This window comes from Cupressus sempervirens, chromosome 10, assembly GCF_028749045.1.
Source record: "Cupressus sempervirens isolate cs-2001-9-10 chromosome 10, ASM2874904v1, whole genome shotgun sequence".
NCBI classification, from domain to species: domain Eukaryota; kingdom Viridiplantae; phylum Streptophyta; class Pinopsida; order Cupressales; family Cupressaceae; genus Cupressus; species Cupressus sempervirens.
The window spans coordinates 796,143,602-796,215,690 of NC_143127.1; the positions used below are offsets into that span (position 1 = coordinate 796,143,602).

Consider the following 72,089-nt stretch of genomic DNA (forward strand, 5'->3'; position numbering starts at 1 on the left):
GACAACCTTGTCATGGCCATAGGGAGCACTTCAGATGTCTTGAAGATCAAAGACGTTGTTGGTTCTCTACTTTCTAAAGATATGAGAAAGAAGGCCACTCTGAATGCCAAAGAGACTTTGAGTGTTCAAGGAAGACCAAAAGAAAGAGGCAAGACCAAAAAGCAACATGGTCATTCTAAGTTCAAGAATAATGGGAGGTCAAAATCTCCTAGTAAGTCTAAGGAAATCTGTTGGAATTGTGGCAAACTTGGACACTTCCCAAAGGACTGCAAAGAGGAGGAGAAGAAAAATAAGAAGAAGCAAGATTTTGATTCTAATTCTGAGAAGGAAGATAGAGATGTATTCATCGCAATATTTCCCACTCATGCATGAGACAATGCATGGCTGATAGACTCAAGTGCATCTTTTCACATGACTCCTAATAGAAATTGGTTTAGTAAGTATGAAAATTTTGATGGTGGTAAGGTGTATTTGGGTGCTAACTTAGTTCTTGTTATTGGTTGTCATGGAAGTATTGATGTGAAATTTTATAATGGTGGAATTAGACAATTTAATGGTGTCTTGTATATCCTAGTACTAGCGAGGAATTTTTTATCTATTAGTAAACTAATAGATGTGGTGTGCATGTACAGCTTCTTGAAGCAGGTGTAAAAATGGTGATAGGTGTTATGATAATAACAAGAGGAAGTAGATTGGGTACATTGTACTAGCTTGATGCATGCATGTTTGAGTACAATAATACTTCTGATAAGACTTTGAAGAGGACTACTTTGTTGGAGAAGGAGATGGTTTCTCTTTCAATAGATGGTCATGGTTTTTGGGTACCCAAGGGTGCTCTATCTATTGAATCAAAGTTACCTATAGAGAAGACTATGTTATGGTAGCAAAGACTTGGCCACATAGGTGAGAAAGTTCTACGAACCTTAAAGAACAAAAACCTTGTCGATGGGTTGAATGAATACAATCTTGATTTTGATTTTTGTGAGCATTGTATCTATGGTAAACAAAACTTCATTTAGTTTTACTCAAGTTCTCATAGTCCTCATGTATTTTGGATTTAATCCATTCAGATGTATTTGGTCCAGTTGATGTTCCTTCTATTGGTAGATCAATTGATTATGTTTCTTTCATTGATGTTGTTAGTAGAAGAACATGGGCTTATTTTCTTAGAAGTAAAGCTACAATTTTTAGTCATTTCAAAGAATTTAAAGCAATGGTTGAGTTGCAAACTAGAAAGATTATAACGTGCTTGAGAACTGATAATGGCGGTGAATATTGCTCCAATGATTTTGACACATTTTGTAAAGATTGTGGCATTAAAATAGATAACACAACTCCATATGTTTCACAACATAATGTAGTTGCAGAAAGAATGAAAGAGACCTTGATGGAGAAGGCTAGGAGTATGCTGATTGGATCTAGACTAGAATAAAAGTTTTTGGCCAAATCTATAGCTACTGCCTGGTACCTGATAAATAGGTCTCCTACATTAGCTCTTGTTGATAAGACATCAATGGAAGTGTGGTTGGGCCACAATCCTTCACTTAGACATCTAAGAGTTTTTTGTTGTGAGGCATATGCTCATGTGCCAGAGGAGAAGCAAACAAAATTAGACAAAAAATATGTCAAATGTATCTTCATCAGATATGGTTATGGTGTGAAAGGATACAAGCTTTGGGATACTATTGCATAGAAGGTATTTTATTCTAGAAGTGTTATTTTTAGAGAAAGTAAACCTTCTTCTATTATAGTGCAGCTAGAATGGATAGAAGAAAAGAAAGACATGATTCAACTTCTTGCTACACCTAATAAAGTTGAATAAGGCCCTTAGAAAGACAAGATGTTGAAGAGAGCTCTACAAGTTTTGAATCATTAGAGGAAGAGGGAGAACCTAATCATGAACCTGAACTAGATCTTGTTCAAAGCTCTAGTAGAGAGAGGAAAGTACCAAAAAGGTATGGATATTCTCCTAATGATTGAAGATGTATATTTTTTTTGAATGCTAATATTGATGAACCAAAATCTGTACAAGAGGCTTTCGGTATGAATGATTCAAAGTCCTAGAAATTTTCCATGGAAGAACAGATGGAAACTCTTAACAAGAATGACACATGGGACTTGTATGATTGCCTAAAGGACAGAAGTCTATTAGTTGTAAATGGGTGTTCAAAATAAAGATGGGTTAAGATGAAAGCATTAAGAAGTATAAAGCACGTTTGGTTGTAAAAGGTTACTCCCAGAATATAGGAATTGATTATGGTGAAAAAATTTCTACTATAGAAAAAATGACATCCATTCAATTTTTACTTTCTATTATAGTAGCTTATGATATAGAAGTTGAGTAGATGGATGTGAAGATAACTTTCCTTCATGGAGATTTGCAGGAAGAAATTTATATGACATAGTTAGAGCACTTTGTGGTGAAAGGTAAAAGTCATTTGGTCTATAAGTTGAAGAAATTATTGTATGGTTTAAAACAAAGTCCTATGATGTGGTACCAAAAGTTTGATACATATGTATTGAGTTTGGGTTTTGTGTGATCAAAATCTGATCACTGTATATACTACAAGTTTGATGGTGATTATTTCCTGGTTATTGCCTTATATGTTGATGACATGTTTTTTATTAGCAAAGGAAAAGGTTTTATTGCAAAATTAAAATCTTAGCTCTTAGCAAAGTTTGAAATGAAAGATCTTGGTACAATGAGGTACATTTTGGGAATGGAGATTATAAGAGATAGAAAAAATAGAAAGCTTTGGCTAGGCCAGAGTAAGTATGTTGGTAATATTCTAAAAAGATTCAATATGCAAGATTCTAGACTATTGAGTTTTCTTGTTACTATGGGAACAAAGCTTTCTAGCTCATAGTGTTCTTCATCCCCATTAAAGATGGAAGAGATGAGTCAAGTATCATATCAGAGTGTAGTTGGAAGTTTGATGTACACTACGGTCTATAGAAGGCCAGACATTGCCTAAGCAATGGGAGTACTTTCCCGTTATATGTCTAATCCAAGAAGAGCACATTGGGATGTAGTAAAAACAGTTTTCAGATACTTGCAGGGTACATCAAAGTACTATATATGTTTTCATGGAACAAGATATGAGAATTCCATAGATATTCAAGGCTATGTGGATTCATACTAGGCTGGCAATGATGATAGAAGAAGATCCACCAGTGCATATGTGTTTACATTATTTGGTGGTGCAATCAATTGGATGAATAAGCGAAAATCTTTGGTCACTTTGTCCACTATAGAGGCAGAGTATATGAAACTACTCATGCCTACAAGGAAGCCATCTAGCTTAAGAAAATATGTTCAAATATAGAGTTCAAACAGGGTGTAGTGACAATTTATAGTGATAGTCAAAATGCAATTTTCCTAGCAAAGAACCCAAAATTCCATGCCAAGACTAAGCACATTGATGTACAATATCATTTTGTGAGAGATATGGCCGAGGATGGCAATGTAAAGATGGAAAAGGTGGAGACTTTGGTGAATGTTGTTGATGCATTAACTAAGCTCGTGAGCACAAAGAAGTTTAGAAGGTGTTTAGACTCTATGGGCCTCTCGGCCCCTAGCAATTAAGTCCATGACACTATGGATCCCTTGACTCTTGCAAGATGTTCGACAAGTAAGAGAATGTTGAGAATTGTGTGTCAACCTTGCAAGCTCTTTTCAGAAAACTCTAGAAAATTTTATGAGTTGGAAAAAAATGTATGAGTTGTTAAAAATGTGTCTAGTCTCTAGAATAATGTAGAAGGGCTATTTTTAGAGTGTAAATAACTCATTATAAGACTTTTATGAGAAGCTAAACTAGAGGAAAAAATTATGGATGAAAATTGTATTCTTGGAGTTACAATTTACAAGTGGGTAACATGTGGCATGGTTGTTTTGCCCATGGTTTTGGCCCATGGTTTTGTAAAACCACAAATGGTTTCCAAGTGATAAATCACTATAAAAGGAGGGCTTGGGGAGGTGTTTTAATCATCGAGTTTAGTTTGCAAGACTAGTGCTAGAAGGAATATCTCTCTAAGTCTAAGCCCAAGTTCGTGTTTTGGTGATGTGTTCCTATAAGAACTTGCATTGCAAGTGTATTTTAATCTTCCAAATTTGAGAATACATTATTCAGATTTGGAGGGTGGGGTTTTTCTCTGTGAAGGGTTTCCCCATAGTAATCATTACATGTTATGTATCTATTGTTATTTTGATTAAGTTATTAAGCATTTCTTGAGATCTCTACAATAGTTAGTTGAATTTTCATAATCGTCCTCTCAAATATTAGTGTAGGAAGTGATTCCATGCACCTTAGCTTCCTTAAATTCCATAGTGATGGGACATTGAAATTGTGGAACATGAAAAAGTGCATTTGGAACATAGATATTGCTTCCTCTTATGTGACTAAATGCACTAGAGTTGCATCCTTGGCATTGAAAGATGGAGATTTTAAGCTCTACAAGAGCCTCGATGACCTCTTAAGACCTTACCAGTCTGTTAAAGGTTGCAATTAGTAACAAGAATTGATGGTTTAAGCTACAAGGGTTCAAGCCCTTGGTTGTAGGGTAGTTAAGTTGTTCTCATAGTGAGTTAGAGCTATTTTCCTTATTGCAATTCACCGTTGGTTTACATGCACCACTCATGCATAGTTTTCATAAGTTCTTTTAAGGATTAATAGTAATTAACTCATACATATTATTGTAATTAGGTGTGTCTCATGACTTTGTTAAAGAATTTCTTAATGCATGAGGAAGTCTAAGAGGAATATAGATTCAATAAATGGAATAATATTGTAATTGTGTTAGATATTTCATAGAAAAATAACACTTCACTTGTTATTTAAACTAGTGTTACAGCAGTGAGCCCTAGCTTCTCCATCATAGGATTCATACTTCATGAGGAGTTTTGAAAGTTATAATAAATATATATATTTCATATGTAATGAAAGGGAAGCTACATAATAGAAAGTAGTAATAACATGCAAGGATGTAATTGATCAATATGGAACATGAATAAAAACAATTGTGTTTGTTTGCAAATTATAAGTGTTTCATTAGTGCTCCATTTTTCCTATTTTTCCTTGGCTTACAGATACTACAATTAGTATCAAAGTAGATGAAGATCATGGACTCCAAGGTATGTTTGTGAGATTACATTGGTTGGAATTTTTGAAGAAGATTAGAGTATGAAAGCAAATTCTACATGTGATGCTTGTCGATTGGTTGAAGGAAAAGAGAAGGCTATACTAAAAGGATTATCTCTATTTTTTATTTGTCAAAGGAATATTAAATATTTATATCAAGTGAAGGAGATCTATTTTGTGAAAAGAGTTTGTTGTCATCGAATCATAGCATAAAGAATTAAGTCTTTCAAAGACAAGAGCGTGGAGCAATGGATAATTAGACTCAACCAACATAGGTAAATTACTTTTGTAAAAGAAATTACTTGTTTCAATGGGTAAGAAACCAAAAAAGCTAAAGAAAGAAAATGAAATTCTTATTTGTGAAAAAAGATACTTTTAATGATAAATTGAGAAAATTAGAAAAGTCTACTTTAGAATTGGAAGAGAATTTGAAAAAGTTGAGAAAATATTTTTATGAGAAAGCTTGGGAAATTAAGAATCTTAGAAAAAAAATGGAGAAATCTAAAAAAATAAAATGAGAAATTTAAAGAAAAATTAATATTGTTTGATGATATCAAGAAGGACATTAAAGACAAGGAAGAAGTCGAGGATTTTTGAAAAGTAAAATGTGATATTGAAATAAAAAACTTTAGTTTGTGATTATGTATGTGGTACAAGTGATCCATGTGGACTGAATATGGATGATGTAAAGAAAGGTTCTCCTATTTAGTCAAGTAAAGGATATTTTATTTATATTCATTTGGATAAGATTCATACAATATATGTTTGAGTCACACATTATACATATTGAATATTACAATAATTTTTAACAACATTTAAAAGATTTGAATTTCCATCAAATTGTAGTCCATTTATAAAAGCCTTTCTCCTAAGCCCTTATATCTAAGTTTGTCTACTATCTTGAGATGCAATTCTGACCTAGAGACTTTTACTGCCCAACCACATCGTGATTAGCTCTTCCAGGGTTCTTCCTGATATGAGAAACTCCCCAATCCTACCTGAGGAACCAAACAACTTGTGATGATTGGATTGGATGGATCTAGTACAACCATTTGACTAATCTACCATACACATATTCTGAAGTAGTACTAGACTTTTATGTAGTAAGAAGTAAAATAAAACAAGGCCATCCATAAAAAACTTATGCATTTATGAATATCTTGATCAAACATTTAACTAGAAAAACCTAACAGATAAAAAAGAAAATGAATACTTGAAACTTTTACATTAAACTACCCTTCTATGTATTACCCACATTTAACAGCCTTCCACTAAAAACAAGAATTCTCAATTACTTTTGAAAGCTCACACATCTATTCATTATTAAAAGTAATCTGGTTTAGGAAGCATAAGAACCATAAACTTAATTTAAGAGAATTGATTTAGTGTTCGCTATGCCATGTTTAGGTGATGTTTAGGTGGTTGCAATTTCCCCACTATTAGGGTTATTTTGGGATAAGTAATACCTACAAAATAATGGTTAAAATCAAAGCAATAAAAAAACTAACTATATTATTCTACCCTCTAATTTAACCCTAATCTTAAGAACGTCTCTAGATCAGGGTTCCTAGCTCATAGCTACCTCATTGTCTTCTTGGGAGTGTAGCCCTTAAGATTCTTCTTGGACGAAACATCCTCTATCTAAGGCCAATCACATATGTATATGTTGACATCATTATAATATTATGGAACATGGAAATTATGTATTGATTCTTGGCCATGGTGGCTAGATAGAGATCTTAACATATCTCATACCCATTTCTTTGAGTCTCATTAATCTCCATGGTGTTGGCCCCATGACGTAACAAAATATTATCCAAAAGTATGATTCATTAATATAAATAAATTCATAAACATACTTTAACAAATATAATCTATAAATCTACCTTTCTTACCTTATTCTATTGAAAAGTCCATGTGGTTTTATCCTTAGTTGGACCTTCAATAAATTATTCCTTCTAGATTATCTCAACTCTATATTTACTTTCTAAAATTTGTCACTTTCTAATTACAAGGAAAGAATGAAATATAATTTTTCATTTCTTCTTTTTCAAGAGTCAGAACCTTCATAATATAAATCCTTTTGAAACTCATAACACTTCAAAGTTATATTCCTTTCAAAAAGTCACAACACTTCGTAAGTAAGATCCTTTGGAAAATTCCCAATATTTTTGAATTGTCACAACTATTCATAATTATGACCCTTTCAAAGCTTCACATCCTTTCAGTATCATTGATACCTTTTAAGAAAGTCACTTCCTTGTTTTCTTCATATTACTTTCCTCTTCCATTTTTCTATTTTGAACTCCTATCTTCCCCTCTTCTTTCTGTCCCATCTCTAAAATAAAATTTCATCCCTTTTATATTTTAATTTTGAGTCGTGTCTATTTCCTAAGCATGTCTTGACTTTTCATTAGATTTAGTTAAAAATATATATTATCTTATGTTATATTATTTTTATACTTACTTTTTTGTGTTTATTATTATTTTTCATTAAATTCTCTTTAAAAAAAGTTAATGTACTTTCTACAATATTGTCTCTTGTATTATTTTATTTCTTTACTTACACATCGAAATTTGATTATCGTTTAATTATTTAAAATATCATACTAAATATTATTTCATTGATAATATAGATTAAATAATAATGATATCCTATTTTTTGATTTTAGTATTGGTTTTAATATAAATTTATCGTCATTATTTATTTAATAACATTATATTATCTAATTGTTATTATTAAAATTTTATCTTAAAATAGAAATATGACAGTGATGACTTGAGGATACTAAAAACCTGAAAGCAAAATGAGTCATGAAGAAATTATATCACAATTAGAATGCAACGAATTTACCAACATTTATCATATGTATCTGATACATAAAACTGAAAGAAAGTTAGCCTATTTTGTATGACTATTTTTGCTAAAATATACATTCTTCCAATGAAATTTAAGGTAACCATAAGGGAACAATTTAAATAGATTGGAGTGTAGTAGTTTAATGAATTATTCATGATAATATGACTATGTCACACTACCATTTATTGATTTCCTTGCAAAAAATAATTGAAGAATGAAAGAACCATATTATCCAAAGAACATGCACAATGTGACATAAGGACTTCACCAAGAAGTTATCCTAGTGTGAGAGCTTCATATTAATGTTTTCTAGTATGTTGGATCTTGGTTAGAAAAGTTATCAAATACAATTTTTTATGGTTTAAACTAAATCCCACATTAATTGCACACAAAGGATGGGGATTGCTTGCCAACTTATTTACCCTTATCTCGATTATTTGGTTGGGAATCTTGATTATCTATTTGGGAAATTATGGCTTTGTTAAAAAATGGTTTAACCACACCTAACATCATGATGTTGGATTTAACAATTTAAAGGTGAATGAAGTGTGTCTTATTGTTTTTGACCAATGAGAGATTATGCAACAGAAGAAACTCTCTATTTGGTTTGACATGGAAGAGTTGATGCATACGCTTTTCTAGAAAGAAAGATGAGGTGAGTAGGAAAATTGATCTATTGGACAATTTTGTAGTACTACATGCAAACATTTGGACATTCTAAACACAATATAGAATAAAGAAAATGATACGTACATTTCCTGTTGAATTCTAGTCTTATGATATAACAATAGAATCAAGCTAGTATGTTACTAATTTTGTTTTAAAATCTATATTTGTTAATTTTGATTAAAAGATTCTACTGAATATTACAATATATACAAATATATATGAACATTACATTATATATAGAAGAGCATATATATAGACATACCTATGTATATATAAAAATATAGAGTGCACTTAATAAATCATTGAATAACATCGATAACAAAATAACAGAATATATGACAATATATAATAATAACAATAACAACAATGGATAATAAACATAAAGTAATAGGTAACTAAACTATGCTATATATATATAACAAGAAGCAGGAAGCAGAAGTTGCAAACCATTCATCCATGCTTCGTCAAGGTTGAAGAGTTCGCTTCCCATTAGCGTAATGTTCTATTTTTGTTCTATATCTTTGTCTAACATCTTGCTCAATTTTGTCTCCTGTTCAGCTCTTACGTGAAGAGTGACGACGGGAATTTGTTCAATTGCCTGTGTTCGTTGTCACGTTTGCAATACTGACATCGGTGAAGACAGTCAATGGCTTAGAGCTGGACTTCTATCAGAATTCATGCCTACAGGCTGAACAAATCGTGAAGGCCACTGTTAACGTCGACTTAGGCAGAATTCATCAGACGTTGTCCCTGCACTTATCCGACTGGCTTTTAGTGACTATTTCGTCGAGGTAAAGTACAATTTTCATACCCATCCAACTAAGCTGCAATTGCATACATTCTTGTAAATTAAGTCCTTCAGGCCCTGTTTGGTAGGAGAAGAGGAATTTGGGTCAAAATCTTATTATTTCATAACTAGGTTTTTGAAAATCTGGTTTTGTATTTTGAGAAGACAGTGGACCATTTGGTTCACACGGAAGATGAATATACAAATCCATATTCTATGTTTGGTTGTCAATTTAGAAATTGGAATTGGAGATGTGATCAAAGTTGTCCATCATCGAGAGAAACCCACAATTGTTGGTCAAAAACTAAGTCACGAGATTCGAGTTCAAGTTTGAGTTCGATTACTATAAAGTTTGAAACTAAGTCACAAGATTCGAGTTCAAGTTTGAGTTCGATTACTATGAAGTTTGACAAGGTTAAAAAGTTCAAAAAATTGACATTTAATTTGTTTTATATAATTTATTATAATATTTTAAAAATATAAGTATATCCAATCAATGACTAAAATAGTTTAACATTAGAACATAGATTTGAAATTTTTATAGAAGAATATCACATTTTAAAAATAAATACAAATAAAACTAATTTTTAATTTTAAAAATATTAAATGAAATGTATTAATAATTAGTTTAACTTAACAAAAATAAATAAATAATAAATAAGGAAAGAAAAACTTGAATTTATTACTTTTAACATTATATAGAAATTAAAATAATAATAAATAAATTATATTTAATATTAAATAGATATTAAATATTAAAAAATACAAATGTCAATCAAACAACACATATAATGAATATAGAAACTCACTCAGCAAAACCACCCCCATCGGCAAAAAATTGCAGACCCCCAAATTTTATTAGAAAAACATTCATAAAACTCAAAACCCAGTTTAAATTTCAAATTCCATCTTTTTGTTGGAAGACGCATCATCCAATTTTGGCCAAAAATTAGAAGACGAAAGTGAAAACCAGATTATAAATTTAAGCAACCAAACGTCCATCTTTTTCTCCAAAATCCGATTTTAGCCGTAATAGCCCAATTTTGGCCCTCATCTTCCAGCAACCAAACGAGGCCTCAATATGGGCCATCGTAAGAAATTAAGTCTAGTATTAACACTTCTATCTTAGAAAGCAAGCATATTAACACTGTTATCTCAAAAATCAAGCATTAGTTGTTGGTGGATATTAATTTTTCGACCAGTCCATCATTTCTCCATTGTCCACAGCACATTTCACCTTTAATAGTAGACAAGAATAGCCACCCAAAGTCATTTGACCTTCAACCTCCAACTGTCATATCTCCCCACATTCAATGCAAAATATTAATTTAATATTATGTGGACAACCAACTCCAGCCATCCAAACATATTACTAGCACTTGCTCCAGAAAGAGGTGCAAGAGGTACGCCAATAGTTTTTTTTAGGAAAGAAAAATTAAAGGGATGTAAATTTAAAGAAGATAAATTATAGTAGGGGTTATTTGGTATTGGGATTGGAGAAGGTTAAATTGTTGATTACACTTAAAGCAACCACAAGAGTAAATGCATAAATATAGGAATCCATGTAAGAATTAAAGTAAATGACAAATGAAGGGCTCATATAAATTCCAAATACTGCCATGAGTGCAACACTATCAAACCATGCCATGACTTTCTTCCATCGATGGAAGGATGATAATTCTCATGACTTTACAAATGGAAAATGAAGTGCATACTTCATAGATCCTAATTTAGAGGTCTTTAATAAAAATATGTAGTCTAGTATTGTGCATTTTCCTGTCTATTTATCCTCTTCTCTTTCTTTTCTCAATTTCTCTGCAATGTTCCCACAACTTCTCATCGCTCTGGTAATAGTTGTTTAATTTAAGAAATAGATCGAAATTTAATTTACAAAAAACAACAATAAGAAAATAAAGACAATCAAAATATAGAAGTGATACAGTCAATTATGTGTTTCACTCTTAAATAATTTATATTACATATATTTAAGTGTTTACCACTAAAGATTACATCCACATAAAAGTAGGGAAATATCTAACATTCAATTATAGGAAACCACACTGTATCAGTAAGTTTCCCTCCATCTCTAAACTTCTTTAAAATTGATTTACCATAATTTCCATTGAGAAATACTCTCTCTCTCGCTCTCTCACTTAGTGTGTGTGTGTGAGAGAGAGATGTTCACTATTTTAGTTCCAATTACTCAAATTACACTGTGCGTTCATTGAGCTGGAAATAATAGTTTTCTTTTCCAATATTATTTTACTATAATGAATGATAGTAAAGCTTTCATGGATTTTGTTTCCAGTTATTGCTCATTATCGATGTACTTCAAGTTTGGGGTTTTAGTTACATTAGTGGCTTGTATCTATTTATTTATAGTGAATTTTCTTTTCTTTTTCTTATGCATTGAGTTTTAAGGAACTATAATTATGATATGTCACCCTTGAAAGGCTCTAATTACAAAGTGATCATGCATTTCATTGCACAAATGTCATTAGCAAAAATTCATTAACAAGTTGGATGCCTTTATTCCTTTAAATGTCACCCCCCACCTCTCACTAAGCACCTTGATTCAACTAGCAACAGTATCTAAGAACCTTGCATAATCTACACAAGGCCTACTAGTAATAGGAGTAGTGCATGTGGAGCCTCAACATGGAAGCCTTTCCCTTCACACTCCTCAACCAATATATGAAGAATTCTAATCTAAGTCAACCTACGTTTTATAAGTCGTTGCCTATTCTCTTTTTGTAAATTGCACTTTAGTTTATACTTTGCGAGTTTTCATATTTGTAGCAAGGTTTCTATGATACTTCAAATAAACCTATATGTATTTGACTTTGTCTATAAACATATTTTCCCAATCCATAATAGAAATCACTTGTAGGGCTTTTCTGAAAAAGCCCCCTCTAACAAAGACATACAAAATATTGTCAAGAAGCTCTTGATTAAAACATAAGGGCTTTACTCTAATATTTGAAACTTTGATGCCATCTCCTTCAAATCCGCCCACAAAATTATTATCTCTTTATACTTGCCTCTTGTAGTATAGTAACCTTGTACAAAAGAAGAAAAAGTTTGTGAATTAGGCTGATAGCCTAGCTTTTTCATTTTCTTTGAAACCTTCTCTACATCATGCATTAGTTGTTTCTTGCAGAATAAGTCTATGATAGAATTCCAATCATGCACATCAATAGCATCTACTTGATCATCTTTTACTTCCTCTAGCAAATAGACCCTCAAATCTCGCTTACTTTGATTTGTAAATTCTACCAAGGGCTAGTAGTTATCTGTTGATGATGCAATCTTAGTGTCTTTCATCTTTGTGAAGAGATCCAGAGCACCACGCAGGTCCCTGTCTTACACATGTAACTCAATTAGATCATCATAGTAGCTGGCATGAAGCTGAAGTCCTACCTTCCTAACTTCCTTGAGAAGTATAGAAACCTCTGTAGGTCGTCATGCTTTGCAGTAAGCTTTTAGGAGTGAAGAATAAACTCCAGCTCCTACTGGAACCTCAACTGTAGTTACTTCATCAAGAATATCATGTGCCTTTTCTATCCAACCCAATACAATACAAGCATCAATCACTTGAGCACTAGGAAAATTTTCTATGGAAATAGAGCCTTCCTCCCAATGTACTTTGATAAGAAAATCAACCAAATGAGAAACATTGTCTACTTCCAAGTGGCCTTTCACAAGTTTTGCATAGGCTTTCTCATTTGGAATAAGTATACAATTTTCTAGGCTAACAAGCTCTCCAAAACAAGCTTCTATTATGGATTGCATAAGCGAATTCTCAGCGCCAACCCTGAACATAAGATCACTTTGTATTTTTCTAGATCCTAAAGATCCTCCTAACTATTTAGGAGCCTTGTCAATCATAATGGAGGCTATTTTTTGTAACTTATCTTGAACCTAAGGTGCATTATTCAGCTCTATACTAAATGTTGAGATAATGGGTGTTGCACACATTGCATAATATTGTTATTTTATTATTTTATTTTTATTATGTAATGTTGTACCTAGATGGACGTGCAACATGTAAAGATTCCCATAGAATATTCTTGATGAGTTGTATTGTAACATTGTAAAAATATTTTATGTAATTATTTAATATTGGGGAAAAGAATTAAATGCCCAATATTAAATGTGGGGTCAGTGGGTTAGGTAGCACATGGTTTTAGCACATGGTTTATGTAATACCACTTGGTAGTTTTGTGGGACTTGCTATTATATAAGCAGCCACAAGGGTAGTTGTTGTAGAGAAAAAAGAGAAAGAGAATGACAAGGAGAAGACAAAAGGCAAGAGTTGAGCGGGACAAGGCTTGACAGGTTAGCCAAGGGAGCATTTGTGAAGGTTGAAAGCATGGCATGGGATGTGTGGATTCATGCTTGTTCACATAGTTTGCTCGGTTGTGGCTATGGCCATGAAGGCTTCCATGGTTGTATGGCAATGGTATTTTTTTGCTGAATAATACATGGTGATGGATGCTTTTGGAGGCTGAGTTTTTCCCTCAATGAGGGTTTCCCAGGGTATATCTTGTGTCACATTTTGTGGGTAAGTTGTCTATTCTCTTGCATGTGGATTCTAATTCTGTGTTTATTTTGGATCTATTATGGGTTATGTGGAAACGGTTATATTCTTTGTTGCCAAGTTTCTTTACAAGTGGTATCAGAGCTATGGTTTTATTATTGTAACCCTAGATTGAATCCATGGGAATGCATGAGAGGATAAAAGAAAAGGGCAAGATATATGAATGATTTATTGCACATCTAAGGGTTTTGGGTTTGCTATTATGATGGGATGTTAAAAGATTTGGGCATGTCAAATTGTTGGACAAAAGAGTTTTTCGGATGTTTTATTTAAATGAGGGTTTTGGGGAGTAGCTTGCAGAAATGACCTCCTAGGTAAAAACAGATCTCACCATTGGATCCGGGTCGACATTTTCATAAATTTTGATATATAATATGCCCTAGTTTGGCCATGTTCAGAGGAAATGAAAGAGTTTTTTGGTTTCAGCCCATGATGGCTGTCAAATTTAATCCCGTCGGAATTTTCGTCACTGAAAAAATTAAAAATGAAAAATCGTACTGAAAATGGTAAAAAGACTGTCTTAGTAAAACGACCATAACTTTCTCTCAGAATATTAGATTTTAGAGTTTTTATAGGCGTTGGGAAGCTAATTCAGAGCACTACAAGATGGTGTAGGTTTGGTTCTATGATTTTAAAATTTTGTCAAGTTTTAAGAGCCCTAAAGTCATATGTTATTTATTTTGAGCACGAATTAGGGCATAACTTGGGCATACGGAGTCAAATTTTGGACTTCAAGTAGTCAACGAAAAGGTCTTGGAGAGCTCTACACATTGGTTTAGATTTGGTGTAGGTTTGGCATGATTTATTTGTTGATATATTGATCTGAACAGTTTATAGATATATTTTGACTATGGTAACATTGTGAGTTTATGACATTGGAGATTTAAGTTTTGATGTCATTGTATACTCAGTTCATATTTCAAATTGGTCTCATGATGATATGGTTATTAGTGTTTGGTTTGGATATGCATGATGACTTGTTGGATCTACAAGTTGTGCAGTGTTGTAAGTGGTCTATACTTACAGGTTGCATTTATGGCTTGGTTATGGGTTGTCTTTGCCCATTGATCTTTCATTATTGATGCATATTCAGATTGGTGGCTTGGTTTTGGGTTGTCTATGCCCTAAGTCACATGATTTTATCTTCATGTAGAAGGGATGAGATGTTGTTACCAGGTACAGTCATGGTGGAGGATTGTGGTTGACTATTTTATGCTGATAGGTTGGACACTTTGAGAGCCAGATGCTTGGTTCATGGATGTGATCATAGTGTCATGGATTTTGGCATGACATGATTGGTTATACAGGTACATCCTTGATGTTCATTAGCTTAAATTTTCTGATTTGGTTATGGTGGTATATCTTCTTGGTTGAGGATCATGGTTATTTGGTTTTCTTTTAAGGAGCTCATGATGTGCTCTTTGAGTTCTTTGATAGTTTGATGCCTTGGTTGATTCTCATGTTTAGAGGATGGTTTTTCATCATGATTTCATGGATAGCTCGGATACACGGTTTAGTGGGAGCTTGTAATAGTGATGGGGTGACAGTGCAGGATTAGTTCCTAGTTTGGTTTATATCTTCTTGGTTTGGAGAGGATGGATTTTATGATGCCATAGGTGACTTGGTACCACAGTTGAGTGGGAGTTGTTGGCATTGATATATTTATTGAGTTTTTGCAGATGTTGGAGGTTTGTCTTAGATCCTGTTGCTGCAAAAGCGTCTTTGACATTTGCATGGTGCACTTGTTATCTTCATGGTGTTTGAAGATGGTTAGATCTTGAGGACTCATGGAGTTCTTGGTTATCTTCATGGTATGTGGAGATGGTTCTTCCTAGTATGTGGAGATGGTTTTCTTCATGGTGTGTGGAGATGGTTGCATCTTGAGGACTCACATGGTTCTTGGCAAAGGTGTGGTTTATGCTTTTATTTGGCATGTTATCCTTGGTATGAGGATGGTTTCATTATTATGTCATGGTATACTCTTGATACGCGTTTAGAGTTGTGACATGTTATGGTGTGTTCATATGGAGCATGTTATCTCTTTGGTTGAGATGGTAAGATCATGTTGTCATGTTTATGTTCCTGAGGCCATGGTTAGAACTTTGACATTGATCTTGGTTTAGTTTCTTGGTATTGAGTACACTGATCATAAGCTGGATACATCATGATATTGCTATGTTGCATTTCGAGTTGGCATGGATTGATTGGTTACAGGTGCTCATGGATACTTAGAGACGGTGGTGACGCTGATTTCTCTTGGATTAGAGAAGTATTTGTTGGGACGGTTGATGATTTTAGCAGGAAGTCCGAGGGGCAATCACCTGATATGGACTTGAGAGGAGATTGTTCTTAGATGAGTCTTGGTTGGAGACTTGGGTATCTTGATGAGAATTCTTATTCCCCACTCTTGGTCTACTCGGCGTTTTGCTACTTGAGAGGTATAGCCCATTTTTTTCTCTCAGTTGCATTATATTTATGCTTGTCTTTCATGGATATGGATCTTGAGCTATGGTACATGAGTTAGTTCTGGAGGGTATATTTGAGATATGGTTTTAGCATTGGTTATCTCCATGTGCATATGTTGTTATGTTGGTTGAGTTTGGGAGATGGTTTTATATTGGGCATTTTCTTTGGATTAGGAATGGTTATTCCTTGGTTTAGGAATGGTTTTATTGAGTTTGATCTTCTTGTGAGAGGCTTACATCCATGATTAGTTATATGGTATGGTTTGGGTGTTGTTGAGGCTTCTTGTTGGGGTTTTATGGAGGAGATCATACTTGAACAATTTACATCTAGAGGTGTGTGTAGAAGGACATGATACAGGTTATGATTTGCATGGTTTCTCTAGTCTTGGTTATCTTCTTGGATGTTCAGTTTTGACTACATTGGATTTGAGATTGGTTGGAGATTGTGATCACTGGTTTGTTCTCATGTATGTCATGTGAGAGATGACATGGTTATTACTTTATCTCTTTCCTCTATTAGTTGTGGAGAATTTGGGAGACTATTGGAGACTTGTTATGAGAGTTGTTCTTGCAGGATATTAGTTTATGTATTGTGGATGTCCTTGATACTACATGGATTCACTTCTTTGAGATGTTTTGAGTGGATTGGTTATAGATTTGTAATTATCTTTTGTAGTGGAAGCTTCTTGGTATATATGTGGCAGGTATTGTTCTTGAGGCTTGTGATTGTAGGTTGTAGATTGGATATGTCAATGATATGAGATTCACTTGTTATACCTTTGAGGTATGGATAGTTGGATGGGTTTGGCACTTTGTTGTGGGTGCTATTTCAGCTATGGATATTTTGACAACTATGGATACATGTGATTACCTTTGGATCAGTTTTTTGTGCTTGGAATTTTAGTTGGTACAGGATTTTATGATCTTCTAATGCGACAAGTTGGGTGGCTTTCTCTTTGGATGGCTTCTATGTATGTCCAGTGGGAGTGGCATAATAGGAGGTGAGATCATTCATGCTTGAGATGTTGGATACTTTGATTTTGTTGTGGGTACCAAGATGGAGCACTTGGTGTATTTTGATCCATGACGGTGGATGTGCTGGGAGGGATTGTTCCCTTGTTCATTTATGTGGCTATGGATTGACCCTATGCAATGTATACAACAAGTGGGAGATTGTTGAGATAATGGGTGTTGCACACATTGCATAATATTGTTATTTTATTATTTTATTTTTATTATGTAATGTTGTACCTAGATGGACATGCAACATGTAAAGATTCCCATGGAATATTTTTGATGAGTTGTATTGTAACATTGTAAAAATATTTTATGTAATTATTTAATATTGGGGAAAAGAATTAAATGCCCAATATTAAATGTGGGGTCAGTGGGTTAGGTAGCATATGGTTTTAGCACATGGTTTATGTAATACCACTTGGTGGTTTTGTGGGACTTGCTATTATATAAGCAGCCACAAGGGTAGTTGTTGTAGAGAAAAAAGAGAGAGAGAATGACAAGGAGAAGACAAAAGGCAAGAGTTGAGCAGAACAAGGCTTGACAGGTTAGCCAAGGGAGCATTTGCGAAGGTTGAAAGCATGGCATGGGATGTGTGGATTCATGCTTGTTCACATAGTTTGCTCGGTTGTGGCTATGGCCATGAAGGCTTTCATGGTTGTATGGCAATGGTATTTTTTTGCTGAATAATACATGGTGATGGATGCTTTTGGAGGCTGGGTTTTTCCCTCAATGAGGGTTTCCCAGGGTATATCTTGTGTCACATTTTGTGGGTATGTTGTCTATTCTCTTGCATGTGGATTTTAATTCTGTGTTTATTTCGGATCTATTATGGGTTATGTGGAAACAGTTATATTCTTTGTTGCCAAGTTTCCTTACACTAAACCTATGTGGATTCATCTGTACACCTAACAATACTGATTTGGTTGTAGCTAGAGAGCTCCGAGCTACCTTTGCATGTTTTAAGATTCCTAGTATAACATCAGAGATAGAATCAAGATCACCAAAGTTAAAGAATTTCAAAAGAAGAGGATAAATGAATATACATCATGTATTTATAGGCTTAATTTAAACAAACAAGGACATTAAATTTGGAGACTTCTAGCTTTCTAAATAATGAAAGGGATAAACAAACAAAGAGACAAAATTGGCAAAACAAAAGGTTAAAAGTAGCAAGCCAGCCTAAATTTCCCAATCCCTTAACAGATAGATGCCTTCGTGCATGGAACCTATGACAATTCAATATGTTCCCATGCCCATTGTGTGAATTAAACTTGAACTCACGTGTTTCAAACACACACAAACACACAATTAAAACAAAACAAACAATAAAATCCCCTTCCATTTCACCATTTTTGCCCCTATCTCAACATTTTACTCATATTTTCACCCAAACCCCCCTGGCCAAAACAAAAAAACAAGAATCTCAAAGCTTCTGTAGAATTGCAAGAGTTTTCATTAATTTTACTTTTACACAGTTTTGTGGTCTCCGACTGCTTAAAGTTATTATACCAGCAAATTCATTAATGGATGCTCAATGGTTTATAATAGATAAAAAAAAGGTGAACTATTTAGGGGGAACTTAGGATATGCCAATTTATTGCAGAGCCATGACATTGGTAGGGGTGGGGATATTTTTGCACTCGCATGATATTTATGTGTGTAAGACAACTCTGTTCTGACAAGCAGTATGATTCATGCTACAACCTTTTGAGCCTCAACTCCCAAACCATGAGTGTGTTTCATAAATAAATAAAATGTGTAAGGTGGAGATTATGATTGATTTGATCAAATCTTTGATGATAAGATTTGACTTATTGATTGTTGCTTTCCGATGCACTCTCTGTGTACCTTTAATCTCTGCTACAACTGTGTATATGGATCTGTACCTGCGAGCTAGAAAGGGATGACAAAGATGAGATTGCTATCACTAAAAGATAATCAATTGAAGGGTTGTTTGGCTGAGTGGATTTGGGAATCAAACGATCTACATGTAGTGGACTTGTCAAACAATTTTTTTTCTGGGCACATTCTGAGTCTTGAAAGCTTTGCAAGCTATACCTGATCCTTCAAAAGTAGGGTGTTAGGACAACATATTATGGGGCAGCTTTGACGCTCTCTCAAGAAATGGCTTCACTAATTCAGACAAAACCAATGTACACTTCATTTTCAAGGGTCACCAGCAAGATTTCCAACGTCTTTACTGAACTAAGGGCTTCATGGACTTATCCAAGGATAGACTTAGTGGTAAAATTTCCACACAATTTGGCTTGCTCAAAGGACTCATAAGTCTAAACGTTTCTTCCAACAAATTGTCTGGCCATATTCCTCTAGATCTAGGGAGTTTGCCAATTTTAGAGTCCCTAGATCTATTGAACAATATGTTGGATGGCACAATTCCCAAAGTGTTGGCCAAGACTAACTCCTTAGCAATCATGAACCTTTCATATAATAGACTCTCTGGATTAATACCAGATGGTAAGGCATTCCTCTCTTTTTTTCATGCTTGCTTGATTATTTTGATATTATTCAATTATTAGAAGAATTGTAAAATTAAAGTACAGATAAATTACTTTATTGATTTAATAGTATGGTTTATCTATGTTTTATTTTTGTCCTCCTAATCTTGAACTTGTAGGAAGAGAAGAAATATTGGAACTAAATCTACAAAAAACCTGTACAACATACATGACACATTGTAAAATATGCCTACCTTACACTAAAATACCCAAATGAAATGGAATATAGCTCAACTTCTAATGGCTACTCTTAGGGTCTGAAGCCTTGTATCAGATTTTTCAAAATGACTAGTTTTATTTTTTGAGATTTCTACATGTAACATGAAAGTTAATTACTCTGTATACATTTTGCTTACTCATTAACATTGATACCAAAAAAAAATATAGGAACAAATCCAAAAACATAAATAGAAATACAAATGTACTTACACAATCTGATGAGTGTTTTGGAGCAGAGAATATGTGTGGTAATCCATAGTGGGATCAAACAAGAGCATGTGTCTCTGTTCTCTGTTTGCAGTGCCATTGACATATACATTAGTTTGCAGAACATATGGCTATCCACTTGTGTTCCCCAAGAACTCAAAATCCAGCTCATCTCTTGTCAAAAATGGTTTTGAAACCATCTGCAGGTCATTTGTAATGCAAGCACCACAGTCTCTCAGCCATTCATAATCATTGACATTACTGACGTACATTAACTATTTGTAAATAAATGTTTGAAGATTTTACAAATACATCAGATTGCTGAGATTTCCAAAGGAATCAATAACATTTCCTTCCAAATTATTATTCGAGAAAGATAAGATTGCAATGCCCTTCACTAGCCCAAGGTCGGGGTAAATGGCCTTCCTCACTTACTGAGAAAAAACCTCGCGTATCATTTGAAATAAGAGCTTTATTGTTAATATTAGTTACGTTGACCAAGGTAACTCTCGGTTTGAAGACATCTGATGCAACATATTTCACCACAGCTTTCAGAAGCCCTTCTTCTTGCTTTCCCATGTATGTGCTGCATCCAGTGCCTTGTTGAAAAGCAACTTTTCTACTTCAGCTTCGTTCTTCACATAAACAGGAAACCTCGCAAAAACTTGAAGCACAAAGGATTGCCTGGGACAACATCTTGGGAACCATCACATAATTCCCTCAACAAAGGCACAATTTCCCTAAAATTAGGATGAATGCGTTGTAACATAAAATTTTTGTAATAGAGTGAAAAAAAAGATGTTCTCATCATCTGCTTTTCTTTAGTGGTGAGGCCCTCTATGACATTTTCCACTCGCACAGCAATTTTGCATAGTTGGAGATTAGAGAGGATCCTCATATTGGCTTCTCTAGTACAAATGAACTTGGCTATTTCCTGCAATGGCGAGGCTTCAACTACTAATAACGATCTTTCTAACATACACTGCTTACATTCACACTTAAACCCCATTACCATACACACCGATTCTCATTTCAACAATGGCACCGAACTAAGAAAGTAGGGGATTTTTATTTCTTTTCCCACTTCAATTTTTCTTGCAGCTATAATGAACATGGCTTCTCGTACAACAATAGGGTTAGCGTTGGGATAACAGGAATGATTAATGAAAGAGGGAAGTACCAACAAATTGTACTGCTCATTTAGTCTTATCAAGTCATTCTTTGATTCAATGGGTTGTTGGAAAATTTAATGCGTTGACGTTTGCCTCTTGAGCCAAATGCTCACCTACCACCTCTGACGCCTAGAACAGATAGAAAACATCAATACGGTAGGTGAGATTTTTGAATTTTGAAATGAGAGGAAAAAACATTTTAGGTTAGAAGATAAAAGGAATGTTTCTACAATCATTTTTATCAAGTGCAGATCAAGCATATCAGAGAGAAGTTGCAGGGCTGATCAGAGAAAGAAGAGGAAGAAAGTTTGTGCCTGTAGTTGCACGTGTCTCCTCTGTTCATTCTATGAGTTTGTTATTATTTGGTTTTGTCCTGTTGAAGTAGTGATTGCTCCAGGAACCATTGTATTCAGCCATTAGAGTTGCAGGTTTAAAAGTTTGTTGAAGTTTGAAGTATTATCAGTTTAGGGTTATTTTAGGGTTTTCTGGTTGAAGCCGAATGCTCCCAGATTTTGTAATAGTTTAGTGAAAGGTTGAATAGAAAGCAAGCAACATACTTAATCTATTGTTCTTCATCTTCTATTCATTGCATTTGACAAGTTTGGTTGAAAGGTTAAAGCTTTGGCTTTCTGGTTTTAATGGTGAAAGCATTCACGTTAAAATATTTCCTAAGTTATATTTCTTAAGTGTGAAACAAAACACTCGGCATCTTCTTTCTCAGTTGGAGCTGAGTTCACTTGGAATCCATTAGTGTCGAGCACTTTTCTTCAAGTGCCAAGCAACCTGCCACTCAGCACCATCAAGTGCCGAGTAAAACTGGCACTCGGCACCTTCATGTGTCAGGCAAAGTTTTTAGGGTTAGGGTTACAGTTTTAAGTTTGATTTTAATTCATATTTCTCACATGGTATCAAAGCTTTGAGGCCCCACATCCAAAGTGAGTTAGGGCATTTGTTTTGTTGAGATATTTGACATGGCAGGAGATGCAAGAAAGATATGGTAGCAGCCACCATCATTTAATGGACAGAATTATGATACATTTGCAAAGAAGATGAAGACCATAATGGTAGCAAATGATTTGTGAGAGTTTGTAGTTAATGGATTCAATAATGTGACTGATCCAACTTAGTATGCTGCTCTCACAAATGCACAAAAGACTCATTTGAAGGAGTCAAGGAGGAAGGATCCTAAGGCATTAAGTCTTGTTGAAGCAGCAATGACAAACACTATATTCCCTAAGATTGCAGTAGCAAATTATGCAAAGGAAGCTTGGAATATCCTTGAGACAAACTTCAAGGGGACTAATAAAGTCTATACTGTAAAGCTACAGAATATAATGAGGGAGTTTGAGAACCTTCAGATGAACGAAAATGAATCAGTTGCAGACTTCAGTTCAAGGACCTCCAATATGATTAACCAGTTGAAGTCAAATGGAGAAGACTATCAAGAGCAGAGAATAGTGGAGAAGATATTGAGGAGTTTACCTCATAAATATGACCATTTGGTCATGACCATGGAAGAGGCAAAAGACCTCACTACTTTGACAATGGATGAGTTGATGTGTTCTCTTCAAACCCATGAGTATAGGATCAATAGATCCACATCTTCTTCTACCCAAGAGAAAGCTTTCAAGGCTCAGTTAAATCCAAGAGGAAGGGGGAGAGGAAGAAATGGCTCAGGTAGAAACTCTAGAGGTAGAGGCCAAGGAAATGGAGGACAAAGAAATGATGCAGCCAAAAACTCAAGAAGAGCAGATGGAGCAAGTAGCTCACAAAATACTTCAAGAGGAGGTAAGAAAAACTACAACTCAAATAGGAGTAATATAGAATGCTACTACTATCATAAATATGGGCATTATGCAAATGAATGCTGGAAGAAGCAGAAAGATCAGTCGGGACAAGCAAATGTGGCTGATGTGAATATGGAAAGTGAAAACACTGCCTTCATCATGTGTAATGTTGGTGAAGAAGGAAGCCCTGAGGTTTGGTACCTCGACAGTGGATGTAGCAACCACATGAGTGGTAATGAAACCTTGTTTTCATTCATTGACAAGAGTTTCAAATCTGAAATTAAAATGGGTAACAATGGAACCCTACCAATTGTGGGCAAAGGATCTATTATTGTCCGCACCAAGAAAGGTGAGAAAAGGGAAATACAAAATGTGTATTTCGCCCCTGGTATGAAGCACAATTTGATGAGCATTGGTCAGCTCATTCAAAATAGATACAAAGTGCTAATGCAGAATGACACATGTGTCATTCATGAAAAGGATGGGAGTAAGAACTTACTTGCAGCAGTTCAAATGACAAACAACAGAATGTTTCCCTTGAGGATTCAGACATGTTTCTCATCTCAAGTTAGTGCTACACCTCCCACACAATCAGCTCTAAGGAGTGTGATTGAAGACCCCTCAAGGCTATGGCACCTCAGGTATGGTCATCTTGGCTATGCTGGTTTAAATTTATTATCAAATAAAAGAATGGTAGAAGGTTTGCCACTAATAGAAAATTCATGTGACAAGTGTGAGGCTTGTATTTTGGGTAAGCAACATAGGCTTCCCTTTAATTCTAGAAATTCTAGGAGGGCTAGGTATCCACTAGAATTAGTGCATACTGACCTAGTCGGCCCTATGCAAGTTACTTCCATTGGGGGGAGTACTTATTTCATGACATTTATTGATGATTTCAGTCGTAGGACATGGGTGTATTTCTTAAAGAACAAATCTGAAGCATTTGATAAATTTGTAGAATTTAAAGCCCAAGCTGAAAGAGAATGTGGACACTATATCAAGGTCCTTAGATCAGATAGAGGAGGGGAGTATACCTCCAATTCTTTTGTAAATTTTTGCAGGAAACATGGCATAAAGAAAGAGCTCACAGCCAGCTATACACCACAGCAGAATGGAGTGGCTGAAAGAAAGAACAGGACCATTGTTGAAGTGGCAAGGAGCATGATAAAAGAGAAAGGTCTCCCAACTGAATTTTGGGGAGAGGCTGTGGCAACATCAGTTTACCTAATTAATAGGTGTCCTACAAAGGCTGTTCATGACAGAATTCCAATGGAAGCATGGTCACGAAGAAGATGGATAGTTGAATACTTAAGGGTGTTTGGATGTGTAGCATATGCACATGTGCCTAAAGAGAAAAGGAAAAAATTTGATGACAAAGGTGTGAAATGCATTTTCACAGGGTACAGCCCAGAATCAAAGGCATACAGATTGTATGACCCATTGAACAACAAGATGATGCTTTTAAGAGATGTGAAATTTCTTGAAAATCAGTCTTGGTATGGTTCAATTGATGAGTCACCGTGCACTTCTAGTAAAGTACCAATTATGAGTGAAGAAGATGTTGATGAACAACAAGAAGAAGGAGCAAATAGAAGAAAAGGCAAGTAGATTCAGCCATTGCCAAGCTCCTCTAGGCATGACCGAGTGTCAGTGTCGAGTACCAGTGAAGACCAAGCTAGTCGACAATGTAGCAGAATTGAAGATTTTAATCCCACACTCTCCTCCCTGTTACCAAGAAAGACCAAGAGTCTTAGGGAGTTATACCAAGATGAAAGGTATGAAGATTATGATGAGAGTGTTAATTTTGCATTATTTTCTCATAGTGATCCAGTATATTTTGAAGAAGTTATCAAGGAGAAGAAATGGTGTAATGCCATGGATGAAAAAATGGATGCGATAGAAAGAAATGAGACATGGGAGCTAACTGAATTGCCTCCAAAGAAACAAGTCATTGGAGTGAAATGGGTCTATAAGAACAAATGCAATGCTAAAGGCAAGATTGATAGGCATAAGGCAAGGCTGGTAGTCAAGGGCTACAAACAGCAATATGGAAGAGATTATGATGAAACCTATGCCCCAGTTGCAAGAATGGAAACCGTGTGTGCTGTCATAGCAATTGCAGCCCAGCACAAGTGGAAGGTATTTCAAATGGATGTGAAGTCCGCCTTCCTTAATGGTGTATTGAAAGAAGAAGTATATGTGGAGCAGCCACCTAGTTATGAAGTTGCAGGTGAAGAGAATAAAGTATATAGATTGAAGAGAGCTCTTTATGGTCTCAAGCAAGCTCCACAGGCATGGTACAGTAGGATTGACTCATATTTGATGAGCAATGGCTTTAGCAAAAGCAATGGTGAGCCTACTCTTTACATCAAGGCAACAGATGGTAATGTATTGATTGTTGTCTTGTATGTAGATGACTTAATTTTTACTGGAAATGATAAAGCTCTAATTGGTGAGTTCAAAAAGGCCATGAAAAGTGAATTTGAAATGACAGACCTAGGTCTCTTGAAATATTTTCTAGGCATAGAAGTAAAACAAATGCATGATGACATTTTCATCTCTCAAGAAAAATATGCAGGGCAGATCTTGGAGAGATTTAAAATGCAAAATAGTAAGGAAGCCCCCACACCAACAGCAATAGGTTTGAAGTTGGGCAAGGAGGACTCTAGCAAGAGAGTGGATCCAACATTATACAAGAGTATGGTTGGAAGTCTAATGTATTTGACTGCAACTCAGCTAGACCTAATGCATGCAGTAAGTTTGATTTCCAAATTTATAGAAACACCAAAGGATTCCCATTGGCAAGAGGGAAAGAGGATCCTAAGGTATGTGAAAGGTACCAAGGGATTTGGTATTTTGTATACTACAAATGATGATTTCAAGTTGGTAGGTTACACTGATAGTGATTGGGTTGGAAGTTTAGATGATAGGAAGAGCACTTTCGGATACATGTTTCATATGGGATCAAGTGCAATTTCATGGGCATCCAAGAAGCAACCTATTGTTGCTCAATCTACAGCAGAGGCTAAATACATAGCAACAAATGTAGCAGCATGTCAAGCAATTTGGCTAAGGGGGATCTTGACAGATTTGAATGACAGGCAAGAGGATGGAACCACAATTTATTGTGACAACATCTCATCAATTGCATTGTCCAAGAATCTAGTCTTCCATGGGAGAAGTAAGCATATAGAGATCAGATATCACTTCATCAGAGAGTTGGTGGAGAATGGAGATATCAAAATGGAATTTTGCAAGTCTGAGCAGCAGCTAGTAGACATCTTTACCAAGCCATTAGGCATTAGAACTTTTGTGCACTTAAGACAGAGTCTTGGTGTAGTTGATTTGGATCAGTTGTGATCTTTGTTTTGTTTGGCTCGGGACAAAGGGGGAGTGTTGGAAAATTTAATGCAGTGTTGACGTTTGCCCCTTGAGCCAAATGCTCACCTACCACCTCTGACACCCAGAACAGATAGAAAACATCAATACAGTAGGTGAGATTTTTGAATTTTGAAATGAGAGGGGAAAACATTTTAGGTCAGAAGACAAAAGGAATGTTTCTACATTCAATTTTATCAAGTGCAGATCAAACAGATCAGAGAGAAGTTGCAGAGCTGAGCAGAGAAAGAAGAGGAAGAAATTTTGTGCCTACAGTTGCACGTGTCTCCTCTATTCATTCTATGAGTTTGTTATTATTTGGTTTTGTCCTGTTGAAGTAGTGATTGCTCCACGCACCATTGTATGCAGCCATTAGAGTTGCAAGTTTAAAAGTTCATTGAAGTTTGAAGTATTATCAGTTTAGGGTTATTTTAGGGTTTTCTGGTTGAAGCCGAATGCTCCCAGATTTTGTAATAGTTTAGTGAAAGGTTGAATAGAAAGCAAGCAGCATACTTAATCTATTGTTCTTCATCTTCTATTCATTGCATTTGAAAAGTTTGGTTGAAAGGTTAAAGCTTTGGCTTTTTGGTTTTAATGGTGAAAGCATTCACGTTGAAATATTTTCTAAGTTATATTTCTTAAGTGTGAAACAGAACACTCGACATCTTCTTTCTTAGTTGGAGCCAAGTTCACTTGGCATCCATTGGTGCCGAGCATTTCTTGTGCAAGTGTCGAGATCCTCTTTGTGTCGAGCTCACTTGACACCTGTTGCCTATCACTCAGCACCTTCAAGTGTCGAGCAAGTGCCAAGTAAATCTGGCACTCGGCACCCTCCTATGTCGAGCAAAGTTTTTAGGGTTAGAGTTGCAATTTTAAGTTTGATTTTAATTCATATTTCTCACATGGGTTGTGTATGACTCACAACATTCAGCATTACCTTTCGAAATTTATCCTCTTCTAGCTCCGGATCCTAGTTACAGTTTAGGTAATTATTCCAGCTACTGTTGTTTATGCAGAACAGATCTATCAGTGGCACCTTCGATTCATCCGACTCAGTGAGGAACTCTAGCTGCTGCCTAATCCTCGGTGATAACGCTGCCGACCATATTACCACGTGCATTTTCTTTCCGACTATCTGAAATCAATTACCAACAATATTTTCCAACGTGAGACAATTCCTGATTGGAAGCAATCTCATAGGAAAAGCCTATCAGCTAATTATATTAATGTTGTAATCTATAAATTGAATCTATTTGTAATAGAATGGTAGTGTCCATTTTAGGTTTCTTAGAACTGTTTTAAGAGTTTCTCCTCTCTAAGAAAGAAACGATCGCAAATGCCAATTCTGTCTAGGGATAACACTTAATCGATGTGATAAAAGAAAAGCTTGAAGCAGCCTGTCCTCAAACTATTTCCTGCGCTGACTTTATTTTGCTGAGAGCGAGAGACGCTATAGCTACAGTTATTCTTCTTCTCTTACAGATCTCAACTCCGTATTTGCACTCTATATATACTTACATTTGGATTTTGTTTTACAGTTGGGAGCGCGGAAGCAGGGCACAGGGACAACACATCTTCTAGGCTACGGCGAAGGTGCTGCTAGCGCATTCCAAGAAAGAGGGTTCACCGAAAAGGATGTGTTGTCGTTGTTGGGTGCCCCCACTATCGAAAAAGCCCCGTGCCACTTTTTTCAGTCGAGACTCACGAACTTTAACGTTAAATTCATTCGATAACAACTATTACAAAAATTTGATGACCGTGAAAGGCCTTCTGTCTATCAACCAGGCGTTAATGGCTTCACCAAGCAGCGACGCACTGGTTGAAGCGTATGCTTACAATCGTACTCTGTTTAACCATGGTTTCTCTCAATCCCTTCTCAAGCTCTTCAACCACAAGGTGCTCACGGGCAACCAGGGCGGACAAGAAAAGACTGTTCAAAACTTGTCATTTGATTATCTAGCTTATATATACCTATATATATAATCGTTTTGAAGGCGCCTATTTTTATTTAATTCTAAGGTTATTTTAATCACAGTTGGAATTTATGAAAATAGGTGCCTTGAGAATGATTACTCTCGACGTAATATATAGGTATATACATTCTCTCGATGTAATATATAGGTATATATAAGCTAGTGGCATTCATTGCACAATAAGAAAAATATTTACTTTTTATTTATATTTTGATAAAGTTATTATAAAATTGTTAATTAATTTTTAATTAGAGTTGTATAAAGTTACTATAAAATTATGCTTCAAAACATTTTTTAATAAATTTAATATATGGTGTTTAATTTAGATAAAAAAATTAATTTTATTTTTGAGATATTGTAATGTAAAATGTTATAGTCAAATATAGATATATGGTGAGGGACAAAGTTACCATTATAGTCAATGTTAACCTTAGGGATACAATTAGGGTTAGGGTTAGCATTAGAGTTAGGGTTGGAATTAGGGTTAGGGTTTGAGTTATGGTTAAGTTTAGGGTTAGAGTTACGGTTATGGTTATTGTTGGAGTAATGGTTAAGTTCATATTAGAGTTATGTTTATGGTTAAGGTTAGGATTAGAGTTATGGTCATGATTTAGGTTAGTGTTAATATTATGGAAGAGCATTGTGTGTGTGTGTGTGTGTGTGTGATATCATGTGGACGATACTAATGTAGAATGATGGGGTAGATATGCATATATCATAATGACAAGCATTGACATTGAATAAGTCATTACAGTTTACAAATGTATTACCTTAATGTATAATTGTATATGTAATTTCAATAAATTTGTTTGCAATTGATTAAAATGTAATTTATCTCTTTTTAGTGTTAATTTTACTACTTAAATAAATTTCTTTGCATTGCACCTCTAATTCCTCTGATGTCTCTTAGTTGATGCTTGTTTCCTTAAATGGGAAATACTAGTTGATTTCAAACTGCTTAGCATAGTCACCTTTCTATGTAGTAAGGCCTCTTCTTAGATACTACTAAAAACTTGCATTTGACCTCATCTATAGAATTGTAATCAATATCTAATAACAACAAAAGTAACACTATATCTAAACTAGTGCTTTCCCCCATATGAGGTGCAATGGTGTAGCCAATAGTGTTGTACTCCTAAATATGTCTATGAATGTGACAAACCAAAACATATTGAAATTAGTGGTCAAGAACATAGTAGTTGTATAAATATCAATATTACAATGATACTAGGATTATAAAAGAGTTCAACAGTTATTCTTAGGAACTAGCTTACAAGTGTGTAACATGCATGTCTAGAAGTGGATGTCGATGCCTCTAGATGTTGGATTTTCTATGGATTTCTTATGGACACACATAGGAAGTGCTTCATGGGCACCCAGATTCTCACGAAAGCTAACAAAGTATTAAAACTAAAGAAGAAATTTTTTGGGATGTGCCAAAACGAAGTTTGCAATAAATTTTTATATAGGAAGCATGAGATTTTTTTCCTACAATAGATTGGTGTTTCTTTATATGGGACCCACTATAGACCTTAACAACCAAACATAGCATCAATATTATTGATAATTGAGATGTAGGTAGAAAGCTAATACTCTAGGAAAAAGAAAGAAGAAAGAAAAGGTTCCCAATATGTATAGGCAAAAATGTTGCTGGTGAGGTGGATGTGATGGATTTCATAAATTTGATGAAAAATGAGTTTTCATGCCTTTCTCCATGTCAATGGTTGATGAGAATCTAAGAGATGGTTAAGAATGTGGATGGGTCTCCTAGCACCTCTATCCATCAAGCAACAACTAACTATTTTGAGATACTAGACACACTCATGGTCTGTACAATGTCATTGACACCATTTAATCCCTCTCCCATGCCTTTTCACAATCACTAGGTCCTTGTTCATATTTACTACATGATTCATCTTATAGAGGTTCATAATGATTTCTTCTTTGAACACTTGTAGCTTTCTACGAAGGATTGGAGAACACATCTTGCATCACACACACACACACACACACACACACACACACACACATAGCATGCATCGTGCATTTGATTCACATATCCATATTTGAATCAACAACATAGGCTAGGACCATGCGATAGTGATATACTAATTTAATCACTCTAATAGTTTTGTTTTTTCCATTGGTCATTTGATAGTAAATATGACTATTGAAGTTGATTAAGGCACATGACAATGAATAGTCTTAAAGTTTGAGATGGTGTGGAAAACCTTAGTCTAGAAGCATAAAGAGATCAAAGTAAACAAGTACAATTTAGTCATTAAGTTTATATACATGTATATAATTCAATGAATATATAAATATAGTTTTAACTCAAAAAGAAAAGGAAAAAGTACATAAGGTTTTCTCACTTTTGACACATTGTCCTTTCATAAAGTGGAAAGGATAATGAGTCTACAAACAAAATTAATCTATATTAGAGGTTGAAATATACCACATAACATTAGGGTCACAATGTTGGGGAAGGTTTGACACTTTGGTCTGTGGAAGATGACAAGAATTGGCTTTTTCAAAATGCGGATTTGAAATTTTTTGCATTTGTTTTAAAATTGACAAAATGGAATTAGAATACCAAACTTCTAATTTTGTCTCAAAACAAGGTTTTCCAACTTCCTACTACCTTGGTTATATTTTTTGAGGAGTGCAAAACCAATAGATTGGACTACTTTTTGGAGCTTGCCTGTAACTCTAAGCTTGTGCAAAAGAATGTGTGTTCACACTCATCTTCCAAGCGAGACAAACAGTTCAGGGAAATTATCAAAAATAGGAATGAAGATTTGCAAATCCTTGATTTGGCTAAATAAAAATTTATATTTCTACAATTCCACAAACCAAACAGACACTAAAAAAGACTAAATATATGCAATATGACCTCAGAATGCTCTTTTATGCACTGCTCCAGCTGAAAGCAATTTGTAGCTGCCACAACCTTTCTGTCCATGCCGACTGCATCAAAATGGGCACTTTGGAACGTGGAATGGATATCCATTGAAGGATAATGGAAGAGATATTTTGGACAGATACTATATTCGAAGCCACCTTGGAGCTACGTATAGGGTATGAAAATTGTTCTACGGAATGCCTCAAATAAATGTAGCAAATGTATCTTTCAAATCTAAATAAAATTACGGTAATTATAAATATAATTTAGCATCTAGATAATTTACTTCAAGGAATTCATTATGTGCATAGGCGTACACTAAATGGCACTTTCCTTAGGTATATAATCAAAGAAATTACGTGCTTCTCCGATTCAGAAATATTTGCAAACATTTCAGTTTAGCTAGCTGCAATAGTAGTATTGCACAATAAAAAATTCTCTTTCATTGCGCTTTGATCGATGCCCATCTCTTCTAATAGAGAGTGCTATATCAGGTCGTGGATTCTATGTGCTTGAAGTTTTCTTAAAACTTTGAAACAACTCAATTTTAAGTATTATATTGAAATCGTTGACATACCACACTAATCTGTCCTATTTTAGAGACCAATAGCCCTGTTCTATTTAGACATTTTGACAAACAGTTCGCATGCCTTGTCTGTTCTTTTACATTTTGCATACATGTATCCAACAACATTTCCAACTACGTACATGCTTTTATGGTAACAGACAATTTTTGCGTGGAGAATATATTCCACAAGTAGAGAGGATGGTCTACATATTGAGCAAAACATAATTGGGCTAGACACTAATACCCGGAGTTTGGATGGTTTATGTTTCCGCCCTGTAGATGTTCTGGACTTTAGCTGCAGCTGCTCTTTCAGCATTTCATGGTTCACATAGAAAAGAAATTAATCAAGAAACTTAATAAATTTTCGATTCATCCTCAATGAATATTTTCGTTGAGCGTTTGATAGTAAAATTGAAGATTGTTGCATATTGTGTTAGTCCCACATTGGTTAGGTATTTGATAACTGAAACTAACTATTTCCTCCATTAAACATTTGACTTGCATGTGCCAGAGGGAGGAATATCTGCAACCTGTTGATCTGCCGCTTTCTAATGGTCAAGAGGACGATTGATATTGTCTCTTGATCAATTCAACCCTAAACCGGTCTCCGTTGTGGAGTTGAATAACAAACCACTTATGGGGTGTTTCTCCATGGTTTCCCTCACGATAAAATGAAACCATGATGCCTAACGACGTCACAGTTTGCACAGACAGTTGGATCTCAGACAAGGGTTCTCAGGGGTTGTTATTGTGTAGTGCGCTACGCATGCGACGATATCCTCGCCCTCGTATTCCTCCCTCTTTTGTTTTGAAAACTCCACAGCCAAGACAGCATTATTATCACATCTCTGTTCGATCGAATTTAAATAGCTTCAATATCTGACTTTTCGCATGAGTTCGTACATTTTATACATACTCATTGTTAACCAATTTGTTTGCTTGGATTCAGAATTCTTTTTTCTTTGTTACTATTTGAGATTTAGGATTTTACGTTCAAACTAATCTTCGCCAATAATTTATGAGCTATTGGACTGCTCCTTCAAGGTTGAAATTTTGTCAAAAATTATTTTATGAAGTACATTAAGAAAATTATAGAGAGCACAGCTCAAATTTATTGTTTAATGATTGATGATCTTTATTTTTTTATTATTTAAAAATATAAGAAATAATATTGAAAATATTTATCAATATAAGAAATTGAAAAATATTGTAACATATATAACCAATGTCTTAGAAATATTTACTTGCTCATTAAATCATATAGTTGATATCTATGTAATTAAATTCTTGTTATTTATACTTGTAAAATAATGTTAACAATAAATAAGCACCATTTTTATCAATATATACTGTTAAAGTATCAGAGTTAAGTCATATTATACTGAATATTGTTCAGGATCAGAATGTAATAATAGACTGAAGATGGTATGAATTCTTTTTTGCACTACAATGTACTGAAAGTTGATATTCGGAATCCTTCTACTGTATAATAACTTGAAGACTTATTGTAATTATGTGTTCACCGTATTTTACAGCAAAGGAGATCGATATCACATATAAATGTGAGGGTGAATTAATGAGGAGTCACGACTGATAGCCGTGACTCATACTTGAGTCTCGTCTATCAGACATGTCTACTATTAACAATAGTAACTAAGCACAAGTCAACAGTCGTTGATTGCATTATTATATACTGACGCCGATAAAGTGAATCCAATTTGTTAGTTAAAATTGATGTGAAGCTCTAATCTTTTATATCGATGTGAGTTAGACATATAATCATAACTTATGTTTTAATTTTATATTTAGAATAACTATATATATATATATATAATTTTATCAAATAATTCATATATAAAATAACATAAGTATAATTATAAGAGTTATGAATAACTCTTCAACTAATCTACACATTAACACTCCCTCTTAGATTAGTAAGGAAAACATGAATAAGAAGTCTTTGATCAGAAGGCTTCTTTTATCTAATGTCAAATATAAAACATTGTAACATGTGAAAGTTTGGCCTATCAGAATATCAATTTCATGATATTCACCAATCTCTCAAAAGAAATGGCCTATCAGAAACATCAACTTAATGATGATCACCAAATGCTCAGTGTGGTAATGGCCTATCAAAATATCAGGGCATGATATACACCAAGTACCGAAAATATATCTATACAAACAATTTATAGATAATCAAATTAATGATATCAACCGCCTAGTTGTTTGATTTACAAGATAATACCCTTACATGAAACACTTTCACAAAAATGAATCATGCTACAAGTTATTGTAAGGACGTCACTTTACAATAACTTCTCCTATACAAGTGATAATCATTTAGAAGTCGTCACTTCTTCATGATGTACATAGGGAACAAGCTCATACATGAATGACATCAAAAGTTCACATGAAGTCTCCATGAATACTATGATGTGATCTTGTCACAACATTCACCATAAACATATCAAAGAATAAGGTTTCTCCCTCTTAGTTTGATATCAAATTTTCTAACCTCTTAGCACAAGGTTCTATCCGATGAAGTATTAAACTTCCTTTGAATTTGTTATCATCCTTCTAACTTCTTGGTAGCAAGTCATGTCATGCTTCCTTAGTTCAATGGGTATCCTGATAACATAAAGCCTTCCAGCCTACATACATGAGACTTTATCCCATGAATCATAGTCCTTTAGCTATTATAGTTTTTGACTAGTGTTGAATTCTATCAACAAGGTCTACTCCTTCTAAACCAATGTCATCAAAAGTTTGATTTAAGCATTTTTATTTTCTGCTCCCTCTCTTTCTCCAAGGTTTCCTCTAATGAACTGTTAGACTCCCTCTCATAATTTCAATCATCAAGGATATTTTCTTCAAGAAAATCACATTACTCAACCTAATCATCAGATGATTCATGAATCCTAAATCATAGCTTCCTTGGAACCACTATCATAAGATTGAGTCTTCACAATATTTGGTAGCATGCCTAATGTACCAATCTTCTTTTCCTGCAAGAACATCCTCAAATACAAAGGAAAAGATCAAGGAAAATAGCTCTTTATAGTAATTATAGAAATACAAAATAAGAGAGAGACTACAAAGAGTAGATACATGCAATACCTAAAGATAATAAATACTTATCTGCAATAATACTATAAGTTGCTTTAATGAAGGTCCATATGCATCAAATTAGGAAATGCCTCCATGTAAGATTTTTTCAAACAATTTGAGTACGTCTTTTCTACTCCCATATAAGGACAGTTCAAATGGGAATAGAACATTGGTTATCATTCCCCCCTTACAATGTTAGATTCCCACTCTTATATTATTGAACATAGAGGTGCACAAACAAACTTGCATATATTTAGACATACAACCTATCTCCTTGTAGCTCAAGCCATATTGGTATGGCTTTCACAATGTATCCCATGCCCATGTGCTTGTTTATCATCATTTCTACAAATAGTTACAATGCTTTGAATTTCTTTCGGTTCTATGAATTCTAAAGCTATGTTGCTTGACTAATGGGGGCTGATGATTTTTGTTCCAAGTCAGTGTGGAGAATTAAAATACCACATAATCTAAAGTCCTTCCAATCAATATAAAGTCCTTGTGGTGTCAAACAATATAACTTGTGCATCATTTGTCTTGATCCAACAATGCTTCCATAAGTTGTGCCAATATAATGTGTGAATAGCTGAAGGATAGACCCAGTACTGATGAAATAGTGTTGCATATAACAACAAAGCCATGCAAGGTAAAATCCTACCAAGTCATCATAATTGGGTGACTGAAATAAAAGACATCGTGGGTATGCAGCCAACAATGAAAGAAATATTTCATAAAAAAAATACTAAACAACACCCTTGAAACATGCACTACATCTACATCTTCAGCAATAGCAACTATGTTGAGAGGTGAGGCACTGCGAGTTTCCAAATCAGCAGTAATGAGTATACAAAGGCAACATACAAAATGAAGGCCCCGAACCATAGAGAAAGTCAGCAAGCAACTTAGTTACTTGATCATTTGAACTAAGATGAGGAGAAGTGATAATTATGGTGAATAGTACAATCGATGATACAAATGCAAATCTCTGACTCTTGCAAGGAAGGTTTGAAAAGAGATAATAATAGTGGGTCAGCATGTAGGGATCATAAAACTCTTTCCCTCTCCGTGGTGGGCCATTTCACAAATGAATAAGTATATGGTCTTCTTTACCATGGTTTACTATTCACTCCTTATAGACTTTATTTGTTGGGTTATATGGTCATGTCAACTTGCTTAGAAATTTCAATCTACTTCCTTCCATGTTGGATGCCAATTTTTTTTTGTTATGTCCATTTCTTTGACTTTTTCAAGGCTCCGCAGGTATGTGATGACATCAATGTATAAATTATGTTTGTCATTTGGTTTGACGTGTTTGTAGATACCTTGAATCAGATGATATTACCGCTTGATGCATCTATATGTCCCTTAGATTTTATTTTAAGCATGCACTCCACCTTGTTTTCATGTCATAGACTATCAGGTCGAGCCAATAACATTAAAATCTCTTGTGATCAATTTTCATTTCTTCATCGTTTATTGTGATTATGTGCCAACATAGAATCTATATAATCCTCTATTATTTGATCTCGCTGAAAATACAAGTTGCTATGTATGATTGCCGCCAAAACTTCGACCATATTGCTTCTCCTTGTGTTTCATTGTTCCCTCTATTCCTATCAAGTTCTAGTGAGTGTTCAATTTTGATGGCCAACATTGGTTTGCAGTGGCAGAGATGATCCTTTCAAAATACATATCTAGAGCAGAAACTTCTACCATGGAACCCACTAAGCTGTCACACACGCCTCTAGAATTGTTCGACAACATCTTCCCTTGGATTCTTGCATAATCATAATTTGTCTATGCTTGCTACTTCACTACTTGCTTTGATCTTGCGAATTCCACTTTTTAGAAACTTCATATTTCCTTTCCTATGCAATTGCTGCTAATAATAGAAGATAAAATTGAAGTCTTCCTTTCTTAGCATTGTACAAATGTAATACAAATTTCCTTATGCATCTAATTTGGAATCACCAATATTTAGTCTGCAATCTTGTCCTTATAATAGTGAGGTCTTTAGGATCCTCCTTTTAAGTAGTAATGCTCTTTTCAAGGGAACCTGGCTCTAATACCATGTTAAAGTATTAGAATTAAGTCTTATATTATACTGAATATTGTTTAGGATCAGAATGTAATAATAGACTGAAGATGGTATGAATTCTTTCCTGCACTACAATGTACTGAAAGTTGATATTCAGAATCCTTCTGCTGTATAATAACTTGAAGACTTATTGTAATTATGTGTTCACCATATTTTACAGTAAAGGAGATCGATATCACATATAAATGCGAGGGTGAATTAATGAGGAGTCATGACTGATAGCCGTGACAAATACTTGAGTCACGTCTATCAGACGTGTCTACTGTTAACAATAGTAACTAAGCAAAAGTCAACCGCCGTTGATTGCATTTTTGTTATTCCACCTCTGGCTTCCTTTTTGGGCGGTTCAATAGGGATGATTAATCCTACTCCATGTTTTATAGGAATAATTAATCTTCCTACTAATTAAACTAGATAGTAAAGCAATCAAACTTCAGATTCATGACAACATTTACTAGCATTAACAACTTTAGTTACAAGCTAAAGATGCACCTGACTGAATTCTCCTTTTCCATTCCATATTCTATCCAATAACTTTATAGTTTTAAATAGAATAGAAACCTAAAATGCTCTTCAATAATGCTACAATTAGAACACATACTAAATAAAATCCACATAATTTTATTAAAATAGTAAAGCATAATTCCTTGAGAGAACAAGAATATCAATTTGCCAAATACAACTTTTACAAAGTATGATTTTATTGAGTTTTTCACTTAATCCTCTCTCCTTACAATATCTTCTTTCAAAGTTTCTAATGCCTTTTATTCCTCTCCCCTTTCACCTCTCTCACCACACAGCAGGGACTAAAGCTCCACAAAGCCCTTGTTTACTTCAAGGAATTCATTATGTGCATAGGCGTACACTAAATGGCAGTTTCCTTTAGGTATATAATCAAAGAAATTACTTGCTTCTCCTATTCAGAAATATTTGCAAACATTTCAGTTTAGCTAGCTGCAATAGTAGTATTGCACAATAAAAACTCCTCTTTCATTGCGCTTTGGTCGATGCCCATCTCTTCTAACAGAGAGTGCTATATCAGGTCGTGGATTCTATGTGCTTGAAGTTTTCTTAAAACTTTGAATCAACTCAATTTTAAGTATTATATTGAAATCGTTGATATACCACACTAATCTGTCCTATTTTAGACACCAATGGCCCTGTTCTATTTAAGACATTTTGACAAACAGTTCGCATACCTTATCTATTCTTTTACATTTTGCATACATGTATCCAACAACATTTCCAACTATGTACATGCTTTTATGGGAACAGACAATTTTTGTGTGGAGAATATATTCCACAAGTAGAGAGGATGATCTACATATCGAGCGAAACATAATTGCGCTAGACACTAATACCCGGAGTTTGGATGGTTTATGTTTCCGCCCTGTAGATGTTCTGGACGTTACCTGCAGCTGCTCTTTCAGCATTTCATGGTTCACATAGAAAAGAAATTAATCATGAAACTTAATAAATTTTCCATTCATCTTAAATGAATATTTTCGTTGAGCGTTTGATGGTAAAATTGAAGATTGTTGCATATTGTGTTAGTCCCACATTGGTTAAGAATTTGATAACTCAAACTAATTATTTACTCCATTAAACTTTTTATTTGCATATGCCAGAGGGAGGAATGTCTGCAAACTGTTGGTCTGCCGCTTTCAAATGGTTAAGAGGACGACTGATATCGTCTCTTGATCAATTCAACCCTAAACCGGTCTCCGTTATGGAGTTGATTAACAAACCACTTATGGGGTGTTTCTCCATGGTTTCCCTCACGATAAAATGAAACCATGATGCCTAAGGATGTCACAGTTTGCACAGACAGTTGGATCTCAGACAAGGGTTTGCAGGGGTTGTTATGGTGTAGTGCGCTACGCATGCAACGATATCCTCGCCCTTGTATTCCCCCCTCTTTTTATTTTGGAAACTCCACAGCGAAGAAAGCATTATTATCACATCTCTATTCGATCGAATTTAAATAGCTTCAATATCTATCTTTTCAAATGAGTTCGTACATTTTATACATACTATTGTTAACCAATTTGTTTGCTTGGATTCAGAATTCTTTTTTCTTTGTTACTATTTGAGATTTAGGATTTTACGTTCAAACTATATCTAATTTAAGAGCTATTTGACTACTCCTTCAAGGTTGAAATTTTGTCAAAAAAATATTTTATGAAGTACATTAAGAAAATTATAGAGAGCACAGCTCAAATAAATTGTTTAATGATTTACGATCTTTATTTTTTATTATTTAAAAATATAGGAAATAAAAGTGAAAATATTTATCAATATAAGAAATTGAAAAATATTGTAGCGTAAAGATATAAGATAATTTATAATTAATGTCTTAGAAATATTTACGTGCTCCTTAAATCATATAGTTGATATCTATGTAATTAAATTCTTTTTATTTATACTTATAAAATAATGTTAACAATAAATAAGCACCGTCTTTATCGATATATACATATAAACAAATTTGTAGGAGGAGTGAATTAAATGTATTCACAAACAACATCACGATGCCTTAGGAACCTAATTTCTAATTAAATAAGAACCTATGATGCACATGTCCATTAATAGATGTAGAAATTGAACAACTAAAGTTGAGTATTCAGTTGCTCTACAAAGTGCTGCAAAGAGTTTTAAATAGAGTCATGGATATGTGGTTAATTATTTCCTCATGAAACCATTATTAACTTAAAAAAGGGATAGTACATACAGACATACTTATCGATATACATCCATTCATTATGTGCGTGGGAACACACATATGTATATAAACACAAGCACCTTATAATAGACTGTGATACAAGAAAACAAAAGGCTCCCAGCCACATGTTAAAGGGACTAAAACATCCAATGTTGGTAATAGAAACCCCAACTCTTAAACATGGAAAGAGACCAAAATAATTTGAAAGCCTCCCCCAACATATGCAAAAGAGGCTAGAAAGAGAACTTCCAGATCCAAAACTATGCACAACGTAATGGCCAAACAATAAAGTAGGTCAAGGTTCTGAATGAATAAGGGTGACCCACATATGCAAGATGATCCTCTAGTACAACTAAAGTCAATGAAAACACCGCATAAGAGTAATGGGACCAACCACCAAACATTGCCCCTCACCACTCTCAACCAGGAGGTATTGACATAATCATAGGGATTGAACTCTATTACTAAAAAAGGCCACATCAATCAGAAGATAGGGGTTGATGAACCCACAAGGAAAAGCCCAAAAAAAGTGGATCTTTCCACCAAAATAAACCGATTGTCAAGGCCCCCCTTGAAGACATCCAAATATGAATCTATGCTACGTCTCAATTGTCATCTAGTCTAGTTACTTGCTTATGTGGTGATCAAGTTGAATTTGATTGGTCAACCTTTCTTTGAACATGGTTTCAAGAAACTTAAGTTGATTATCAACTTATTGCATTGTGAAGCATTAATTAGTGTGATTTATGTGACAAATTGATGCATATATGTTGTTATGGTGATGCCACCTTTTCATTTCATATATGATGCTCCTAAGATGATTTATGATATGATGTTAATGTTTATTTCAATATCTAATTACCTAATTATGATGAATACTAACTCGTTTGTTGTTGTGAGTGTCTGAGTGGATGCAGGAACACCAAGATGAGAGTTTGGTTAAGGTAGGGAAGGTTAGCCTCCTGAAAGAGGATAAATTAGATCATCCAAAGCAACCCACACACACACTTAGTTTAACATGATTTAATTTTATGCGGCATATTATTTTTGTTCAATTTCCCTAATGATAATGTGATAAGATGGAAGCATTTTCTATGTTATAAATGAATTTGGTATATGAAGGATTTGATGATGTTAGGTGTATTGGCTAACATATAATGCTTTTAAATTTTTTTGTTAATGTATAAGTCAATGTAGAAATAAAAAAAATACACTTGTTTTCTTTTAAAGTAACTATTTTCTTTTTCTTTTTCCATGATATTTATCCACCAAAAAAATGCCCCTACCTGATTGATGGATAAGAAGAGAGAATTAAGGACTTTTGGGTTAGTTACACTAGGGAGTGGGGGAAAAAATACACAAAAGACCTGAATCTTGTAAATGGTGGCATCAACAACTAGAGAACGAAGGAGGAGAGGTGGAAGGGGGAAATGGAAAAAGGACTAGAAAACAAATTCTTTCCTTTTTTTTTGAATGAATGGTTGGATTTATTTTGAAATAGGTGTAAGCATGTAATTGGTAGTTTTGTTGTTTGTTCTAGATTATATGTATGGTGTTCAATAATTTGCCTATAATAGCTATCATCAACTTGTTTCCATTCCCTTTCATACATCAATCCGATAACCTTATTTGGGCCCTCTTGTAATTTTTGGAAGGATTATTGGGCAACAAGATACTAAGAGGGGGGTGTGAATTAGAATCTTAAGCTTTAATTTCAAAAACCAAATTATTGAATTCATACCTAGTTCATCTCATATCTTAGATCTAATATTAAAACTCTAATACTAAAATGTAAATGCATACATCAAATTCATGAAATATTCAATACATAACACAAATGATTTGGTTAACCTGGGGTGGGATTGAGACCCATAAATCTTCACTATTGCAACAATAAAGTTAACCTGTTAGGGTTACAACGTTTGATTATAATATATAATCTACCCTATGAGGTGTCTACCTTATTAAAAGCATCAAGTCTATTAAGTCCTATGCTATTAAAGGATTTCACACTTACAATTAAGTAAGGACTCTATTAGGATCACTCAATTAAGAGATTTTCCCTTATCCAAAATTGATTCAGTGCTTGACCCTCTATGTTCTCTACAATTTGACTTTGGATCTAATCGGTAGAATGTCTAATCTGATCTCTCGATTTGATATCTCCTTTAAGTCCTTCACTACTTTGATTCTAGACCTAGCCTTTCTTTCTCTGTTATTTTCTTTTTCACTTGTTAATTTTTTCCCACATGCATATCATTTCTCTCTATTTGCATTCTTCTCTCTCTCTCTCTCTCTCTCTCTCTCTCTCGGTTAGAATCCTCCTTAGATAGATATTCTATGAAAGTTCTAAATCTCAATTGATGGTTTACAATTCATCATTTGAATAGAAACAAAATAAGCTTTCCTTTCTTGACCCTAATTTCCAAAAGGATTGATCCAAATTGATTAAGCACAAGAAAGTGACCAATGTAGAAATGGATCATGTGATGGAAAATAGGGAGAAATGATGTTTTATGATCTTTTTATTATGAGGAACATGTGCTTAAACCCTAAAATAGATAAAAGACATATACTAATGTTGAATCTAGAAAGTGGTATTTTTTTGGTGTCTATGAATAGTTTGGGGGAATTTCGCAACCTAATTTGGATTGAAAATGTCGAGCCATAGAAAATATTTTGTCTTTTTGAAGGGAGGTCAAACTTGACCCTAATAGTGAAGCACAATCTTACCCCGAGGCACAATTGCACCCCAAAAAGTTGGCCTTGACCTACACAACTCTAATGAAATTTCTATTCAAGGATCCCACAAGATTGACAAAAAGGGTATGCAAATATACTCTTCAATTCACTATTCCACACTTGTATCTGCAAGAAAAATGATTTGTTTTTTTGGATGGGGGGTTTTCCTTGGTCAAACCCCATTTTGGAATCAACCTTGAAATATAATTGAAATTGCAATATATGTAAACAAAGTAAATGAAACGATTCACCAAAATTATATTGAAATCCTTGTGGAGGATTCAAATCCTTGAATCCACAAGTATATATGATGCAAATGTATTTTAAAATGTATCTAGGATGTCTCAAATCAATGGCATTAGATCTTCAACACCAATCTTGAATGTATCTCTGCATAGGAAAAGGCATGGATGAAAATGGATTGAGAAATTTTTAACAAGTGGGTTCTATAGAGATTGAATCCTTTAATGGCTAACAATGGATCTACTTGATGAATCTTGAATGTTTGAATGCTTGATACATATAATATCTTCACTGCATAGTAGGTGAATGATAACTTTTCTCATAGATAGTGTATGCGCTCATGAATTGTGAATGTCAAAATGAGGGAATAAGGCTTCCTTATATAGAGATTTAGGGCACTAACTCATAGAGAAGGATGAAATAGGAGCATTAAATCCCATTGAACCTTAATCCCTAGAAGTGGACCTAGAGTAAATTATGTAATTTAAGAGTATACCATTTCAAAACCCAAAACAACTGACCTAGAAGCAGGAAAATAAACTTTCTAAAGCCCAAGATCCCAAAACTTTCAGAAATTAAAAAATGAACCTAGGGTGAGGGACAAGGTTGACCCTGCCCTAGTTTAGGGTTGATTTCATCCTTGACCTAGGTAAGGGTCAAGGTCGACCTTGACCCAGCAAGTCATCCTTCACCTAGAAGTCAAAGTCCTCAGTTTCATAAAGCATGTTGTCAGAAATAGGATGGAAATAGAGAGAGAAGAAGAATAGGGGAAAAACAACCAGATCCATACAAAGACCCATTCAAGGCACTTGACATAACCCTAGACTACTTACTCAAAGGGATAAACACTCTTAACATAGAAGTGCTTCGATTTTAAAACAATACATTTAGCCCCCACTTTAGCAAGAGTGTGGAATCGATGCAAATTCTTAGTAAAGTATATTGTAATGAAAATATAATCTTATTAAAATCAAAGAGACAAAGAGATCCTCAAGCCCCCAGAGACTAAAGTCTTCATCAATTCTAAGATCACAATAAGAGAGACATCTATAAAAATAAAAAGAGAAAAGAAAAAGTGTGATTATGTTGCCTAATGAGAACTTATTTCCCACTGTGAACCACATAAGGAAATTGCACAACTAGAAAGATGAAATTGAACTAGCTAGTGAATGTGGCTACACAATAGTCAACCCATCAAGGATTCACTCTCAAGAATATTCTATTCTATAAGAGTAAAACCAAAAAGAAAAAGAGATTCAATCTTAAGGACACCTTCAACCTTAATAGATCAACAATATATTTGAAACTAGAGGGATCAAGAGATCTTAAATTATAAATCCATTCTTTAAGGATTACTCACTAATCCAAAAAGGGAGAAAAGATATTTTAAAAATATATACATACATGTGTGTGTGTGTGTGTGTGTGTGTGTGTGTGTGTGTGTGTGTGTGTGTGTGTGTGTATTGAAAAGTGTGTGTGTGCAATAAGTGAGCAGAGCATTCACCCCCACATTAAAGTCATTGCTAATTTAGAAGTAATGCCTTTGATAGAAATATAAACAAGTCCATTGATTATGTTTCCACTATGAGATGCCCCCAGACAAAGACAAATCAAGGGAAATAGTACATAAACATACAAAGAACACATAAGGGATCTACCTACTATGGGGTCAGTATGATCATAAGATAATATATATCAGATATTATTACAAATTAATTGACATCATTCCCCAAAGAAAGTAGAACTACAATCACAAAGGAGGAAAGATCACATATGAAATACAAATAAGAATCTTTTTGAACCATGACCTAAAGACCAAGATGAATCATTGCTACCAAGTCATGAATCCAAGAAGATTATACAAGAAAACATGTATGAACAATAACATAGGTACAACATAACATGAAAAAATGTATAGAAGAATAGAGATACATATAGAGGAATATTACAACAGGTTTGATTCTTTTATCACCTAGCACCAACAAAGAAACACAAATCATATAAAAGAGTCTATCAACATTTAGCAAACATATCACAAGAGAAGTACATACAACATAAAATACACAACAAAGGCCACCATGAAGGACTAGCCAACCAAGCATGTTGCCTACTCTCCCCATCTCATTGTATATCATTTAGGGAATGTGGGTAACTCACAAGGTGGACTATATCCAACATAGTAGGAATGATAGCCAGTTCCAAACAAGGATCCTCTTGAGAATCACAATGTCCAATACTAGGTGTAAGTGTCAACTGTGAGGAAAGCAATAAAAATGTCAATAGTTTCATATTCATCATTAACATCATCAACATCATAAAGAGTATCTTCTTCATCTAAATTAATCAAAATAGGATCTAAGATACAAATAGAATCACCAAAATCATCCAGCTTAACATCATTATTAGAAACAACTTCTTCTAACACATAATGCATAGTTGTATCCAAAGAAGGTAAAGCTTTTTGAATAATCAAATTACAAGATTTAGCTTGAGCATGACACTTTTTACGGTGTTCATTAGTAGATTGATTACATTTTTCCTTACTTAAATTTTTTTGAGAACTAGGAGGAACAATTACAGGATCCTTCACAAGTTCTATAGGAGGATTAATAGGATTATCAGTAGATTGATGAGCAACAAGAGGAGCTTTATTAAGAGATGTAGAAGCCATAGATAAAGGAGGTATGGACGGTGTAGGAAAAAGACCATGGTTAAAATCCATATGAGGTAAACTTAACGTGAGAATCTTGCAATGCTTATACACTTGATACAAATAGAAAAGATGATCAAGTTGAAAAGGACATGAATTAGGTAATGAGGGTCAAAAGAAGTAAATGGTAAAAGAATACTTCGGCCTAGAGGTATGATATAAACTATTATTAACTATCTTCACTTCATCATCATTAAAAAGCTTAAGAAATTTATGAATAGGTGAAGGAAAAAAATGCATGGCATTTCACCATGGTAAACCAAGCTTAACTTGAAACTGATCAGAAGTAGAAACAAAAACAAAGATGGTGGTCACAATATTTCCACAAAGTTGAATTGGTAAATCAATAGAACCAAATGATGGATAAATAAAACCATTACTAGTTTGAATCCATACATCTAATTTATCATAAAAATCATGTTGCAAAATTTTCATAAAAAAGATTTTCTTTTGTAATAACATTGACTACGGAGGTAGGATCAACAAGACAACCACATGTCGGTATCTTATAAATCTTAGCATAATGTAAAGGGGACCATTAGGAGCTTTAATAGTCTTAGAATCATCAAAGGTAATAAAAATTTGCTGAGGTCATTTTTTGTTAGGTTGTTGTCAAGGTTTAAGTTAAGGCTTGAATTTAGGCTTAGGTTTCAGTTGAGATAAAGATGAAACTTGAGATTGAAGTGGATATTGAGACTAAGGTGGATATATAGATTGAACTACATGCTCCACTTGATTAACCACATGATTAAGATCATCCATATTTGAATCATGCACAATATCCATAGAAGATAGCTAAGCAATAGTATTGGTATCATGTGTAGGTAAAGGATTCCTATAGATTTGCATATTTTGATTAAGAGGAGAATCAAATTTGTTGCCACTACTATCAAAATTATCAAAAGATAAAGTATTAGAATCAATTAAGTCTTGAACCTTATATTTTAAAGAATAACATTTCTTAGCATCATGACCATTTTGGCAACGATATTGACAAAAAACTTTCAGATCAAAAGATATAGCCACCATTATAGCAAGTAAAAGAGGTGAAGAAGGATGTAAAGTAATCATATTAGTAGTTAACAACCTATTCATAATAGAATGTAAAGATTAAGAGAGAGTAGTAAATTTACAATTTAACTAAAAAGTAGTGGATGTAGAAGTGGTATTATGAGATGTAACAACAATTTGATCAGCAACATATATTTGTTTGTTTATTTATCTTGACATAGTTGTTGAATTTTTGAACTCTATTTGGATTATAAGCAGCACCACTTTTATCAACAAGAATAGGAGCCATTGGAGTGGTTCTCTCAAATTGACTCACTTGTAATTGATAATGATGAAGCATTGCACAAATTTGTTGAAAAGAAGTAAATTCAATAAGAATTTTTTTATCTCAAATATCCTTTTGCAAATTTAAACTAAACATACATTGAACATTAATATTAGGAAGAAGATAGGAAATCTGAGCAAGCGAATTCTTAAAGCTACCAATAAATTTAGTCAATTTTTATTTAGAATTTTATTTACAATGCATCAAATTAGTCAAAGACACTTGCGGGCCAATGTTTTTTTAAAATTGTCAAATAAAAGAAGTAGCAAGTTGAGGGAATGAATGAATAGAATAAGGAGTCTAAGAACAAAACCATTGTAAGGCCTTGTCATGAAAAGTTTGAGGAAATAACATAACTAAAATCCTATGATCATGAGCATTATCAGTACAAATGATTTGAAATATTTTAACATGATGAACATGGTCTTCCTTACCATTATAATTCTCAAGATGAGGCATATCGACTTTCTAAGGAATGCGAGTACAGATAATATCCTAAGAAAAAGGATTTCCCATGTCACAAGTAGGGATACTAAACTTGTTTTGACTTGAAGATGGAAGTTGTTGCTGTAAATATGACATAGTTTGAGTCAAACTGATAATTGTAGAATCTTGAGAAGAAATAAGAGGAATAACAACATTAGATACACTAGGTAAAGGGTAAGAAGCTATAGGAATGAAAGACACAACTAGAGGAACACTAGGAACTACAATTGGTAGAGGAGTAGAATATGTAAAAGGACCAATATGATAAGAAGGTTGTGTTGGAAATATTCTGGACTATGCTAAGTTATTGAGAGGGGAGGGGTGAATTAGTAACTTCTAAAACTTCAACAATTCAATTCTCAATCCAATAGTCCAATTAGAATTAATTCTTCACATATAATTTGATCTAATTGCATGAATAAGAAAGTAAAAACATGAAAGCATTCATAACTCTTTGACAAAAAGATTTGGTGACCTAGAAACCTTCCAAATATAAAGTAAAAATGGGGTGGGGATGATACCCACAAGCTTTAGTACTATAGTATAAAGTTGGTCTATTAAGGCTTACATTGGTCACTTTTGATGATTTTCCCTATTAGGAGCAATAAGGACTACACGGTCCACCTTGTGAAAGGATTTACAAACATACAATGAAGTATGCACTCGGTAAAGAGATTTACAAAAGATTGTTAGGTCTACCTTGTTTAAGGATTTGATTGATCCACCTGTTAGGATAAAGCAGTAGCTGATCTCTGATCTACAACTTGGTTTGTTGAATGAGATTCCTTTATGTACTAATCACCTTGATGTGATAGATATGTCTTTGTTGTTCCTTATACTATTGTAGCCTTTGTAATTCATTGTTTCTACTCTTCTCTTAAGATTACATTTGATTACATTGCATTTACATTCACTTTCTTACACTTGAACATTTGGATATGATATAATTTACTACATATATACCAATCCAATTATACAAATTACAAAGTCAGTCACAATACAAGTTTACACAAATATTACAAAGTTAGTTCAAGTGTAGACACTCGAGCTCTGAAGGCTAACTTGGTGAAGTTTTGATGCATGACATCCACTGTCAATGTTCAACATCATCATGCACTTGGTAAATGTAGAACGTTGGTCCATACTGATCACTTCTAAGTAGTCTTGAATTTGGTTTGCAATGGTGACTTGGTATATATTATGAAACTAGTCATATAAAATGAGTCTCTTGGTTTACATTTTATGACTCAGTAAACAATATCTCGTTGAGCTCAATATAAACTGAGTCACTTGGTTAACATTGAGTAGCTTAGTTAACACTAACTAGCTCAGTTAACAATGGAGTTACATCATATAAACTATGAACTCGTTAAGCACTGAACAACTTAGTTTGCACTGCTAAACAAGACATACATTGAGATGCACAGTTTACACTACTAATCTTCATTGTAACTGTAACTGCTTGGTAACCACTGGGATTTGTCCAAAGGACTTGGTAGCAATTGTAGAACTCAATGACAACTGAAATGCTTGGCAAATACTATTAACTGTAGAATGAGCTTGGTAGCTATTTACAATCCAAATAATTGTATATCACTAATAACAAACTTGACTGATATGTCAACAATCTCATCCTTTGGCATTCGTGACAAAAAAAATTACTAGCCAAAACTAAATTTAAAAAGGTACCTGCATACCTTTATCCATCACCTAGTGATTCTTAGCTTGGTAGAGTGTACTATTTTTGAGATATTCCAAAATTGATTTTGTAGGATATATATCTATACATGGTAATTTTCCTTCATATAGTATACTATACATCTTTTTTCTATATAAAACATATACCTACTATACATACCTTCCTACCCTATTTCTTTACAACTTATTACATTTTCTCCCCCATAACATATATCTTTCTCCTTATTCATAGTATGTACTACCTATACATATATCTTTTTCCCTATTTTTGACATTAATGCCAAAGATTTATTCTATTTATTTACATGTTAATGCCAAAATGAGATAAGAATTCTAAATGTACATTGAGTATAATTTCCAAGGTCTTATCCTAATCCTCTTTCAAGACCTTACTTTTGTGTAGTGAAATTTGTACTTCTCCTAATAACTCTATCATATTGTGTGCTATAGAGAAATTGTTGTCATGGATGAGAGTTTTAGAATGTACAATGTGTTTCTGCAATGCATCCATGTTGGGAAGAATCATATGTTGTATATCTACCAATGTAGATCGGATCCTTACTTCTTCTCTAAGAAATTTTGCTTGCATATCTATTAATTTTTTTATCCTCTTGGAGTGAACAGAACTTGAACTAGGGTCAAGTTGCAACTGCTTAGCACTAGCCTTAAGATCTTTATCTATCTTGGATAATTTTCCCTTTATTTCCTTGGTAAAATTAGAAACATTAGATAACTTACCAAAAAGTGATGATACATTTGTGCAAGATGTTTCCAAAGAACCCAAAATTGTAGAATGTTCTACTTGATAAGTTGCAATTTGTTGAGCAATGCACTCCAACACTTTATTCTTGAATTTCTTCTCTACCTTTTGCAATAGCTTATCCTATGCATCAGTATTTTCATTGAACCTTTGAACTGCTTTAGCTAGCTAATAAAAAAATGGTTGTGAAGAATCAACCTCAATTCCTATAGCCTCTCCCAAAATGTTCTTTGCATCATCAATAATTTTGAATTCCTTATCTCTTTCCTCTCTTAATCTTTGTTGTTTGGCATTCTTCTGGAGGAGTTCACCAAATGACTACATTTGGTATGGAGTGAGCTTGGAAATGTCCCAATTTGGGATTATAATTTCTCCTTTAAAGATAATAATATTTCTAACCTTCTTGATTATTCTCTTCCACTTTCTTTTGATGAGGCTTGTGGTGAAGATGAAACTACAAAGAAGATGCTCATGCCCACTAAGAAAAAAATGGTGCATCCTCATGAATATCAAACAACAACAAGATTTGAATGCATAAGTGGAGGAAATTTTCCCAAGTCCATTCCTCTTCTTAATGATAAAAGTGTTATATTGTATGATGGAAAGAAGCTTGAGCATGCTCAACCATCCACAATTTAGCTGGGTGGTTATTCTTTGAATGAAGACATGATTATCAAAGGGTTCTTTTTAGATATCAAGAAAGAAGATTCCAATATTGGTGAATGCTTGGACAATAATGATGCAACCCGCTTGGTCAAAGAATTTTTATGTCCAGATGGAGCAACAAGCAAGGTAGAGGAATTTTCCATAGAACTAAAGGAAAAGGTTACTTGGAGCAAGCCTAATCCTTTATACCTAAAAATAGTATCTTATGAACACATAGAAAACCCTCTATTCCATCTATCATCTTCAGATGAGGAAGGTTGTCTCTTTCTTTTGGGGTAGAAAATGATAAGACAAGTAGCATGCAAGGAAAATGCCAAGCTCCTAATGTAATGCAACCTAAAGAACCAATAGATACCTTAGCAAGGACATTACTAGATATTAGAGAAGTTTCTCTCGCAACCTTATCAATTGATAAAGAAAGGGTTTCTCCTTCAAAAGCTTTAGGTATAAGTCCTTATTTCTCCATTTTCAATCGAGAATTTCCAAATCTAACAGCTACAAGTGATAATAATTCTTTGGATGAGGAAGAAGTTGTTGAAGAACTCCTATCAGTGATCAAGTATGAAGATTCGAGAGGTAAAAATCTAAATGCTAATTTGATTGATACATTTTTCTTGGATGAAATATTTTCTAAAGTAGTAGTGACAAAATTTGAAGAAGCCTATCTATTTCATTATAATCCTATGCTAGATGAAGAATTTCCCCATTTTGAGTATGTTGCTAATGCTAAAAGTCTTTCCAAAAGTTAGGTTTTCATGGATGCTAAAAATATAGATAAAATGAGTTTCATTGTGACCATCTTTGAGCCTAAATTTTTCAGCCACCAATTGAAGATGGTCTTGAGATTTCTATATTGGAGACTCAAGTAAAGGCATAGGTCTATGATGAGCTATGGTTATTTGGGGTAGATCATTAGTTCATGAGGCTATTCCATGCATTCTTCTCAACTTGCAACAATAAGGAGATTGTCATGTGTGGGATACACCAAGCTATCACATTTGGGAATTGACAATTATTCTGAAAGGGATCTTTCTTCTCTCAACTATTAAATAACTTTGTGTAAGTTTTTCTTAGCTCTAATTCTTGTGGTGAGTTCTCAACTATATATACTTCTAAATAGCTTTCTTCTCTCTAAGTTTCTGATGGTGTTTAGTTTTTTGGTTTTGGTTTTAGTTCATCACTCTTACTGATGGGACACTAGAATTGTGGAACAAAAAGTACAACCATATCTAGTTCATGGATAGTGCTTGCACTTGTGTGACCAAATGTGCTAGAGCTTTGTCCTTGGCCTTGACCAATTTTGACTATTTAACACTTTTAGCTTAAGAATGACATTTTAATATGTGATTTTGAAACCATCCATAAATGTTTAAACATAAATTAATCCTTAATAAATATGATAAAATATAAAAAAAAATTAGTAATAAATATTAAAAATATAAATTACTTTATGCTCAAGCAATACAAATACACAAAAGCTATGATGCGGTTAGTGTTTCGATTTATTCTATGTTTAAAACATTAAGCTCAAAATGAATCATCAACCAAAAAAAAATATAGCAATCAAAATTGAAAAGAATAAGATTTATAAAATGACTTTGGTTCGAGATATATATCAAGTTTAAAATGAATTAATAAGGATTATGTTAAAATAATTGAGCTAGGAAAGTATAGTGAGTGAAATTGAAAATACAAAATGTATAAAATTATCAATAATATGATTTTTTGCAACAACATAATCAAATAATCAAAATATAAAAATAGATTTGTTTTTTTATGGGAATAGACTAAAATGATGCTTTTTTATTGGAGGGACCCTAGTTTTATAGGGATAAAAGAAATCCTAAATAGTAAATCCTAAGTGTAAATACTTACACCTAATTCTAGAACCTAACCCAAATAATAATCATCAATAATAAATCCTAAATGTAAATACTAACACCAAATTTTGAATGGTTAGTTGTAGCTCTAAATACTTAGCCCTAATCCTAGATGCTAATACTTAATTCTAAATCTTGAACCATAATCCTTAATCCCAACCCTGCTACAAACATTAACCGTAATTAGAATACTGACCATGATGTAAATTTATACATCATAATCACAATCCTAAACATAATGCTAAATACTAAATGTTAAACCCTAATCTTAACCCTATCTTAAATGCTAAGTTACCCTAAATCTTAAAAAAATTGAATAATAAAGGGTAAGCCCAACTATAAATACTAAACCCTACTCTAAAATTCTAAATCCTAATCATAAATTTTAAACATAATATTAACCCTAATTGCAAATGACAACCCATAATCCTAAAAATTAAGCCCTAATCTGAATAATACTTTTAAATCCATAATCTAAAATGTTATAACTTGGACCTAAATCGTAACCCTAAAAAAATCTCTTATCCTAAACATGTAATATATCTACTCTGAACCCATATCCTAATCCAAACCTTAACTTTAACTATATATTCTAAATGCTAAACTCTAATCTTAATGATGATTCCCAAACCCTAATGCTAAATACTAACCTTGAATCCTAAGCTAAACCATTATCCTAAATGATAAAGCATAATTTTCAATATTAAATGATAATCCTAAAAGATAAACTATATTATGAACCCTATCCTTAGTCTAACCATACTATAAATGTTAACCTTAATAATAATACTAAATCTATTGTAAACTCATTTACTAACCTTAATTGTAACTGTAACCCTAAATCCTAAATGTGAAATCCTAATCACTGATCATAATTCTAACAATAACCATAACATAAATCCTAACTTTAACACCAAGACTTGTCCTAATCCTTATTCTTTTTATAGCTTTAGTATGACAATAAACTTATCCATAGAACTAATCGAAAAGGTTACTGTAAACCTAAGTGTGATGTAAACTATAACCTCAACCCTAAACTCTAACCTTGGGGGTATATAATATAAATTTATATATTAATTAATTTAATGTCTTACTTCTTGCAACTACTTCTAGAAGTTATATACTCTATATAAAATATATCAAGTTCTATTGAGGCATTTATTTTTCTTGGTCATTTGCCTTTAATAAATTAAACTAAAAAAATTCAGCACCTTGATACATCTTGGTATATTTTATATAGATTATATTATTCCTAGTTTTAATGTAATAGAATTAAATTTTCATTCATTTATTTAAATAAAAATATGGATACTAGAACATAAAAGATATGCATAATGCTTTACAAATTTTTAATCTATTTTCCTAAGCAATACATCCATGAAACAAATACTTGAATATTTAATCAAAAACCCACACTCATTAGAAATAAAAAATTAAATATATTATCAAAGTAAAATATGTTGAAAGTTTTATTTTGGAAGTTTAATAATTAGACTTTACTTTTTCAAACCACAAATTTAAAATAAATTCATGTCACTCCCATTAGATTGAATGTAGGCAAATTGGCTATAAAATATATTAATGAGAAGGCTAGTAAGATCATAAGTATTTTTGTTAACTCGAAGGAGCTTTGTACTCCATCACTTGTGGGCCAAAATGTGTTGAACACCAACTCAGAAGAATAATTTACTAAAGATGTAAGGATAAAAAAGAAGGAAAACTTTTGAAAGAAATTATCTTTCTAATAGGGACAAGAGAAAGAATTTTATTCCTAATTGTTTTAATATGTTATATAAGAATCATAAAACTCCTTCCAAATAATCTCTTCATGATGGTTAACATCCACAATTGGAATATTATAGATTTACAAATGACAGATAGAAAATAATCTGTCAAAAGTTGCTGTAGCAAGCTTAAAAACAATGACATAATTTGTTTGCAAGAGATCAAAGTGGTTGGCTTTTAGAATTCTTGTAAAATGAATTTTTTGTGGAATAAATCTTCAGGTTTTCACTCCAACCATGAGATAGGTAGGTAGGATTGTCATTTTTGTGGTTCCCAAATGGATAGACTCTAATTTGGAGCACGGATGCTCACCCTATCAAAGAGAAATTTCCAACATAAATGCCACAAATGATGCGAGAGAGAGAGAGAGAGAGATGGCCTTTGGAGCTTCCCAAAAGTGATTGCCTTTTTTTTGAAGATTTTAATATGGTGGATTATGGTTGTGATAAACATGGAGGACTATAACACTCATGGAAAGCTAATAAGCTATATTTTTAGCTTAAGTTCAATATTTTCTTTAATTTGTTAGACCCTATTAAACATAAGAAGAATTCTTATAATGACATATGGTTCACATCGTGTAACACTCAAGAAAACACCAATAGAGTCTTCTATAGACTTAATAAGGTGTATGATGGTTCTCCTTTTTACTCCTTCCAATCCAAGTATGGACATTCTCCTATATATACAGTAAAATTCCTCTAGATCATAATGGTCTTGATAATATTAGTGCCTCAAGAACCAAAGTCTTTAAATTAAATACTTGTCTTCTACATGAAAAAAATACCAAGGATGTTATAAGAATGGTGACATTCATATCCAAAAGGTATTATGAATCATAGAGACTAGTTAACCAATGTAATCTTTGAGTTGAAGCATGAAGGAAACTCTACCAAATTGTTGGGAAAAAGCTTGCAAGGGACAAAACAAAGGAAGAGAGTGGACTTCAAAGTAGGCTCACTAAAATAAAGTTTGAACTCTAAAAAATAAGGGGTCATCCCACTCTTGAGAATTCATTGATATCTACTAAGAATCAACTTAGATATCTTTTAAAGATATAGGATCCAAGGACAAAGCCCGGTCAAAGCCAAAATGAATTGGCTTAAAATGGGAGATACACGATCAAGATGTTTCTTCAATATCATGAGAGCCCAACATAAGGTAGATATGATTGAAGATATTTAGACAGAGGAAGGTAGAACTAAAGCTCCTATTATTATTAAAGAATCCTTCTTTAAGTTCTATTTAGAGTTGTTCTTATAGTTGTTCTCCACAAATCTTGGTAAAAAACAATAAGAAGCCTTGAATAGATGTTTGAAGATGACCCCTATGAATATTTAAGGTATGGAGAGTGATAAAATTAATAGGGGCATATTAGGTAGATGAGATTGAAGGCATTATTAAACATATGGAAGATGATAAATCACTTGGACTTGATGGACTCTTAGATGAGTTCTATAAGGATATTATTTTTTGCATAGGATAAGAAATTTTGAGATTTTATAATGATGCATTTGATTATGGCTCTCTTGTTACTGATTTGAAAAGAGGGGTTATCAAATTACTCCCTAAAAATTTTGATATGTCTTTGGTGAAGAAATGGATACCTATTATGCTCCTTAATTTATCTTACAAATTCATTTTTAAATTTCTTACTAGAAGAATTTTAGATATCTTAAAGAAAATTATCTTTTTTGCACAAACAAGCTTCATAAAGGGAAGATGCATATTGGAGAATCTCACTACTAGTTGGGAAGCCATGCACTAGGCTAAGGCTAAGGGAAAAAATGTGTCAAGGACCTTATTGGATATTGAGAAATCCTATGTAAAAGTTGAATATCATTTCATCATTGGCATGCTTAAGGTGTTTGGATTCCCCTATTATTTTTATAAACCTAGATTAAAATTTTGATTCAGGACTCTTCTACCATGATTGATGTTAATGGGGGGCTATTAGATCCTATTAAACTTCATAGATTTATAAGGAAGTGGTGTCGTATAGCCCTATCCCTCTTTGTTATTGTTGTTTATTTCTTGTTATATATCCTAATAGATAGTTCATGGGGAGCTCCTTTAAAGGGCATTACTTTTCCTAATGGAGAAGAATTGTTAAATGCTCAATTTCCTAATTATGCTAGTTAACTAATATGGGGTGGAAATGGTTTGGACAAAAATCTATTGTCAGATACCTTGGTATTCTATTTTCCATAGAACCTTCTTTCTTTGAGATGTGGGATTAGATCTACAATAAGAGAAATAACAAACATATCAAATGGAAAACTAAAACTCTCTGTCTTGTTGGGAAAGTGGAGGTTGTTTGAAAGGTACTCTCTTCTCATCACCTTTAAATTTCTTCCACTTGGATTTTTTCTAAATTTCATACTAATATGCTAGAAAAGATCCTTAAAGATTATTTATGGTTAAATGACATGGGATCTAAGAAGAGACATTGTGTAAAGTGGGAATGGTGTTGCCTGTAAAGAAAGTTTGGGGATCTAGGATTAAAAGATATCAGAGCCCATAGGATAATGACTCCTAGAAAGTTCTCGTGAGAAACAACATTGAAAAGTATGTTTTCAAAAAGGGAAAACAATGGTTTTACATTGCTTTGAGGGATATCATCAAGGAGGATTTCCAAATGAAAATATTTGGGTCTAAGGTTTTTTGATCTTTTTGGAATAGGGATAACTTTAAGAAATCCCTTCCAAAAAAATTCCTAAAATACTGGTGAATTCCACATTTTATGGGGTAGGAAAATTTTCATATTGAGGGGGCTTTTTTGTTCCATATAGGGAAATAAACTATAAATTATTGGAAATATAAATAGGCTAGGTTACTAAGAGGAGAGGGGTGATTTAGGAACCACTAAAACTTCGTCTTACTTCACCAATTAATCCTTTGTATTTATTCTGATCTAATTGCATGCATGAAAAGCTGAAAGCATTAAGACATTCATAACACTTTGACACAAGATATGGTGACCCAGAATCCTTCTGAATAGAAAGTAAAACTGGGGTGGGGATGATACCCACAAGATCTAGTATTGTTCTATAAAGTTGGCTAGTTAAGGCTTACAATGATAAGTTCTAATGATCTACCCTATTAGGAGTAATAAGGACTACAAGGTCTACCTTGTAAAAGGATTTGCAAAATATATAGTGAAGTATGCACTTAGTAAAGAGATCTATTAGGATGAACTAGTGGCTGATCTCTAATCTTGAACATTGATTTAATGGTTGAGCTTCCTTTGGAGTATAGTGATCACCTTGTTGTGATAGATAAATCTTCATTGCTCCTTAAACTATTTGTAGCTTTCTTACTTGACACTTTTTCTCTTACATATATCTTTTCATATTCATTTCATACTTCTTTTGGATGTGATATAATACATTACATATATACCAATCCAAATTACACTTCATCAAAATCGGCTAGAATACAAATTTCACCAAAATACATAATGTTGGCCCAACTACTTGAACTCGCATTCTGAAGACTAACTTGGTGAGGTTTTTATCCTTAGCAACCATTGTCGACACTTGACATCATCAAGCTCTTAGTAGACATAGAAGATCGGTTCATACTAATCACTACCAAGTAGTTTGAACTTGGTCAACACTTGTGACTTGGTTAACACTACGAAACTCAACATATAAATTGAATCATGTGGTTGACATTGCATGGCTCAACCAATACTATCGTTGTGAGCTCCATATAAATTGAATCACTTGGTTGACACATCCTAGCTTGGTCAAAACTAGATTCACATCACTAAAGCTACGAGCTCAGTAAATACTGGAGAACTCAATTTGCACCAACCAACTTAGTATACACTATGAAGCTCAATTTACAATGATAATCATTAGCTTGGTAGATATTTCTCAGTGTGAATTGAATACTATTTCTAGAACTCAATAGAAACTAAATTACTTGGTTAACAATGTAAACTGCAAGATAAGCTTGGTAGCTTCTAACCATTTGATTAAGTGTGTGTCACTAATAAAAAAACTTGAATATAATGTCAATAATCTCCCCCTTTTGCATTAGTGACAAAAACACCTATCAATAAAAAACTAAATTCTTAAAATTTCTAAAGTCAAAACAATCTTTAGTCTCCATCTTGTGTGTTTAATTCAGTAACATACTCTATTTTTGAGATTTTTCAAAATTTCTTTTGTAAGAGATGTTCTTTGATTATCTGTTCATCTCTTTTTATCTTCTCCCCCTTTATTACATCTTCTCATTTTCTCCCCATTTTTGAGATAAATGAAAAAGGTGTATGCTACATGGTAATGCCAAAATGTGACAAGGTGTTAGAATGTACCTTCAAAATCAAAGACATTGTCTTGTCTCAATGTTCTTGTAATACCTTGCTTGCATGTAATCCAATCTATACTTTTGCTGATAACTACATCATGTGATCAGCTATGGAGAAGTTATTATCATGGATGACAGTTTTGGCATGTGTAATGTGTTTGTGCAATGTGTCCATGTTTAGAGGAATCATTCCTTGAATGTCTACAATTGTGGCCCTAATCTTGGCTTCTTCCCTTAATAATTATGCTTGCATATTAGTTAGAAATCTGATGTTTTAATAATGACCAAAACTATAGCTTTGGTCAAGTGGCAACTGGTGTGCACTTGCCTTCAAGTCTCCATCTATCTTAGAGAGTTTATCTTTGATTTCTTGAGTGAAGATAGATGTATCACATAACTTGTTGAATAATGAGGTAACATTATTGGTAGAGGTTTCCAATTAGCTGAGGATAGTAGACAAGTCTACTTGATATATAGCAATTTTCTATGCAACTAGCTCTGATACTTCATTCTCAAATTTCTTCTCTTCTCTTTGCAACAACTTTTCTTGTGCATTTAGATCTTCATTTAATTTTTGAATAACTTCTACTAACTAAACCAAAATAGGTTGAGTACTATCAACCTCGATACTAAGTGCATCTACAAGTATGTTCTTAGCATCTTCTAGCACTTGATTTTCTCTTTCTTTCTCCTCTCCAAGCCTTTGTTTCTTAGCTTTCCTCTTCTAGTTCACCTACTATGTGCATTTGATCAGGATTTAGAGTAGAGATATCCCAATTTGAGATAACTATATCCTCATCAAGATCAATGTCTTCTCTTTTACTTTTTCCTTTGCTTGAAACTTTAGTACTCAGTTGAGGCTTTCTCTTAACTCTCTTTGTACTAACTATTGGTACATTGGTAATTGTAGTAATAGTAGAAATAGAATGACTAGCTCAACAAAAGTAGATATTACACTGATAGTAGAAATGTGTAGTTTTTGTTTAGCCAAATCTGATGAAGGAGGAAGCACTAGCTACTCAGTAGATGAAATGCTAATCACTTCAGTCAATGTTGTGCTTAGTTGAATAGATGCGAAGATTTTTTGGGTGCTTAGAATTATAGTGGTTTCCAAAACTAACTCAGCAGAACCTTTCTTTGAGCTTGATGACTTTAAATCTTTTCTCAAAGAGTGAGGAAATGAGGCCATAACTGTTACTTCAATCTTCTCTGGGTCAATTTCCTTAATACTCTGAATCTCAGGGAGATTATCCTTGTTAACTTCCTATTCTTTCTCCTCATCATCCATATTGATATCATCTATTTATTCTTCATTGTTTTTTTCCTTTTCATCCTTGTCATCTTTATCATCATCTTTGTGACTAACATGAACAACAAAATCACTCTTTTGATGAAGATTGTAGATATTTTTCCATGTAGTAGTAGTTGAATTCACCACATATTCAATGTCATTAACCAATATCATGCAAGTGTGGAATTTCAAAGTAAGTTTTTCTTCATTCCTCTTTATGGACTCTTTTACTTCTTTACCACTAACTATCAACATTAGCTACCTTAGAGTCTATTTAAATATATCCTTTGCAGTCTTCTTAGCATGTTCCCATCTAGGTTTGATTCTTTCCATCAATTCATTGGGAATTTTTGCATAAGTTGATCAGGTGAATATTTTCATTTCCTAACTTGGACATAATCATGTCTTCAACTGGTTTCTTGTCATCTGCATTCTTACTTTCATATCTGAGAGATTTAAAGTTTTCATGCTAGCTCCTACATCAATTCCTTTTAATTTCTCCTAAAATATAGGTGGAGGTATTTTGAAAATAACATCCTCTACTTCTTCTTCACCTAATTTCAACTTCTTTGTAGATCTAAATGCTTGTCTACTAAATACTATAGTAGATGACTTGGCATGTCTAGTTATGATAACCTTACCTTTCTTCTTGATTGGCTCTTCTTCTTCTTATTTTGTTTCTTCTGGTTCATCTTTTGTATCATCTTCTTCCTCATCATCTCCTTTCCCTTCCATCAGTAGGAGAGTAGAACTTGTTTGCCTTAGCTTTTCTATCCTCTTCTTACCTTTGTTGACTACTTGAGAAATTTTATTTCAAGTTCTATTCTAGCTTTAGCATCATAATAAGTACCAAAATATGTAGTCTTGAGATCCACAGGTTCATTCAATAGTGCCTTAATGATGTCCTTGGTGTCATCATTGTTAACCTCATAGCCTAGAGGTTTAACCCACACCATTCTAGGTTTGACTACTTGAATGCATACCTTATCATAGTCTACCATGAAACAAACATCATCCTTGTAATCTTCTAAAAAAAATTTAGGAATTCTGAATCTATTATTCATCTTTTCCTTGAATGAATAAAAATAATTGTCCATGATACTAACAAAGTTCTCACCCATCTCTGCTATATACTCATTACTCTGATATAATATTGGTACATCTTTTCTCCATATAAATGAACCTTTTGAAGTGAAAAACTTTTGCAGAAAGAAGAATAAACAAGTTAAAAGGGAACCAAACTTACATAGGTTATTCTTTGAATTTATGATGCTCTCCATGTTCTTGTTGATTTGATTTAGCATTAGCTCTAAAAGGTTGAAGTACATGTTGATCTTCACCACCTTGAGAGCCAAATCAACTGCCTCACATGACACAGTGTTGAGACTATTGGAGCTATAGATCTTATGCGCTATCACATGGATTCTAAATTTCAGCTCCATGTCAGTCACACTATTGATCTTCATAAATATTCCATCCCATTCCACAAGAGTTTTTCTTTCTAGTTCTACCCAACTTAGGGTTTTTGTAGTCTATGTCTTGTTCAACATTGGGAGCCCTATGATTCAATGAATCATTTTCTTCATTATTGGAATAGGCTGCTCCAACATACCTACATTTTTTGCATACGACTAAGGATAAACCTTAGCCATTTATTTGGAAGTCTCAAGGCATATGTGGAATGTGGATTAAACCCTTGGTGTCCAATTTTTGATGCTCAAGTTTCAATGCACCATTCACACGTAGCTTTTCCAAAGCCTCATCCATCTCTAGGGTTCCAATGTCTTGAATTGAACAATGGAAATGTAAGAAAATATCATTAATAAGTAGTACCTTTGGTGGAATCTGTGACTAAGCTCCAATTGGATCAAGCATTTCTTCAATTTATGGACTTAACTTGAAGTCTGGTGCCTTCCAATTGACTCCTTGATCCAACATCTCAGATCCTTTCTTGCTTTTGTTGCTAAAGGATTCCATGCTTTGTAGGGTAAATAAAAAAAATGAAGATCTTCAGCAACAAATCACACAGATTGCTTGGAAGCACATAAATCACTCTCAACAAATAACTCTTTGAAAATTAATGATGATAAATGAATTCAGTTCCTTCCCTTTTTAACAAATTTCACTTCTCAATTGCAATAAATTATTGGTATGATTTCTTTCTTGGTGATAGACTATCTTCCACTCGATTTGGTCTTAGTGTTCTACCATAGCTCAGTGTCCATGCAATGTCTAGTTACTCCCAACCTTGCTTGGCAAGGTCTTCTAACTCGACCTAGCTCGATAAGGTCTAAATTTTATTTATACACTTTGTGATCCCTTTGCATCTTGAATGCTGATGTGGATATTTTCTTCTATATAGCTATAACTAATGGAAGATATTTGCTTCAAAATCTTAGTTGTAGTTATCACTATGGGAGACCAAGTAGAAATTCTTGAGTCACCCAATTCTTGAGTCACATGTGCTTCATGACTTAGACTTGCATTCTCAAAAGATTTCAGAATCCATTTTTTTCTCATCTTCTTTCTAATTTTTTTAGCCTTGGCTTTCATTTCATCTTCTATCCTTCAAGTTTTCACATAGTTCTTGTCAAGGTGTCCAAGTTCTATACAAATAAAACATCTTCTAGTGGTGTCTATTGTTCTCATATGATGTTTCACACAATTTTCTCTAATGTGTCCAAATTCTCCATAGTAGTGGAATCTACACCATGTGTTATAGTCCCAACCAAATATAGTTTTCACAATTTGTTCTACCAAGTACAATATCTTGGTTTTGAATTCACAAGATTTGTGCCCATGCTTCTTACATTTGTGAAATTTGCCTTCAAATTTTTGTTTGTCTTTGCATTCATTAGTTTTATGATGATTCTTATTGCAATTGTAACATTTTTCATTGAATTTAGCTTTACCATTACTCCAACATTTGTTTGATGTATGGCCTAACTTATCACAATGATTACAAGTAGGCCTTTGATTCTTTTGATCTCCTTACTTAAATGATTCATCTTCTTCTATGTATCCTATCCCCGCTTTTCTTTTCTGAATGTATTGACTTTCTACATTCAACCGATTCATTTCTTCTTGAGATTCCATCATACTCTCATTGGTTTGTTTTTCAGTTCTTAGATCATTTTGAATTTTTTTATTCTCTAATCTTAGATTCATGATTTCTTCATTTGTATTAGTAATCTAATCAATGAAGTCTTCCTATTGAAGGGATAGGTGTTGAATTTCATTATTCTTTTCTTCTATTTCTTCTTTGGCCTTGTCTTTTTCTTCCATAACTTCACATAATCTTACTGACTAAATTTCTTGTTCTTTTTTCACCTTTCTAACTTCTTCTTGAATGCTACCATTCATTTCTAATAGTTCTCTGATTAACTCATTAGCTTCATTTGAATTACTTTTTGAATGGATATCTTCAATTATTTCTTTAGTCTAGAGTTTTTCATTCATTTGTACTACACGATATTTTCTTCTTTTCAAGGCTTGATAGAGTTGCCCCTTTGGTTTCTTTAGTTTCCCAATAGTTAATTTCAAATCCATCTTCTCATTGTCAATAGCCTTATCAATTCTAAATGTCTCCATTGCCTTTGAGCTTTTCTTAAGCTAGTAAACATCTTGTTTGAGAACCACAATGCTCTAATACCAATTGTTGGAAATATAAGATAGGCTAGGTTACTAAGAAGGGAGGGGTGAATCATGAACCAATAAATTATTTGTCTTACTTTACCAATTAATCCTTCATGTGTATTCATTCTAACTACATGCATGAAAACTAAAAGCATTAAAAAGTTCATAACACTTTGACACAAGATATGCTAACCTAGAAACCTTCCAAATAGAAAATAAAACTAGGGTGGGGATGATAACCACAAGCTTTAGTACTATAGTATAAAGTTGGCTAGTTAAGGCTTACAATGATCACTTCTAATTATCTACACTATTAGGAGCAATAAGGACTTCTAGGTCCACCTTGTAAAAGGATTTACAAAACATATGGTGAAGTATGCACTTGGTAAAGAGATTTACAAAAGACTATTAAGTCTACCTTTAAAAGGATTTAACTATTGCACCTATTAGGATGAACTAGTGGCTGATCTCTAATCTACAACTTTGATTTGCTAGTTGAGATTCCTTTGGAGTGTAATGGTCACCTTGCTATGATAGATAAAACTTTGCTGCTCCTTATACTGTTTGTAGCTTTCTTACTTTGCACTTCTACTCTTACATATATCTTTTCATATTCATTTCATAATTCTTTTGGGTGTGATACAATACATTACATAAATACCACTCCAAATTACAATTCACCAAAGTTGGCTACAATACAAGTTTCACCAAAATACACAAAGTCAGCCCAACTAATAGAACTCAAGTTTTGAAGATTAACTCGGTGAGGTTGTAATACTTGACAACCATTGTTGACACTCGACATTGTCATGTTCTTGGTAGACATAGAAGCTTGGTTCATATTAATCACTTCCAAGTAGTCTGTGTTAAAGAAAAAGGTTAATTTAATTTCATTGATTAAATTACCTTTTCTCCCTTCTTAAGATTTTGCTTTATGCATTTTTTGCTTTCTTTATTTACTAATTAATTAGTAATTATTAAATAGGTTTTACCTTTAGGTTACCCTTTGTAACTTTTAGGTTTCCTTTTTTAGGTTTCGATCTCCTTTTATAAGGATTGATCTCTTTGTAATATTATTATATTTTCTTCATCTGAATATACAATTTGCATATTTTTCAAAGCAAACCCTTGGCTCTTCTTGTCTTTTTCTTCTCTATGAATTTTTTTTTACATGTAGACCATTTGAGGGCTTCATGGATTTGATTTTCATATTTTCTCAAATGCTTCATGGTATTAGAGCCAAATCTATTGTAGCTTGTTTGTTATTTGGAGAAAAAGAGAATGAGGGTTTGACATATCAAATCTAGAACTTTTTAGGTATTTCCTAAGATAATAGGGGGTCACCAATTTTTGGAGTAGTTTGAGGCCAAAGGGACTTCATGGTTGTATCTAGAAGGCATGAAAACCCTTATTTCCATATTAGGTTTGTCCATTTTGGACAACATTGATCTGGGAGGAAAAACATTTTTCCCAGAAGGCTGTATGGCCTCTTGCTCGAGTTACCAGCTAATATTTTCAAAAAAATTCAAAAATTCGACCGTTGATCATTTTTACTACTTGTAGTCATTTTTTGACTATCACAGAATCCATTTTCGGCATCCTAGAGACCTTCCGAGCACCACTCAATCTTCTGCAATGACTTCTCAGCCATTGACGCATTTTTAGGAGGAATTTTCAACTATTTCCACCATCATCACCAAATACTGAATGATGCCACTTACTGCTCTGGCCACCACCACCACCTACTGGTCAACTTTGCGCCATCACCGAGACCAACACCACACTACCCCTACAACCACTCTACCTCCTCCTACCCATGCGACTCTTCTCGTACCTACCATGTGGCACTAGTACCCCATCGGCACCTGCCACATGTTAGTGCCATGTCACTTATTTTTTGTCCTTCTACCTCATGGCATGCCACATGGTAGTCTTTTTTTTGCTGCCATGAATGACAAACCATTAAATTTAAAGTAGTGAAATGCTAACATTAGCATGACATTAGCATTGCATCATCACTCCTACATGCCCTTCAGGTCCTTTTTTGACCTATTGTTAATTTCTTGGTCTTTACATGAGCATACATAGGTCTTTTTTGATTTGAAAGAAGCACCAAAAAGCTAGTTCCAAGATGGAGACAATGGTGTAGGATTTTTTTTGTTTTGATGCAGTTTGGTTGCCTATTTTGGCATTCACACCTAGATGTTCAATTTTTTACTATAGAGGGCATATCTTGAGCGTCCCATCTCCATTTTTTGAAAATGTTATATTTTTTGAAAAATGGTTCTTACCAATTTTCAAAAAAGTGGTAATTTCTTCCAAATTTTTCTCTATGCTCTTTCTATTATTATTTTTTTCTCTATTACATTATGGTGGATATCTTGGTTGTTTCTAGTCTAGGGATCATTTCATGGCATGGGATCTCTTCTTTTGGATTGTACTATCTGTTGTATTAGCTATTTGCCCTTTCTGATCATTGTTGAAATTATTTGTATGCATTCTTGCAAATGCACTGAGATAAAGTGCCATATTGCATCTATATTTTTTTTTAGTTGTTTACCTTGTTTTTCCTTCTAATTTGAGTAGTGTCATCTGAGGACACTCATATAAATTACTATATTCTTGAAATTCCTTATGTATTGTGCCCTATTGTACATGCACTACTCTAATAAAGTGCTGCGGGGGGGGGGGGGGGGGGGGGGGGGTTGATGTTTTCCTTTATTTTCAATGTTCCTTTGTCCTATAAGTGTCCCTTCGATGACATTAGCCTCATGACATGTTTGAGATAGATCGCCTTAGTACACACTTATATATTCTTTCATGCATCTTGATTGTGGTTCCTTGACATGTAGTTCTTTTGGTCAACTTTTTTAGTTGCCTATCATGTCACCCTTGTTTGCATTAGGGGGGTTCCTATTGTTTCTCATGCTTCCTTGGTTCAATTGATCAGCTCTTCAAGCTTTAGTGTTTTATGCCATCTATATTTTCAAGTTTAGTTATTTGCCTTTGTTTGCCTCTTGATTTAATGCAAATTACAGTCTTCTCTACCTAGTCAGGTTCTATTTCAGAGGAGATTCTATAGATTAGAAGTTTCCTTTTGACAATTTTTGTGGCTTCTTCATGCTTTAGTGGTTTTCTTTATGATCACTCTTTGTCCCTATTTTCAGCAACATTCCTAGAGTTGGAGGCTTCTGTAGTCCTTCAGTAGGTTTTCAACTATCTCTTTTTGGAGTAGATTTTCTCCCATTGGGTTTTCTCCATTTCTCTATTTCATAGAGACTTTATTGAATGGGTACCTCATCAAGCCTCGTTGTTGGGACTCATGTTTGCTTTTAGCATTGCATTGTAGTTTCCTTGAGTTTTTTGCATTGTTTGTAACAACATTGTTGGTCATCTTAAGGAGGGTGTTAAAGAAGAAGTTTAATTTAATTTCATTAATTAAATTACCTTTTCTCTCTTCTTAAGATTTTTCTTTATGCATTTTTATCTTTCTCTATTTAATAATTAATTAGTGATTATTAAATAGCTTTTACCTTTAGGTTACCCTTTATGGGTTTCCCTCTCCTTTTATAAGGATTGATCTCTTTGTAATCTTATTTTCTTCATCTAAATATACAATTTTCATGTTTTTTAGAGCAAACAGTTGCCTCTTCTTGTCTTTTTCTTCTCTATGAAAAGTTTTTTACATGTTCGTATTTGAGGGCTTCATGGATTTGATTTGCATATTTTCTCAAATCCTTTAGTCTGAACTCGGTCAACACTGGTGACTCAAAGAACACTACAAAACTTAGCATATAAATTGAATCACTTGGTTGACATTTCATATCTTTGTCAAAACTATTATTGTGAGATTTCTATTTAAACTAAATCACTTGGTTGACACATCCTAGCTTAGTCAACACTAGATTCACATCGTGTTGAAACTATAAACTCGGTAAACATTGGAGAACTTAGTTTGCACTAAACAACTTGGTAAAAATTATGAAGGTCAATTTACACTGATTATCATCAACTTGGTAGATAATGCTTGGTGTGAAGTGAATACTATTTTTGGAACTCGATAGCTACTAAGCAATTGATTGTGTGTCACTACTAAACAAACTTGACCATAATGTCAATAAAATGTTGGCAATTTTTTTCTTCCCCTAATAATTTTTTTAATAAATGTAGTAAATTATTTTTCTTCTTGCTAATAGATAAATAATGATGGCTATTTGTTTTCTTAACAAAAATGAGTTTTTAATGTCAGAGGTGAATTACTTCATTTGTAGGAAAATGAATAATAGTTGTCTTGGATAATCTTTAGTGGTAAACTAAAAAATTGTTTAATTTGAAAGTGAATATAAAATGTGCATGTTTTTCAAAGCAAACCCTTGGCTTTTCTTGTCTTTTTCTTCTCTGTGATAGGTTTTTTTACACGCAAGTATTTGAGGGCTTTGTGGATTTGATTTTATATTTGCTCGAATCCTTCATGGTATCAGAGCCAAATCTGTTGTAGCTTGTTTGTGATTTGGACAAAAAGGAGAACAAGGGTTTGACAGATTAAATCTAGAATTTTTTAGGTATTTCCTAAGATAATAGGGGGTCACCAATTTTTGGAGCAATTTGAGGCCAAAGTTACTTCACGGCTAGATCTAGAAGGCGTGAAAACCCATATTTCCATATAAGGTTTGTCCATTTTGGACAACATTGATGTGGGAGGAAAAAAGTTTTTCCCAGAAGGCCATACAGCCTTCTACTCAGGTTACTAGGTTATTTTTTCAAAAAAAGTCAAAAATTTGACTGTTGATCCTATTTCCAACTTGCAGTCATTTTTTGACTGTCACAAAATCCATTTCTAGCATTACAAAGACCTTCCCAGTGTTGCTCAATCTTCTCCAATGACTTCCCAACCACTGAGGCATTTTTAGGAGGTATTTTCAACTGTTGCCACCATCGTCGCCAAATGCCGAACGATGCCACCTGCTGCACTGGCCACCACCACCGCCTACTAGTCAACTCCATGCCATCACTAGAACCATCAAAACTACCATGCTATCACCGAGATTGGCACCACACTACCCCTGCAGCCACTCTACCTCCTCCTACCCATGTGGCTCTTCTAGTACCTACCACATGGCACTAGTGCCATGTGCACCTGCCACATGTTAGTGCCATGTCACCTATTTTTGGTCCCACTATCTCATAGCATGCCTCGTGGTAGTCTTTTTTTGCTGCCACAACTGACAGACCATCAAATTTAAAGTAGTAAAATGCTGACATTAGCATGACATCAGCACTAAATCATCACTCATGCATGCCCTTCAGGTCCTTTTTTGACCTACTGTTGATTTCTTGATTGTTACATGAGCATACAGAGGTCTTTTTTTATTTGAAAGAAACACCAAAAAGATAATTCCATGACAAAGATAATGGTGTAGGATTTTTTTGGTTTTGATGCAGTTTGGTTGCCTAATTTGGCATTCACACCTAGATGTTCAATTTTTCACTTTGGAGGGCATATCTTGAGCGTCCCATCTCCATTTTTTGAAAACATTAAATTTTTTGAAAAATGGTTCTTACCAATTTTTAGAAAAGTTGTAATTTCTTCTAAATGTTTCTCTATGCTCTTTCTATTATTATTTTTGGCTCTATACACTATGGTGGATATCTTGGGTGTTTCTAGTCCAGGGATCATTTTCATGGCATGAGATCTCTTCTTTTGGATTGTACTATCTATTGTATCAACTATTTTCCCTTTCTGATCATTGTTGATATTATTTGTATGCATTCTTTCAAATGCACTGAGATAAAGTGCCATATTGCATCTATATTTTTGTTTTAGTTATTTACCTTTTTCTTCCTTCTAATTTGAGTAGTGTCATCTGAGGACACTCATATAGATTGATGTATTCTTGGGATTCCTTATGTATTGTGCCCTATTGTACATGTACTACTCTAATAAAGTGGCAAGGGGGGGGGGGGGGGGTGAGTTGATGTTTTCACTTGTTTTCAATCCTCCTTTGTCAAGTGAGTGTCCCTTCTATGACATTAGCCTCGTGACATGTTTGAGATAGATCACCTTAGTACACACTTATATACTCTTTTGTGCATCTTGATCATGGTTCCTTGACATACAGTTCTTTTGTCCCACATTTTTAGTTGCCTATCACCTCACCCTTGTTCACATTAGTAGAGTTCGTATTATTTCTCATGCTTCCTTGGTTTGATTGATTAGCTCTTCAAACTTTAGTGTTTTATGCCATCTATATTTTCAAGTTTAGTTATTTGCCTTTGTTTGCCTCTTGATTTAATGCAAATTATAATCTTCTCTACCTAGTTAGGTTCTATTTCAGAAGAGGTTCTATAGATTAGAAGTTTTCTTCTGACAAAGTTTTGTGACTTCTTCATGCTTCAGTGGTTTTCTTCATGATCACTCTTTGTTCCTATTTTCAGCAACATTCCTATAGTTGAAGGCTTTTGTAGTCCTTCAGTAGGTTTTTATGTATCTCTTTTTGGAGTAGAGTTTTTCCCACTGGGTATTCTCCATTTCTCTATTTCATAGAGATTTTATTGAATGGGTACCTCATCAAGCCTTGTTGTTGGGACTCATGTTTTCTTTTAGCATTGCATTGTAGTTTCCTTGCTCTTTTTGCATTGTTTGTAGCAACATTATTGCTCATCTTAAGGAGGGTGTTAAAGAAAAAGGTTAATTTAATTTCATTAATTAAATTACCTTTTCTCCCTTCTTAAGATTTCACTTTATGCATTTTTTTCTTTCTCTATTTAATAATTAATTAGTAACTATTAAATAGCTTTTACCTTTAGGTTACTCTTTACAAGTTTCCATCTCCTTTTATAAGGATTGATATCTTTGTAATCTTATTATCTTTTCTTCATCTAAATATACAATATTCATTTTTTTAGAACAAACCCTTGCCTCTTCTTGTATTTTCCTTCACTATGACAAGTTTTCTACATGTAGGTATTTAAGGGCTTCATGGATTTGATTTGCATATTTTCTCAAATCCTTCAGTCTGAACTCGATCAACACTGGTGACTTAGTGAACACTAAAAAACTTGGCATATAAACTGAATCACTTGGTTGACATTGCATAGCTCAGTCAAAACTATCACCGTGAGCTCGCTATTTAAACTAAATCACTTGGTTGACACATCCTAACTCAGTCAACACTAGATTCACATTGTGTTGAAACTATAAACTCAATAAACATTGCAGAACTTATTTTGCACTAAACAACTTGGTAAAAATTATGAAGGTCAATTTACACTGATAATCATCAACTTGGTAGATAATGTTTGGTGTGAAGTGAATACTATTTTTGGAACTCGATAGTTGTTAACCATTTGATTAATTGTGTGTCACTAATAAAAAAACTTGACCATAATTTCAATAATATGTTGGCAATTTTTTTCTTCCCCTAAGATTTTTTTTAATAAATGTAGTAAATTATTTTTCTTCTTGCTAATAGATAAATAATTATGGCTACTTGTTTTCTTAACAAAAATGAGCTTGTAATGTCAGAGGTGAATTATTTCTTTTTTAGAAAAATGAATAATAATGGTCTTGGATAAGTTTTAGTAGTAAACTAAAAAGTTGTTTAATTTGAAAGTGATTTTTCTAGGTGTATTGGCTAGTGACCTTTAGGGCTTTATGGTTGCCAATTGTACTAACTAGTGTACTTTCTATTATTAATAATGTTAGTGTCACAATTAATAACTTTTCTACAAGAAATTTGGTATCATTAATATGTTAGGTTTATCAATATTTTATTAGTTAGGGATCAATGATAGAAGATGCAGTTGAAGGCCAATTAATTGAAAAGACCTAGAGTCGCATGAAATTCTCTAGAATGGAGACACATGGAAATTTTTTCCCAAAAACCATTAACTGGAATGTAGTAAACATCATATAAAGTTTAAAATCATAAATGTAGTACTAGTAGTCACAATTATTACTTTCCATTTAAGTCCATCTAGGCATGCACTCTGACTATTTGACATTAATGCTAGTACATTTTTGATACTTAAAAATTAATAGGAATACAAAATCAAAATATATGATAGATCACATGAACAATTCAATGCAACTGCTATTAAAGAGTGTCTTCAATTCCTCTTTCACTATGATTTCTTAAATTCTTTGTTTGGTTTGTCGAATTTCTTAGGTTTGTAATTTTTATGAATATACCAATTTAGTTGTAATGCACCACAATGGGTTTGTGAAAGTCCTCTTTGGACACAATACCTAAGGATGTCTGAGAAATGTTCTAGAAGGAAGATGCCACAAGTCCTTTTTTAAGGAAACATTTTTAGAAGATGACCTCAAAATTCTTGTATTCACAAGTAG

At 33.7% G+C, this 72,089-nt stretch overlaps 1 pseudogene; it reads right to left on the reverse strand.

Moving 5' to 3' along the window:
- Positions 1-12,194: 12,194 nt before the first annotated feature.
- LOC149536315 (pentatricopeptide repeat-containing protein At1g03100, mitochondrial pseudogene) lies at positions 12,195-13,432 on the reverse strand (annotated as a pseudogene).
- Positions 13,433-72,089: the final 58,657 nt, after the last annotated feature.